Source organism: Scyliorhinus torazame, chromosome 5, assembly GCF_047496885.1.
Source record: "Scyliorhinus torazame isolate Kashiwa2021f chromosome 5, sScyTor2.1, whole genome shotgun sequence".
Lineage (NCBI taxonomy): Eukaryota > Metazoa > Chordata > Chondrichthyes > Carcharhiniformes > Scyliorhinidae > Scyliorhinus > Scyliorhinus torazame.
In genome coordinates this window covers 69253724-69324886 of record NC_092711.1, presented here as the reverse complement: position 1 = coordinate 69324886, position 71163 = coordinate 69253724, and the positions used below count along the sequence as shown (strand labels likewise).

Below are 71163 nucleotides of genomic sequence, written 5' to 3'. Positions count from 1 at the left end.
TCTTAATGTGATATTTGGTTTGTTTCCTGTCTGAAACTCCTCTCCTGATGCCCTGGAAAAGGAGTTTACAAAGGTCACACTATCAGCACAGGATAGAAATTCAGAACAGACAATTCCAGTTTCTGGGGAACATTTTTTTCTCTCTTTTGTCCCCAAAGCTGTAAATTCCCGTCCCACACACTCTCCTCCCTGGGCTGAAATCCAAATAAAGTATTTGATCATTATTTCTGTATCCTTTTAGAAAAGTTCTATAATTAGAGGTAAGAATATGTTTTATAAGTCACTTCATTCATGACTTGTGACAGACATTAATCTGAATCATCCTGACTGAGCAGACAGAATAACAGAGGTGAACCTTGTGTCCAGAACTGACTGTGTGGAGATTTGATGAACAATCGCGAAGGTCGTTTCTCCAAATCTTCCAGGGTTTCCTTCGTTCTTCCTCTCTCTCTCAAACTAAGTTATACCGGATATCAGACTCAGAGTCCATTCTGGTTCTCTTCCTGCTGACTAAATAACTTCAATCAGAGAGGCAGCACGATAGCATTGTGGATAGCACAATTGCTTCACAGCTCCAGGGTCCCAGGTTCAATTCCGGCTTGGGTCACTGTCTGTGCGGAGTCTGCACATCCTCCCCGTGTGCGCGTGGGTTTCCTCCGAGAGCTCCGGTTTCCTCCCACAGTCCAAAGATGTGCAGGTTAGGTGGACTGGCCATGCTAAATTGCCCTTAGTGTCCAAAATTGTCCTTAGTGTTGGGTGGGGTTACTGGGTTATGGGGATAGGGTGGAGGTGTTGATCGCGGTTTTGCGATGGCCAGCGGCTCAATCGCGAGAGTGCAAACAGCAGGGGGGGGACATAGGACATCCCTGCCGAGTCCCATGGTGCAGAGAAAAGTACTCAAGCTGATGTTTTTTGTGCGGACACTGGCCCCGGCTATTTATACAGTAGCTTTACCCAGTCCACAAATCGTGGACCAATCCCAAACCGCTCCAGAACTGCTATCAAGTGTCCCCATTCTACTCGGTCAAACGCTTTCTCGGCGTCCAGTTCCACAACCACCTCTGTTTCCTTCACCTCCGCTGGTGCCATAACCACGTTCAATACCCTCTTAACGTTTGAAAAGAGCTGCCTCCCTCACACAAACCCGTCTGATCTTCACCTATCACCTTCAGGAGGCACTCCTCCTGCCTACCTGCCAGTACCTTCGCTAATACCTTTGCATTCACATTTAAAAGTGAAATGGGCCGAAACAACCCACACTCCGTCGGATCCTTATCTTTTTAAGCAACAGGGAAACCGATGCCAGCCCCAAAGTTTGTGGTAACACCCCCTTCCCTATCGCCTCCTCAAATATCTCCATCATCAGGGGTGCCAGCTTATCCTGCAGACACACCAGCGAGTTCACACTGGGGAGAAGCCATTCACCTGCTCTCAGTGTGGGAAGGGATTACATAGAAACATAGAAAATAGGAGCAGGATGAGACCATTTGGCCCTTTGCGCCTGCTCCGCCATTCATTATGATCATGGCTTATCATCCAACTCACTAGCTTAATCCCGATTTCTCCTCTACATCCTTTGATTCCCTTCGCTCTAAGTGCTATATCTAACTGTTTCCTGAAAACATACAATGTATTGGCCTCAACTATTTCCTGTGGTAACAAATTCCACAAGCTCACCACTCTCTGATGAAGAAATTACTCATCTCTGTCTAAATGGTCTACCCCGTATCCTCAGACTGCGACCTCTGGTTCTGTACACTCCCACCCTCGGAAAAATCTTTCCTGCATCTACCCTGTCAAGTCCTGTTAGAATATTATAGGTTTCTATGAGATTCCCCCATTCTTCTGAACTCCAGCGAATACAATCCTAACTGATTCAATCTCATACGTCAGTCCCATCATCCCAGGAATCAGTCTGGTAAACCTTCACTGCACTCCCTCTGGAGCAAGAACATCCTTCTTCAGATAAGGAGACCAAAACTACACAAAATATTCCAGGCATGGCCTCGCCAAGGCCCTGTATAATAACAGCAAGATATTCCTGCTCCTGTACTGAATCCGCTCGCAATGAGGGCTGGCATATCATTTGCCACCTTTACCGCCTGCTGTAGCTGCATGCTTTCCTTCAGTGACGTGTACGAGGATACCCAGGTCTCGTTGCACATTTCCCTCTCCTAATTTATGACAATTCAGATAATAGTCTGCCTTCTCGTTTTGCTACCAAACTGGATAACCTCGCATTTCTCCAAATTATACTGTATCTGCCATTTATTTGCCCACTCATTCAACTTGTCCAAATCACACTGAAGGATTTCTGCAACCTCCTCAGAGCTCAGCCTCCCACGCAACTTGTGTCACCTGCAAATTTGGAAATATTGCATTTTGTTCCCTCATCTAAATAGTTAGGCGACGCAGTGGTTAGCACTGCGGTCTCACGGAGCTGAGGACCAGTGTTCAATCCTGGCCCCAGGTCACTGTCCGTGTGGAGACACGTTCTCCAAGTGACTGCGTGGGTGTCACCCTCATAACTCAAAGATGTTTACCTCTATTTGCGTGATTCACTCGGTTATGTCGTCTGCAATCATACCAGGGAGTTCATACTGGGGAGAGGCCGTTCACCTGCTCTCAATGTGCGAAGGGATTTTGTAATTCATCGTACTTTCTGAGACACCAACAAGTTCACAACTGATTACAAGGATTGGATTTTGCTGTTATTGTTTCTGTTGTCAATTACATCCAGGACTGCATGTTGTTCATTCTGTTGGTCAATGGGGATGGTCAGAGAGTTTCTTTCTGCTGGACTGGTCGGTCTCATGTCTTCGTCTCCAATGGTCTGATTCTCTCTGAGCCTTCTTGCGAATATCTGGTTTCACATTTCACAAGGATCAAAGAGTGAAAGGGTGTTTGGAGGTTAGAAGATGTTTCATTACCATTTCTGTTTGGTAACCCCCAAAATCATGCCACATTGCCATGAAGATGGGCTGTGGTGGTTACGTGGTTCATTTGTTTAATTTATCTTGGTGCTTCTCACAGAAGAAAATTATTAGGGTATGAGGGGCAAGTTATCTGAGGTGCCCTGGGAAACTACATTAAATAGTATGGTGGGAGACAGGCAATCACTAATATTTAAGGAATTATTACAGATTTACACGGGGATTGGTTAGATCAGTTGGCTGGATGGCTGGTTCGTGCTGCGGGACAACAACAGCACAGGTTAAATTCCCATACCGGCTGAGGTTAGCCCTGCTCTGTGTCAGTATATATGCTCCACATGATCCTCCACCCGCTGGAATGTGGCGACTAGGGTTTTTCACAGTAACTTCATTGAAGACAAGCAATTTTCATTCATTTCATATATCTCCCATCAGCATCTCCTTCTATTCCTTTCTCCCTCATGTATGTATCTAGCTTTACGTTCAATGGATTCATGCTGTTCACCTCAACCACTTGCTGTGGTAACGAGTTCCACATTCCCGCCACTCGCTGGGTAAAGAGGTTTCTATTGAAATTCCTATTGGATTATTGAATCCCTTCATAATCTGAAAGACTTCCATCAGGTCACCCATCAGTCTTCTCTTTTCCAGAAAAAAGCAGCCCCGGCCTTTCCTGAGTGTTAAATGCTCTCAGTTCTGTACATTATGAATCTTTGTTGCACCTTCTCCAGTGCCTCTATTTCCTTTTTCTAACTGGAGATCATCAATGTTGACAGAGCTCCCAGTGTAGTCGAACCATCGTTTTAAACAAGTTGAACATTTCTTCTGTACTTTTCAATCCTATCCCTCTAGAATGGAACCCTATATATGGGTCCCACACTTTAGGAAAGATGTGAAGTTCTTAGAGAGGGTGTAGAGGACATTTACAAGAATGGGATCAGAGATGAGGGACTCCAGTTAGTTGGAGTGACTGGAGCAGCTGAATTTCTCTCCTGAGATCACAGCATCTGGAGGGTGGGAAATGAGGTCATTCAGCCCTTTGGGACCGTGTCGGCTCCCTGTGGAGGAAGCCAGTTTGTCCATTGCCCCGTTCTTTCCCCGAATCCCTGTGTGTTTATTTCTCTCAGTGCCTGTCCAATTTCCTATTGAAATCCCTCCGTTATCTCTGCATCTCCTACCTCATAGGCAGTAGGTTCCAGGTTGTTACCACTCCCTTTACATGTACACAAGGCTGCTAGAGCACAGAGGAGTCTATTTGGCCCATTTTTCCCGTGCCAGCTCTTTGTACAGCGACCAATTTAATCCCATAGTTCGACTATTTTGTTTTCTTTTTCAGAATGTACCAAATTCCCTTTTGGAAGTTACAGTCCAATGAGATTCTGGCACCATTTATGGACAGTGCATTCCAAATCACAACAGCTCGCTGTGTTTTAAAACAAATAATTGTACATGAAAACCGCTTATTGTCATAAGTAGGCTTCAAATGAAGTTACTGTGAAAAGCCCCTAGTCGCCACATTCCGGCGCCTGTTCGGGGAGACTGGTACGGGAATTGAACCGTGCTGTTGGCCTGCCTTGGTCTGCTTATAAAGCCAGCGATTTAGCCCAGTGTGTTAAACCAGCCCCTATGGTGTGTCTGGAATTTCACAGAGTATTCAAAATGGTGTCAATGATGTGGTTGTTACACAAAATTAAGACTCAACCTTTATCAATAAATTGGCAAGGACACCAAGTGTAATATATCCTCATTTGAGGACAATTAGAACAAATGTACATTTCTATAAAACCTCTCACTACCACTGGACCTCCTAAGGTGTTTTAAAGCCAATGGGAGTACCTTTGAAACATATTCACTGTTGTAATGTAGGAAGCTGTAAGTATGTATGTGTAATCACATTTAGTTTATAAATTGTCATTTTCATTGTTAAAAAAATAAAAAATTTAGAGTACCCAATTCAGTTTTTCCAATTAAGGAACAATTTAGCGTGGCCAATCCACCTACTCTGCACATCTTTGGGTTGTGGGGGTGAGACCAACAAAACCACGGGAAGAATGTGCAAACTCCACAAGGCAGTGACCCAGGATGGGGATCGAACCTCGGACCTTGGCGCCATGAGGCAGCAGTGCTCACCATTGCGCCACCTTGCTACCCGTAAACTGTTATTTTCATAGTGTATTCACTGGCCTTAGTAATAAGGTCAAGGAAGCCCTTTTATATCTCTAACATGTGCCTCTCTGCAGCAATTTCGCCTTCTGTACCTTTTCTATATTAACTATGTATTGATTTCATCGCAAAAAACAATAATTAAATTCAAGTTTATTCAGCAGTGAACATTGATTATGATTCGTGAATTGGTGTATTAGGTAATTATATTGCAAAGACTAGATCTTTATTTTAAAAAATAACACGATCAACCAAAATGTTTCCAGAAACTGCAGAGCTATCAGAATTTGTTTGAAAAAATTAATTACTCGATAATTTTGGGAAGTTACAAGATGTGGTGATAAGCCTGTATATGATATTACATGTACTCAGCAGTGTGACCAGTAGTTGGCGTCAGGCGTCAGTCAGGTGACATCCGGCTACCAGCAGAAGGTTGTCAGGCATACACGAGGCAAGTCGCACATGAGGGTAGTTCCAAGAGTTCTAATGTAACCCTGTGATAACTTAGTCTGTTTAGCATTCTGATCGTTACCTTACCACGTGTACATTAATAAATCATCGTTCTGGCTAATTCCCCAGCAGTTCTGTAGAATCATTGCAAGACAAGATCACAGAACACAACACGAGACACCATATTCTGCCAAGAATATGTGGGCTAGGCATTGGAGTAAAGATATTGTTACTGGGCGAGTAATCCAGAGACCCAGGTTAATGCTCTGTGGATCTGGGATTGAATCTACCGATGACAGATGATGAAACTGAATAAATGTCTTGAATTAAAAGTCTATGATAACACTCTTGATTGTTGTGAAAACTCATCTGGTTCACTAATGTCCTTCAAGAAATCTGCTCTCCTTAAGTGGCCTGGCCTACACGTGACTCCAGATGCACAGAAATGTTTTGGTTGATTTGTAAGTGCCCTCTGAAATAGCCTCACAAGACACGCAGTTCAAGGGCAATTGGAATGAGCAATAAATGCTGGCCCAGCCAGTGACGTCCACCTCCCATAAATGAATAATTTTTAAGAAGACTCTTTTCAATTTGAAGACGAGTAAGAAACTGTCTCTTTAATTGGATTGGTTTATTGTCACGTGTACCGAGGTACAGCGAAAAGTATTGTTCTGTGTACAGTCCAGACAGATCGTTCCATACATGAAAAAACAAAGTGCGGATCTTGGCTCAGTTCACAAAAGAATTTAATGGCTTTGTAGACGCAGAATAAGATTTTAGTCACCATCCGTAACATATCTAGGCAGCTCATATAGACAGACACAAATGATACGGTAACTGAATTAGAGGAAATGACAGAGATTTAACTGAACCACATTTTTGAAAGATTCGGCCTTAATGACAGAGAAACAGGAAAAGCCACTCAGGGGGATGTGGAAATCCAGGCTCAGTGTGGATTTGCTGTCACCCCTCCTTTCTTATACATGAACGGGATTTAGGCTGCAGAATGTTTCACACCAAAACACAGAGGGGTCAAATATAAGCAACTCATAATTCTCAATTCTCTTCCATTTAACTATATTTAACTTTGTTCAAAGGCTGACTGTGGTCAAACTGAACAAAGATTGATGGGATTTCTGTTACCCAGTGAAACGCTTTCTTTTCTTGGTCAGTCATGTTTGCAATTCAATGGTGTATATTTCAGAGTTACTCAGGGTGAAGACCCGAGATCTATTCAATTCAAAATGAAGTCATATAAATATATTGATGTTCAACATTGAATAATAAAACAAATATTGAGTAAAATTGGTGGAAATTTTCTGTAGGAAGATAAGAATGATGTATTAATGATTGAACAGAGAGCATTATTCCGTTAGATATTTACTGAACAAATGCTAGAGTTCAATATAAGTTCTGTATCTTATGGTCTTACAAGTTGAGACATTTGTTTTAAAGGAACAGCTGTCTTCATGTAATCAGTGACACGGCCTCCCAGCCGAACCATTGAAATCTGCAGCAAGACTGTGCAGTTGAACGTTGCACAGGTCCATTGGTACTGGTCTTCCAGCTGTTTCTGTGGCATGGTGGTTATCACATTCACCTAACGCGCAAAAGGTGCCTGGTTCGTGTGGTAGGCTATATTCGGGGTATCGCGGTACCTAGGTGGGATGTACCTTATACTGTAGTATAAATGGTAGAACCTGCCTGCTGGTTCCGCCCAGCAGGTGGACCATAAGAGTCTGTGTTTCACCCACAGCAGTCATTCTGTACTGGAGCTGCTGGGGTAACTACTTGTTCATTAAAGCCTTCAATTGTACTACAATCTCGCTTCAGTAGTGATTGATCGTGCATCAATTCGAAACTGGCAGAAGCATTTAATGCTTCTCATTTATGATGTGGAGATGCCGGCATTGGACTGGGGTGGGCACCAGGTTAAAATCCAACAGGTTTGTTTCGAATCACTAGCTTTCAGAGTGCAGCTCCTTCCTCAGGTGAATGAAGATGTGGGTTCTGCAAACATATATGTCGACAAATTCAATGATGCAAAAATGGTACTTTGAATGCGAGTCTTTGCAGGTAATTAAGTCTTTACAGGTCCATACGGTGCGATTGGAGAGAGGGATAATCTAGGTTAAAGAGGTGTGAATTGTCTCAAGCCAGGATAGTTGGTAGGATTTCACAAGCACATGTAATGTAACATGAGTGCAGGGTCCCAGTTGAAAATAAAATGAAAATCGCTTATTGTCACAAGTAGGCTTCAAATGAAATTACTGTGAAAAGCCCCTAGTCGCTACATTCCAGCGCCTGTTCGGGGAGGCTGGTACGGGAATTGAACCGTGCTGCTGGCCTGCCTTGGTCTGCTTTAAAAGCCAGTGATTTAGCCCAGTGTGCTAAACCCTAAACCAGTTGAGGCCGTACTCATGTGTGCGGAACTTGGCTATCAGTTTCTGCTCGGCCATTCTGCGTTGTCACGCGTCCTGAAGGTTGAACGCTTACCCGAAAATCCGAGGCTGAATGCCCTTGACTGCTGAAGTGCTCCCCAAGTGGAAGAGAACATTCCTGCCTCGCAATTGTTGCGCGATGTCCGTTGATCCATTGTCGCAGCATCAGCATAGCCTCGCCAATGTACCACGCCTCGGGACATCCTTTGCTGCAGCGTATGCAGTAGATAACGTTGGCTGAGTCGCACCATTACACATGTTCTCACGTCTTGCAGAGGTTGCCATGGCAGGGTTGTGTGGTGTCATGATCACTGTTCTCCTGAATGCTGGGTAGTTTGCTGCAATCAATGGTCTGAGGTTGCGCAGTTGTTTGGAGGCAAGCAGTGTTGATTACCTTGGCAAGATGTTCGTCTTCATCGATGACGTGTTGAAGGCTGTGAAGAAGATATCATAGTTTCTCCGCTACAGGGAATTCATCAGGTGAATGAGTCTCCGGGAGCTTTTCCACAGACCCCAAGAAGCCTACAGCAAACCCAATGAGACAACCAATGAACTGGAACAGCAGACCGAGAGATCTGTGGGACTGGAAGATCCAGCCAACAGGAAGGTCTGGAAAACCTCACCCATTGAAACAATCCAATCAGCTGATTCTACAGCTCCTCTTCCACTAAACCACTCAGTAAAACTGCCTCAAAGACCTTTCTTGTCCAAATTCTGGACTCACATCTTTCTCCTCTCTTCCTGCTGTCTCCCATCATGCTCTCTGAGCGCTCATCTTGTCTGTGAGACTTACCCTTTGCTCCTTTGACCCAATTCGCACCAAACTGTTTTCCACAAACATATAATTTACAGTGCAGAACAGGCCATTCGGCACATCGAGTCTGCACTGGCGCTTGGAAAGAGCACCCTTCTCAAGCTGACACCTCCACCCTATCCCCATAACCCAGTAACCGCACTTAACCCTTTTGGACACTAAGAACACTTTAAAATGGCCACTCCACCAAACCTGCACATCTTTGAACTGGGGGAAAACCTGAGCACCCGGAGTAAACCCACGCAGACACGAGGAGAATGTGCAGACTCCGCACAGACAGTGACCCAAGCCAGGAGTCGAACTTGGGACCCTGGAGCTGTGAAGCAACTGTGCTAACCACCGTGCTGCCCCTGATTTATTGGATCCAAGTTCAAATACAAGCCACAACGAAGCATCTGCCGTAGTGGGGTTTGATCCTGCATTCTCAGAGAATTGTGCTGGGTCTCGGGATTACTCATCCAGTGACAATGCCACTAGACCATCACCTCCCCAGTCAAGCGCTTTGCAGAGCTCGTCCGGGATATGAATCTCTCGCATTTTGGAAACCCCCTAAGCGAAAATCATCCCCCACTGTTTCCATGGTGTCTCCATGGAGTCAGTTTCTTTGTCCGTTTCCCCTTAGACAATCAAGTGAAGCTTGGTCCTCACACAGAACACGTGTATGGTTTCTCCCCTCAGTGAATGGTGTGGTGTTTTTTCAGGCTGTAACTGGTTAAAGCTCTTTCCACAGTCAGTTCACTGGAACACACTCACTCGGGTGCGTGTGTGTCTCGGTGCTTTTCCAGTCACACTGATGTTTTAAATATTTTCCCATGAACAGAACAAACATTTTTCATTCCACATTTATAGTCTGAGGATATTCAGGTCCTGATCAATTGAGTGACACTGTCAGATCTTAATGTGATATTTGGTTTGTGTTTCCTGTCTGAAAATCCTCTCCTAATGCCCTGGAAAAGGAGTTTACAAAGGTCACACTATCAGTACAAGATTGAAATTCAGAACAGTTAATTCCAGTTTCTGTGGAACATTTTTTTTCTCTCTTCTGTCCCCAAAGCTGTAAATCCCCGTCCCATACACGCTCCCTCCTCCCTGGGGCTGAAATCCAAATAAGGTATTCGATCATTATTTCTGTATCCTTTTACCAAAGTTGTATAATTAGAGGTAAGAATATGCTTTATAAATCACTTCATTCATGACTTGTGACAGACATTGATCTGAATGACCCTAACTGAGCAGACAGAATAACAGAGGTGCACCTTGTGTCCTGAACTGACCATGTGGAGATTTGATGAGCCATCGCAAAGGTCATTTCTCCAGATCTTTCAGGGTTTCCTTCGTTCTTCCTCTCCCTCTCGAACTAAGTTATACCGGATATCAGACTTAGGGCTCATTCTGGTTCTCTTCCTGCTGACTAAATAACTTCAATCAAATATGGAGAAGACTGAATCCACTGTTCGGTCCCTGCTCCAATCTCCATTTCTGGCATACCGACTTTTTCCATCTCCCTGGCAACAGTCTGAGACTTAGCTAGTCTCTTTGTAAACTTGGTTTCATACTTGATCCAATATGAGCTTCTGACCTCATAGAATTTACAGTGCAGAAGGAGGCCATTCAGCCCATCGAGTCTGCACCAGCCCTTGGAAAGAGCACCCTAGCTAAGTCCACACCTTCTCCAATCCCCGTAACCCCACCTAACCTTTTTAGATACAAAGGCATTTTACCATTGCCACCTCCCGATTCGACAATTCCATTCCACACCTGGCTGCTCTCCCACATTCTACCTCTTACTTAAACTTAAAGCCATCCAAAAGTCTGCTACCCATGTCTTAATTCACAGCAAGTTCCTTTCCCCTATGATCCCTGTGCTCCGAGACTTGCATTTGCTCCCAGTCAATTCTCACCCTAGTTTTCAAATCCCTCCATGGCCTCATCTCTCTCTGTCTCTCCTCCAGCCACCAAATCCCCCGAGATATCTGCACAGCTCTGATCCTGGACTCTTGTACACTCTCGATTCCAATTACTCCGCCATGGTTTTGAGTTCCTTTGGCCCCAAGCACTGAATTCCCTCCCTAAACCTCTCTGTCTCCACCTCATTTACCTCCTTGAAGACTCTCTTTAAAACTGACCTCTTTGACCAAGTTTTTGGTCACCTGCCCTAATATCTCCTTTTGTGTCTGGGTGTCTCGCTTTGTTTTATAATGTTCCTGTGAAGTTGACTGGGATGATTTATGATGTTAAAGGTGTTACATAAATATAAGTTGTTGTTGACTGTAACCCTGACCTCCTGTTTTACAATATCCCATTGGTTTCACAACAAACTCTATCTCTGATGTTTTGCCCCCTGCGGGTTTGCAGCCTCTATAAAGACGGCGGCGGTTAACTCAGGCCTGTCACCGGGAGCAGGCCGCAGCTGTCCCCCAGCTCGATGCAAACCCGGGCCCGGAAACTTCTTCTTGGGGTTTGGAGCCTCCACCGGGTTTCAGTGAAACCTCCCGGCCGAGTCCAGCATCGACACTGCGCATGCTCCAGCTCACAATGCCCAGGGAGTGATTGACGGCAGCTCTGGACCAATAGGAAGAGAGGGGTGGGCCTGGAAGACCGTGTGGTCGGAGTGAATGAGGGGCGGGGCTGAGCCCCGGTCTCCCACGTGAATTGGAGCATGCGCAGTACCGCTGGCAGCTGAGGATTCAGGCGGTCGGGTGGAGATGCTCCGCCGGTCACATCCCGCTCGGTGAGTTATGATAGAGCCGGTGGATGGGTCGGGAGGCTTGATAAACACTCCGTGTCGGCCCCAAGCCCCGAATACGAAGCTCGGATACGGCAGTTTAACCGCGGAACGCTGCTCGGGCTTTTCCCCGACACAGGCCCGGGTGGACGAAGTGTGCGGCGGGGCGCATGCGGAGTGAGTGAGAGCCCCGGCTTTTGCTCCGGCTCCCGTTCACTCTGATTGGCTGGAGGACCAGTCGCTCTCGGTCATTCTTCCTGCCCCGCCCCCTGAACTGGAGCAACCCCTTCAGCATCACCCCAGAGATAGAAGTCTTACAACACCGGGTGAAAGTCCAACAAGTTTGTTTCAAATCACTAGCTTTCAGAGCACTGCTCCTTCCTCAGGTAAATGAAGACGTATGTTCTAGAGACACATATATATATATAAACAAAGTCAAAGATGCGAGCATTCGCAGGTAATTAAGTCTTTCCAGATCCAGAGAGAGGGGTATATCCTAGTTTGCGGACTATTAGAACAATTGTACATTTCTATAAAACCTTGTACTGCCATTGGACCTTCTGAAGTCTTTCAAAGCCAGTGGAGTACTTTTGAAACATATTCACTATTATGTAAGAAGCTGTATTTCATAGTACATTCACTGTCATTAGTAACAAGGTAAGCGTTCTCCAAGGCGGCCTTCAGGACGCGCAACAATGCAGAATCGCCGAGCAGAAGCTTATAGCCAAGTTCCGCACACATGAGTGAGGCCTCAAGCGGGACCTGGGATTCATGTCGCATTACATTCATCCCCCACCATCTGGCCTGCGAAATCCTACCAACTGTCCTGGCTTGACACAATTCACACCTCTTTAACCTGGGGTTACCCCATCTCTGGATCTGTAAAGATTTAATCACCTGCTAATGCTCGCATTCCAAGCATTGCCTGGCATCTTTGAATCTGTCTATATATATATATATGTTTCTGGAACATACCTCTTCATTCACCTGAGGAAGGAGCAGCTCTCCGAAAGCTAGTGACATCGAAACAAACCTGTTGGACCTGGTGTGGCAAAACTTCTTACTATTAGTAACAAGGTCAAGGAAGCCCTTGATTTTAAACAAGGTCAAAGAAGCTCTCAAACATGTGCCTCCTGCAGCCATTTCACCTTCTGTACCTTTTTAATATTAACTATGTATTGATTTCATGGCAAAAAACACTTTTATACCTCCAACACGTTATACCTCCAACACGTGGCTTCCTGCAGCCATTTCATCTTCGGTACCTTTTCTATATTAACTATGTTTTGATTTAATAGCAAAAAACCATAATTACATTTATAATTATTCTGTAGTGAACATTGATTATCATTAGTGAATTGGTGTATTCGGTAATTATATTGTAAAGACTAGATCTTTATTTTTAAAAATAACACTTTCAATCAGAATGTTTCCAGAAACTGCAGAGCTATCAGAATTTGTTTGACTTAGTAGGGAGAGGGGGCATCCCTGTCTCGTCCGCTGATGCAGCCTGAAATAGTTTGATGTTGACCTGTTCGTCCGTACGCTCACAACAGGAGCCTGATACAACAGCCTGACCCAGTCAATAAAGCCCCGTCCAAATCCAAACCGCCCCTGTACCTCCCACAGATATTCCCATTCCACCCGATCAAAAGCCTTCTCTGCGTCCATTGCGACCACGACCTCCACATCCCTACCTTCTGGTTGGTGAAGGTGGGACCTGCAAGGGAGGAAGACGGTTTTTGCACTATGTTTATATTTTTGTGCACATTGTTTATTTTGTTGTAAAACCATAAGTAGCTCAATAAAATGTTTATTTTTAAAAAAAGACTGACTGGCATGGCCTGGTGGCACGTGGCCATCAATTAATTTCCTTTCCCCCGAGAGAAATCAAGGACTTGACACAGTGTGTTTGAGACAAAGCTGATTTATTTCACAAACAACAAGATATTAAACTCTAGCCCAGCTCAGTTACAGAGATTCGAAATAAACCCCAATTGTCAGAATGAAGATGGTTCAGTTCTGGGTGTGATTAACAGTGACAGTATCAGCAGAATCAACACTTTTAAGATGAACAGAGCGTACATATAAATTCCTTCCATTTGTTTGACAGTTCAGGGATCGTCAGTGGCATCTTGTATGGAGAAATTAGCTCAACAATCCTTTTTTAAAAAAAATATATTTATTCAAATTTTTCAACAGATTTTCAACAAACCGCCCCCCCCCCCCAACAAAAAGAAAGAAACAAGAACACAACAATCAAAAATTATACATTGGATTTCCCCCGTATACAATAACCCCCCATATGACATTTAAAAGCATCAATAGGGAAGCCCCCCCCCCACCCACCCAAACGCCCCCCCAAACGAAACCCCTCCCCCGCCCCTGGGCTGCTGCTGACCTCCTCCTAACGCTCCGCGAGACAGTCTAGGAACGGTTGCCACCGTCTGAGGAACCCCTGCACAGACCCTCGCAAGGCAAACTTTATCCTCTCCAGCTTGATGAACCCTGCCATGTCATTGATCCAAGCTTCCACACTAGGGGGCTTCGCATCTTTCCACAATAGCAAATTCCTCCGCCAGGCTACCAGGGACGCAAAGGCCAGGATACCGGCATCTTTCGCCTCCTGCACTCCCGGCTCGTCCGGTACCCCAAATAATGCCAACCCCCAGCTCGGCTTGACCTGGGCTTTCACCACCTTGGACATAGTCCTCGCAAAACCCCTCCAAAACCCATCCAGCGCCGGGCACGACCAGAACATATGGACGTGATTTGCCGGGCTTCCCGAGCACCTCCCACACCTGTCCTCCACCCCAAAGAACCCACTCAACCTCGCCCCTGTCATATGTGCTCTGTGAGTAACTTTGAACTGTATTAGGCTGAGCCTAGCGCAAGAGGAGGAAGAATGAACCCTACTCAGGGCATCAGCCCACAGACCCTCATCTATCTCCTCCCCAAGCTCCTCCTCCCACTTGCCCTTTAACTCCTCCACCGAGGCCTCCTCCTCTTCCTTCAGCTCCTGGTAAATCACCAAAACTTTGCCTTCTCCAACCCATACACCCGAAATCACCCTGTCCTGAATCCCCTGTGCCGGGAGCAGCGGGAATTCCCTCACCTGCCGCCTCACAAACGCCCTCACTTGCATGTACCTGAAAGCGTTTCCCGGGGGTAACCCAAACTTCTCCTCCAGCGCCCCTAGGCTCGCAAACGTCCCATCGATGAACAGGTCCCCATTCTTCTAATCCCTGCTCCGAAACCCCCCATCCATCCTTCCCGGGACGAACCGATGATTCTCCCGAATCGGGGGCCAAACCGAGGCTCCCACCTCGCCCCTGTGTCGCCTCCACTGCCCCCAGATCTTCAACGTCGCCGCCACCACCAGATTCATGGTGTGCCTTGTCGGCGAGAATGGCAGCGGTGCTGTCGCCAGCGCCCTCAGGCTCGTGCCCACACAGGACGCCATCTCTAACCTCTTCCGCGCCGCCCCCTCTCCCTTCATTACCCACTTACGGATCATTGCCACATTGGCTGCCCAATAATAGCCGCACAAATTCGGCAGCGCCAGCCCGCCCCTGTCCCTGCTACGCTTCAGAAACACTCTCTTCACCCTCGGGGCCTTATTCCCCCACACAAAACCCATGATGCTCCTACTTACCCGTTTGAAAAAGGCCTTGGGGATCATAATGGGAAGGCACTGGAACACAAAGAGAAACCTCGGGAGGACCGTCATTTTGACCGACTGCACCCTACCCGCTAGTGAGAGTGGCAGCATATCCCATCTTTTAAAATCCTCCTCCATCTGCTCCACCAACCACGTCAAATTGAGCTTGTGCAGGGCCCCCCTACGCCTAGCTACTTGGATCCCTAGGTACCGAAAGCTCCTTTCCGCCCTCCTCGGCGGTTGCTCGTCTATCCCCCTTCCCTGGTCCCCTGAATGCACCACAAAGAGCTTGCTCTTCCCCACATTGAGTTTATACCCCGCAAAGTCCCCAAACTCCCTTAGGATCCCCATGACCTCCGCCATCCCCTCCACTGGATCTGCCACATACAGCAACAGGTCGTCAGCATAACACGACACCCGGTGTTCCTCTCCCCCGACCCCCGGACCAGTCCCCTCCATTTCCTGGACTCCCTTAGTGCCATGGGCAGAGGCTCAATTGCCAGTGCAAACAACAAGGGGGACAGGGGACACCCCTGCCTCGTCCCCTGGTACAGCCGAAAGTACTCCAACCTCCGCCGATTCGTAGCCACACACGCCACCGGGGCTCTATATAGCAGCCTGACCCAGCTGATGAACCCCTCCCCGAACCCAAACCTCCGCAACACTTCCCAAAGATACTCCCACTCCACCCGGTCAAAGGCCTTCTCCGCGTCCATAGCTGCCACTACCTCCGCTTCTCCCTCTACCGAGGGCATCATAATCACATTGAGGAGCCTCCGCACATTTGTATTCAATTGCCTACCCTTTACAAATCCCCTCATGGATCACCCCCGGGACACAGTCCTCAATACTCGTAGCCAGCACCTTTGCCAGCAACTTAGCATCAACATTGAGGAGCGAGATCGGTCTATACGACCCACATTGCAATGGATCCTTGTCCCGCTTCAGGATCAAAGAAATCAGCGCCCTAGACATTGTCGGGGGCAAGGTCCCCTCCTCCCTCGTCTTATTGAAAGTCCTCACTAGCAACGGGCCCAGCAGGTCCACGTATTTCCTGTAGAATTCAACCGGGAACCCATCCGGCCCCGGGGCCTTCCCCGCCTGCATGCTCCCCAATCCTTTAACCAGCTCTTCCAGCCCAATCGGCGCCCCCAAACCAGCCACCTCCTCCTCCACCTCAGGAACCTCAGCTGATCTAAGAATCGTCGCATCCCCTCCTCCCCCGCTAAGGGCTCAGACCTGTACAGATCCCCATAGAAGTCCCTAAATACCTTGTTTATTCTCACCGCACTCCGCACCGTATTCCCCCCTCTATCCTTAACTCCACCAATCTCCCTCGCTGCCTCCCTCTTACGAAGCTGGTGTGCCAGCATCCGACTCGCCTTCTCCCCATACTCATACACCGCCCCTTGCACTTTCCTCCACTGTGCCTCTGCTTTCCCTGTGGTCAACAGGTCGAACTCCATCTGGAGGTTCCGTCGCTCCCTGAGTAGCCCCTCCTCGGGGGCCTCTGCATATCTCCTGTCCACCCTTACCATTTCCCCCACCAACCTCTCCCTCTCCCTCCCCTCTCTCTTCTCCCTGTGAGCCCTAATGGAGATTAGCTCTCCCCTGACCAGCGCCTCCCAGACTACCCCCACCTGCACCTCCACATTGTGGTTGGCCTCCAAATATCTTTCAATGCCCCCCCGCAGCCGCCCGCACACCACCTCATCCGCCAACTGTCCCACATCAAGGCGCCACAGCGGGCACTGGTCCCTCTCCTCCCCCAACTCCTGCTCCACCCAATGCGGGGCGTGGTCCGAGATGGCTATGGCCGAATATTCCGTTCCCTCCATTTTCGGGATTAGCGCCCTACTCAAAATGAAAAAATCTATCCGGGAGTAGGCTCTATGGACGTGGGAAAAGAAGGAAAATTCCCTGGCCAGCGGCCTGACAAATCTCCATGGGTCCACTCCCCCTATCTGGTCCATAAACCCCCTGAGCACCTTGGCCGCAGCCAGCCTCTTACCCGTCCTGGACCTAGAGCGGTCCAGCACTGTGTTGAAGTCCCCCCCATTATCAAGCTTCCTACCTCCAGATCCTGAATCCGACCCAGCATGCATTTCATAAATCCGGCATCATCCCAATTCGGGGCATATACGTTCACCAGTACCACCTGCACCCCCTGCAACCTACCACTCACCATCACATATCGACCTCCATTATCCACTACAATATTTAGTGCCTCAAACGACACCCGCTTCCCCACCAGTATTGCAATTGCAACCCCTCTGTTCTTCGCATCCAGCCCTAAATGGAAGACCTGCCCTACCCATCCCTTTCTCAGCCTAACCTGATCTGCCACCTTCAAATGTGTCTCCTGGAGCATAACCGCGTCTGCCTTCAGTCCCTTAAAGTGCGCGAACACCTGGGCCCTCTTGACCGGCCCGTTCAGGCCCCTCACATTCCAAGTTATCAGCTGGATTGGGGGGCTACTCCCCCCCCCCTCTCTCTCTCTCTCTTCCCCCCCCCCCGCCCGCCGCCGACGACTAACCACCTCCTTTTCTAGGCCAGCCACGTGCCGCGCCTCCCGCACCCTCCAGTCCCCCAGGCGGCGGACCCCCGCCCCGACCACCTCTCCTACTTCCAGCTCCCCTTTGGCCAATGCAGCAGCAACCCTGTTCCCCCCTCCCCCCGCTAGATCCACATCTGGCCATTTTGCTCCCCCCATAACACCCCCGTAAGTCAGCTGACTCCTGCTGACCCCGGCCTCTCCCGCCATTCCATCGACCTCCCAGTGTGAGAATCCCCCCTCCCTTGGCAGTCAGTGTGCGCTCCTCTCCAGCACCCCTCCCGTCCTTCCCTAACGCGGGAAAAAGCCTGCGCTTTCCTGAGCCGTCCCCGTCCCCTCTGGCGCAGCTCCTTTTTGCGGCCTTACCCCAACTCCCCATCCCCGGGCCTCCGCTCCCCCTCTTCCTCCGTGGGGGCCTGCCCCTGCAACACCAACGCCCACACTCTCCCACAGCACCCACATCAAATCCATTCACCCATCCCCACCCAGCTCTCAAACCAAAAGAACATTCCCCAAACGTAATAAACACAGTGAACACAGTAAACATCCCCCCCATGACAAACCCTCAATTTGAGTCCAACATTTCAGTCTGTATAAAGTTCCATGCCTCATCGGGCATTTCAAAATAGTGGTGCCGATCTTGGAATGTGACCCACAATCGCGCTGGCTGCAGCATACCGAACTTCACCCCCTTCCGATGGTCACAGCCTTACCCCGATTGAAACCAGCTCTCCTCTTAGCCACCTCCGCACTCCAATCTTGGTAAATTCAGATCTCCGTGTTCTCCCACCTGCTGCTCCGTTCTTTTTTGGCCCATCTCAGGACACACTCTGTCCGTAAAGCCCTAAAGCACCACTACAGCCCTTGGTGGCTCGTTGGCTTTGGGTCTCTTTGCCAGGACCCGATGAGCCCCATCTAGCTCCAGGGGCCTCGGGAAAGCTCCCGCGCCCATCAGCGAATTGAGCATCGTGCTCATATATGCCCCAGCATCGGGCCCCTCCACTCCTTCAGGGAGACCCAGAATCTGAAGATTCTTCCTCCTCGACCTATTCTCCAGGTCCCCGAATTTTTCCGCCCACCTCTTGTGCAGCGCCTCGTGCGCCTCCACCTTCACCGCCAGGCCCAAGATCTCATCCTCGTTCTCGAGGCTTTTTGCCGCACCTCCCGGATCGCCGCCCCTTGGGCCTTCTGGGTCTCCATAAGCTTCTCAATCGCTGCCTTCATTGGCGCCAGCATTTCTGTCTTCAGCTCCTCAAAGCAGCGTTTAAGAAACTCCTGCTGCTCCTGCGACCACTGCGCCCATGCTGCTTGGTCTCCACCCGTCGCCATCTTGTTTTTCCTCCCTCGCACCTTTCGCTGCCCCAAGATCACTTTTTTCACCACTCCACTCCTGGTCCAATCCATATAATGTCGGGGGGGACCCTGCTGTCACCATCCCACACTGGGAGCCGTCGAACAAGTGCCGTTGGGGCCCCTCTGGAGAGCCCAGAAAGTCCGTTCCCGGCGGGAGCTGCCGAACGTGCGACCTACCTAGGCATAGCCGCAACCGGAAGTCTTAGCTCAACAATCCTGTGAACTAAAATTTAGTCTGGCCTGGTGTCACCAAGCTGAAATCCAGTCTTTCTCTGACATATTATTCTTAATGACGTAGCTGTCAGGTTAAGAGTGAAAAGTCAACTGTTTAGCATTATGGGGAGGAGGCAAGTTTGTAGATGTTCCACAGTGTTACAGACAGGCTCGTTGGATCTTATTCTGTCCCATCTTACATTCAGCTGAAGTAAAATGACTAAAATACTGCAACATACAGGCGTTTGGGGACAACGGTGAGTTTGCTGCTCAGATTAGTTAAAGTCTCCATATTGTAAAATGGATCTAGAAAGACTGGAGAAGATGCAGGAAAAGATATTTGAATTATGTCTGAACTTGCAGGTTATACCCGACAAGAAAGATTGGACAGGGTGTAAACCTTTTCTCTGGAAAAGGGAATGAAGGATGACCTGATCCTGTAAGATTATGAACAGGTTTGATATGATAGACAAGTGGAAGATGTTTCCACTGGATAAGAATAAATATGAGTTAGTCATTAATTAATCTAATGTGCAGTTCAGGAGCAGTTCAGAGGGAGATCACTCACACACGTCATGTGTGCAAAGGGATTTCCTCAGTTTTCCCACTGGTTAACACTACAACTTTAAATGCCCAGGCCACTTGATCCAATTTCAGCACATTGTTATTGGCGAGGGGTAGTTTAACTGTTCTGTCCAGGAAGACAAAAATCACTGTTCACCTGAACCTGCTCAGACCCCAACACATTAACATCTCACTGTCCGTGTTTGGTCTGTTGTCAATCACACCCAGTAACAGCGTTGCAGATGAGAATGTGCTCTATCCACATCATAGGACTTCCGCGCACATGCGCAGAGTCCGGCTGTGACTGGAGCATGCGCGTTCGGGCCGTGACTGGCGCATGCGCGGTTCAGGTTGTCGCTGACGGTGCGAGGGGCGGGAAAGAAACAATCGAGCGACTTTCAGGAATGGATCCGGTGGATGGCCGGGGAGGCTTCATAAATACCCCATGGAGGCTTCAACTCCCGAATAAAATGTTAACCATCCCGTCTTAAACAGCACCGAACAGAGTGAGAGCTGAGCGGTGACAGGCCCGGGTTACCGGCCGCCATCTTTACAGAGAACAAGGTGCCGCAGGGCGCATGTGCTGCCAGCCTGGACCGGATGCCAACTCTCCCGGATTGACTGACTGGAGTCTCCAGGATTTTATTTTATTCGGAGTCACTGGCTGGTCCAACATTTATTGCCCATCCCTAATTTCCCTTGAACTGAGTGGCTTGCTCGGCCATCTCGGAGGGCATTTAAAGAGTCAACCACATTGCTGTGGTTTGGAATCATGTCGGCCAGACCAGGTGAAATGGAAATTTTGTTTTCCATTTATTCACGGGATGTGGGTGTCGCTGGCTGGGCCAGCATTCACTGCCCATCCCTAATTGCCCTTGAACTGAGGGCATCTCAGGGCATTTTAAGAGTCAACAAGCTGACTGTGGATCTGGAGTCACATGTCGGCCAGACCAGGTAAGGATAGAAGATTTCCTTCACTGAAGGACATGAGTGAACCAGATGGGTCTTTGCAACAATTGAAGGTTTCAGGGTCTTCAGTAGACTTAAATGAATTCAAATTTAACCTTCTGTCTTGGTGAGATTCGTGTCTGGGAAATCATTGGGACAGTCAGAATGATTTTGGGGTCTTTGGGAAATCATTGGGACAGTAAAGAAGATTTTTTTGTAATTTTCTTTGAACATTTCTGTTCAGTGGATATAAAAATATTGAAAATGGGATAAAGGTTGTTTGGCTGACAGTCAATCACTGTCCTGTAAGGTAATGAGTCCTTTTGCTTCCCAATTGGCCGAGGAAGGCAGTGTGTCACAAGGATGGATGTGTTGGCCGAGTAATGGCTGGAGGATGGGGGCAGGTCATGTGATCAAACCTCCAGGAATACATTTAATCAAAGTTGGTGAGGAGAGAATGTTGTGAATTTCTATCCTAAACTGACAGTGAGGTTTCTGTAAATTTACAGGATACTGGAAGTGGAGTTTGAACAGACAGAAAAAGCAAACCAAACGTCACATCGCGATCTGACAGAGTCACTCGATTCATCAGAACCTGAATATCAGCAGCATCTGGGTGTGGAAGGTAAAAGGTTTGACTGTTCTGTCTGTGGGGGAAGATTTCAGGTCTCAGTGTGACTGGAAAAGCCCCGAGATTCACAAACCCTGGTTAGACCAAACCTGGAGAACTGTGTTCAGTTCTGGGCAATAAACCTGAGGAAGGATAGAATGGCCTCGGAGGGAGTGTAGCACAGATTTACCTGAGTGATATCTGAACCCCCCGGGGTTAAATTACAAAACTAGATTACACAAAGGAGGCAGAGACATGATGGCACAAAGGGCATTTGGCCCATTGAGACCATGCTAGCTCACTGGGGCAATCCAGTCAGTGCCATTCTCCTGCTCTATCCCTGTATCCTCGCAGCTTTATTTCCCTCAGATGTCTATCCAATTTCCTTTTGAAATCAAATCATTCATTGTGTCTATTTTCGAACTCCCTCATAGGCAGCAAGTTTCAGGTCATTGCCGCTCGCTGTGTAAAAACATACATCTCAGACACCTCATATCTCCTGTACCTTTTACATACAAACTCGGAACAGGCCACTCGGCCCCTCGAGCCTGCTCAGCATTCAATAAGATTGCGGCTGATCTCATTCTAACCTCAACTCCACATTCCTGCCTACCCCTGATGACCTTTCACCCCTTACCCATCAAGAATCTATCCCGCTCTGCCTTAAAAATATTCAAGGACTCTGCTTCCACTGCCTTTTAAGGAAGTGAGTTCCAAAGTCTTACAACCCTTAAGAGAATAAAAAATCCTCATCTCCATCTGAAATGGGCGACCCCTTATTTTGCAACAGTGATGCCCTCGTTCTAGATTCTCCCATAAGAGGAAACATCCTCTCCACATCCACCCTGTCAAGACCCCTCAGGATCTTGTATAGTTCAATCCAGGTTTTACCCAAAACTTTAAATCTGTATCCCGACTGCTTGTACGATCAGTGAATGGAAACAGAGTTTCTTCGTCCACCCGATGGAAACCTGGCGTAATACAACAAAGAACAAAGAAATGTACAGCACAGGAACAGGCCCTTCGGCCCTCCAAGCCCGTGCAGACCATGCTGCCCGACTAAACTACAATCTTCTACACTTCCTGGGTCCGTATCCCTCTATTCCCATCCTATTCATGTATTTGTCAAGATGCCCCTTAAATGTCGCTATCGTCCCTGCTTCCACCACCACCTCCGGTAGCGGGTTCCAGGCACCCACTACCCTCTGCGTAAAAAAACTTGCCTCGTACATCTACTCTAAACCTTGCCCCTCTCACCTTAAACCTATGCCCCCTAGTAATTGACCCCTCTACCCCGGGGAAAAGCCTCTGACTATCCACTCTGTCTATGCCCCTCATAATTTTGTAGACCTCTATCAGGTCGCCCCTCAACCTCCTTCGTTCCAGTGAGAACAAACCGAGTTTATTCAACCGCTCCTCATAGCTAATGCCCACCATACCAGGCAACATTCTGGTAAATCTCTTCTGCACCCTCTCTAAAGCCTCCACATCCTTCTGGTAGTGTGGAGACCAGAATTGAACACTATACTCCAAGTGTGGCCTAACTACGGATACGGATTAAACTCCCATCTGCCATCTCTCCGCCCAAGTCTCCAAACAATCTAAATCCTGCTGTATCCTCTGACAGTCCTCATCGCTATCCGCAATTCCACCAACCTTTTTATCGTCTGCAAACTTACTAATCAGACCAGTTACATTTTCCTCCAAATCATTTATATATACTACAAACAGCAAAGGTCCCAGCACTGATCCCTGTGGAACACCACTGGTCACAGCCCTCCAATTAAAAAAGCATCCTTCCATTGCTACTCTCTGCCTTCTATGACCTAGCCAGTTCTGTATCCACCTTGCCAGCTCACCCCTGATCCAGTGTGACTTCACCTTTTGTACTAGTCTACCATGAGGGACCTTGTCAAAGGCCTTACTGAAGTCCATATCGACAACATCCACTGCCCTATCTGCATCAATCATCTTAGTAACCTCCTCGAAAAACTCTATCAAGTTAGTGAGACACAACCTCCCCTTCACAAAATCATGCTGCCTCTCACTAATACGTCCATTTGCTTCCAAATGGGAGTAGATCCTGTCTCGAAGAATTCTCTCCAGTAATTTCTCTACCAATGAAGTAAGGCTCACCGGCCTGTAGTTCCCTGGATTATCCTTGCTACCCTTCTTAAACAGAGGAACAACATTGGCTATTCTCCAGTCCTCCGGGACATCCCCTGAAGACAGTGAGGATCCAAAGATTTCTGTCAAGGCCTCAGCAATTTCCTCTCCAGCCTCCTTCAGTATTCTGGGGTAGATCCCATCAGGCCCTGGGGACTTATCTACCTTAATATTTTTTAAGACACCCAACACCTCGTCTTTTTGGATCTCAATGTGACCCAGGCTATCTACACACCCATCTCCAGACTCAGCATCTACCTATTCCTTCTCTTTGGTGAATACTGATGCAAAGTATTCATTGAGTACCTCGCCCATTTCCTCTGGCTCCATACATAGATTCCCTTGCCTATCCTTCAGTGGGCCAACCCTTTCCCTGGCTACCCTCTTGCTTTTTATGTACGTGTAAAAAGCCTTGGGATTTTCCTTAACCCTATTTGCCAATGACTTCGTGACCCCTTCTAGCCCTCCTGACTCCTTGCTTAAGTTCCTTCATACTTTCCTTATATTCCACGCAGGCTTTGTCTTTTCCCAGCCTTTTAACCCTGACAAATGCTTCCTTTTTCTTTTTGACGAGGCCTACAATATCTCTCGTTATCCAAGGTTCCCGAAAATTGCCATATTTATCCTTCATCCTCACAGGAACATGCCGGTCCTGAATTCCTTTCAACTGACACTTGAAAGCCTCCCACATGTCAGATGTTGATTTGCCCTCAAACATCCACCCCCAATCTAGGTTCTTCAGTTCCCGCCTAATATTGTTATAATTAGCCTTCCCCCAATTTAGCACATTCATCCTAGGACCACTCTTATCCTTGTCCACCAGTACTTTAAAAATTACTGAATTGTGGTCACTGTTACCGAAATGCTCCCCTACTGAAACATCTACCACCTGGCCGGGCTCATTCCCCAATACCAGGTCCAGTACCGCCCCTTCCCAAGTTGGACTGTCTACATATTGTTTTAAGAAGCCCTCCTGGATGCTCCTTACAAACTCTGCCCCGTCTAAGCCCCTGGCACGAAGCGAGTCCCAGTCAATATTGGGGAACTTGAAGTCTCCCATCACCACAACCCTGTTGTTTTTACTCTTTTCCACAATCTGTCTACCTATCTGCTCCTCTATCTCCCGCTGGCTGTTGGGAGGCCTGTAGTAAACCCCCAACATTGTGACTGCACCCTTCTTATTCCTGATCTCTACCAATATAGCCTCACTGCCCTCTGAGGTGTCCTCCCGCAGTACAGCTGTGATATTCTCCCTAACCAATAGCGCAACTCCGCCTCTCCTTTTACATCCCCCTCTATCCCACCTGAAACATCTAAATCCTGGAACGTTTAGCTGCCAATCCTGCCCTTCCCTTAACCAGGTCTCTGTAATGGCAACAACATCATAGTTCCAAGTACTAATCCAAGCTCTAAGTTCATCTGCCTTACCCGTAATACTTCTTGCATTAAAACATATGCACTTCAGGCCATCAGACCCGCTGTGTTCAGCAACATCTCCCTGTCTGCTCTGCCTCAGAGCCCCAATGTCCCTATTCTCTAGTTCTCCCTCAATGCTCTCACGTTCTGACCTATTGCTCCCGTGCCCACCCGATAATCTTGTGTACCTGAATCAAATCTCCCCTCAACCTCCTTTGCTGGAACCATTCTGGTAAATCTCCTCTGCACCTTCTCAAGAACCTTCACAACCTTCCTGAGCGTGGTGACCAGAGCTTTATAAAGATTCATAGAATAGAATTAGAACCATAGAATTCCTACAGTGCAGAAGGAGGCCATTCGGCCCATCAAGTCTGCACCGATTCTCTGAAAGGGCACCCTGCCCAGGCCCACATCCCTACCCTGTCCCTGTAACCCCATAGCCCCACCTAACCTGGACACTAACGGGCAATTTATCAAGGCCAATACACCTCACTTTCTCTTCTTTGGACTGTTAGAGGAAACCTGAGCACCGGGTGGAAACACACGCAGACACGGGGAGAAAGTTCAAACTCCACACAGTCACCAAGGCCGGAATTGAACCCGGGTCCCTGGCGCTGTGAGGTAGCAGTGCTAATCACTGTGCCACCAGAAGCATAGTTTCAGTATCAATATTACTGTTTATGAAGCTCAAGGTAGAATTTGCTTTGCTAACTAATATGTGGCAAAGCAAATGTTAATATGTCGTGGAGATATACAAGATCCCTCTTCACCTCTTTCTCTCTCCTCCCAAAGAGGTCAGTTGGGTTTTTATGACAATCCAGCTGTTTTCATGGTCACTTTTTCTCAGTGCCGTCCCCACAAGCAGCCAGATTCATTCAGCTCAATTTCACAACGTGCCTTTGTGTTTTTGTGGGTTCTCTCTCATTCCCTATTTTCTGTTTTTAAATCAGTTTCACAGGGTGTTCAAAGGGGAGGATTGAAAGTCCGGAAACTCAAACCAAACATCACATCAGGATCTGACAGAGTCCTCAATTTATCATATCCTGAATATCAGCGGATTTTGAACATGGAAGGAAAAAACATTGTTCACAGTGGGGAGAAACCGTACCTGATTTGTTTGTGTGGACGAGGATTCGCTCTATCATCAGGCCTCACAAACCACAAATGCAGTCACACTGAGGAGAAACCATGGAAATGTGAGGACTGTGGGAAAGGATTCACTTACCCATCCCAACTGGAAACTCATCGACGCAGTCACACTGATGAGAGGCCGTTTCAATGCCCAGACTGCGGGAATTGCTATAAAAGTTCTGGAGAACTGATGCACCATCAACGTGTTCACACTGATGAGAGACCGTTTAGGTGCTCTCACTGCGGGAATGGTTTCAGACGATCATCTCACCTCGCTGTCCATCAGCGGATTCACACAGGGGAGAGGCCATTCACCTGCTCCAAGTGTGGGAAGGGATTCACTCAGTCATTCAACCTACAGAAGCACCAGCGAAGTCACACTGGCGAGAGGCCATTCACCTGCTCCAAGTGTGGGAAGGGATTCACTGAGTCATCCGCACTGCGGAAGCACCAGCGAGTTCACACTGGAGAGAGACCGTGCACCTGCTCCAAGTGTGGGAAGGGATTCGGCACTTCATCCCACCTCCTGAGACACCAACAAGGCCACAAGTAACTGCAGTGATTGGATTTTGCTGTTACTCACATTCAGGACTGAACCATGTTCATTTGGGTCTATGCTCATTTACAGGGGCTAATATTCTGGCTAAAAGTCAAATAAATTAGATTAGTGTTAAATGTGCAGTGTTGAAACTTTTTAATATCTCTGACACAAGTTAGTTCCTTTTGAAGTACTCTCGCTCTCCCCTGTCACTTCCATCCTCACCTCCAACAAGAAGTGTGAGGAGCTTGTGGAACTTCTTTGTGACTGAGATTGAGTAAATCCGATCAGCTGCCTCTGCTGCTTCCCTCCCTTCCACGAGCCCACCGGACCAAACTGTCTCTAAATTTCATCCTTTCCCGAGCCCTAAACCCACATCTTTCTCTAGTTTCTCTCCCATCTGCCCTCATGCCCTCTCAGTGCTCATCTTGTCCATGAGACCCAGCTCCTGCTCCATCGACCCTATTCCCACTAAGCTACTGATCAGCCAACTACCCTGTGTCCATGGATGTTGTCAACATTTCTCTCTCTTCGGGTACTGTCCCTCTGTCCTTCAAATCTGCCATCATCACCCCCTCCTCAATAAAACAAACCCTTGACCCTGCCATCCTTACTGTCCATCTTCAACCTCCCTCTCCTCTCCAAACTCTTTGAACATGTTGTCACCTCCCAAATCCTTGCTCATCTTTCCCAGAACTCCCATGTTTGAATCCTTCAATCAGGTCTCTGCCCTGTCACAGTGAAATACAGGAGACAAACAGAATCTTACCCGGAGAGAAAGACAGACAATCCGGGAGCTTGGATCCAACACAGATATGTTCATAAGACCAGAAGACAAGGATAGCAGCACAGTCATTATCGAGAGACAACAATACCTGCTGGAGACAGACAGACAACTAAACAACACGAATCACAACACCAAACTACCTAGACCCATACACCCGAGACAGGAAGGAGAATTGGAGACGAACTGGAAGAACTCAAAGACTCGAGACATATTAACCAAAAACAACAGGTCGAACCAAGGTAGTTCTGCCTGCTCCCTAAAATAACCAACACATGGACAGGACCAGGGAAATACCACTAGACAGACCCATCGGATCAGACTGTGACAGAGAAATCCTGCAGAATTATAGAATTTACAGTGCAGAAGGAGGCCATTCGGCCCATCGAGCGTTCGAGCCCTTGGAAAGAGCACCTTACTTAAGCTCATGCCTCTACGCTACCCCCGTAACCCAGTAACTGCTCCTAACCTTTTTTGGACACTAAGGGCTAATTTAGCATGGCCAATCCACCAAACCTGCATGCACATCTTTGTAAGGTGGAAAAAAACTGGTGCACCTGGAGGAAACCCATGCAGACACTGGGAGAGTGTGCAAACTCCAGTCACCAAGGCCAGAATTGAACCCAGGTCGCTGGCGTTAAGATGCAGCAATGCTAAGCACTGTGCCACCATGCCACATCTGTGGAGAGCAAAACAGAGTTAATGTTTGTTGTTCCTTGTTGTAACAGTTCGGTGGAAGGGCCAATGGACTCGAAAAAGTCCATTGAAGTGAAAATAAACTGTTTTAATCAGAGGTTTGACACAGGAAGAACTTTCGTGTGAAGCTCAATCTTCATTCACACAAAGCCTGCTGTGTGATTGGCTGGAGGCCCAGAGTCCATCCGGTCCTCCAAGACTTCCCATTCGTCAACACCTCAGGCAGGAAATGAGGTTGTGGAACCCATGGCCACTGGGAAGAACTCAAAATGATGCAGAGTCTCAGGCAATGAGGGAGACCCAAGATCAGCCCTGTCCCTCATTCACTCCGATAGGTTGGAAGACCAGCCGCTCCCGCTCGGTCTTCCCCTCCTCCCATTGGTCCAGAGCAGCTGTCAATCACCCCCGGGCATTGTGATCCAGAGAATGCGCAGTGCGGCTGCGGGACATGGATTTCAGCGCTTGTTAGTCCCGGAGAAGCGGAGTCAGCGTCAGGCGGTGGGTGGGAGGATTTGGAAACACTTTGTGGATCCGCAAACCCTTCACAATCATTGTCAACTCCCTGGTTTGCAGCTGTGGAGCTTTTCCCTCCCTCCCGGGAACAGTCCCAGGTTAATGGGCACCATCCTGCTTCAGCCACTGGAGGATGGTTCACATCAGAGGATGGGGGAGGGGGTATGATAAATAAAAGCTTACACTTTGCACTCAAATCAATGAGGACTCTGATCGCTGGCAAGGAGGGAAACCTTGGCAGGTGGGAGGGGAGGATTCACAAACACCCGCTGGAGGCCCCAAACCCCCAATAAGACCCGTGGATTTTATTGTCAGTGCATGTGGTGCACTGGGACTACGTCGCTGAGGACCCGGACTCGAATCCCAGCCCTGGGTCACTGTCCATGTGGAGTTTGCACGACTGCGTGGGTTTCACCCCCACAACCCAAAGATATGCAGGTTAGGTAGATTGGCCACGCTAAATTGCCCCTTAATTGGAAAATAAATAATTTGGACTCTTAAATTTTTTGATTTTTTAAAATTCTATTTGGAATAATTGATTCTTGAAGCATGCCTAACAATTGGTGTTAAACTAGCTGGTCTGCAATTTCTGGAGCTATCCTTCCAACCCTTTTTGAATAAAGGTGCAAGATTTATAATTCTCCAGTCTGGCATCTCCAGGAAAGACTGGGAGATAACTTCCAGCACCCCTTAAATTTACATTTTCAGTTCAACTCTTCCTCCTTATCAATTCTGAACCTACAAAGGGACAAGGTTTCCTCATCTGTCTACATGGCCTGTGTAGCATCTATCTGCTTGGTAAAGACAACCGGTAAGTTTAGTTCATTTTGAACAAGGTGACACTTATTGGACGGGATTGTCCATCAGCTAATGCCCGAATTGCAATGCGCGATTGGGCGGAGAATTGGGTTCAACTCTGAAATTGCGGCGGGCACCGATTTCACGCCAAATCACAATTCTCCATCGCCTCGACAGCAGCGTCAATGTGTTCCGGAATGCACACACAGTAAACAGCGTTTACATCTCATTAGTGGGACCGACCCGGTATTCTCCGGGGCCTCTGCGATTCTCCGCCTCCAATGGGCCGAATTCCCGATGGCGTGGTTCGCTTGTGCTTTTAAAAATCTTGAAACAGGCATTGTGGCTGATGAGTGAGGGGGGTACGGAAAGTGTCCAACATCGCCATAGTTTGTTGACAGTTCTGCTGCTGGCCAGGGGGACTTCTGCCAGGGTCGGGGGAGTAGGGGGGATGGTCAGGAGGGAGGCTGTGGGGTCAGGGTGGATGGACACAAAGCACTATTGGCACAGCCTGCAAGGTAGCCATGCAGCTGCGCACGCTGGTGACTGCCCACAGATCGTATGGGTGTCCCCCAGGACACTCCCCTAGGTGCCCTCTGGCCTTAGCTGACCCATCAGTGGGATGGAAGCGTTCCAGCACAACTAGTGCTATCCTGTTGACTGGGATGAGTGTGTGTGGGGAGTGTAATGTGTATATACGGCTGCAGCTTGCCAACCTCCCCTGAGTCAATCACGGACCCGGTGAATCCCGCACCATTTTTCATTGGAATCGATTGTGTTCCATGTGGCGCCGGTGCTAGCCCCTCCAAATTCGCTGAATCAGTCCAGGTTCAGTGCCTGTTTTCATGTCGTGGGAGTCCACAAATCCTGCCCTGACGTCAGCACTTAGTCTCAGGAACAGAGAATCCCTCCCACTGTGTCGCATTCTTTAAAAGCTACACCTTTAAACAAGTAATGGTACGTGAGAACAAACTGATGCCCAGTGACCCAACAACAAGACACTGTAGATACTCCCTTTCTGCCCTGCTCTTTTTTGAAGTCAGCCCTTGAATTGTGTGAACATAGTTTCAGATTTCCACATTTCAGTAACAAATGTTGAAATGCTTGCTCCACACCCACAGGGTTTCATCTGTTTAAAGCCACAAACAGAAAGGTCCAGTTTTCTCCTGGAGTTTGAGACAAATCAGCTTCCAAAATGATGCAGATTTCCAGCCAATGAGGGAGATCCGAGCTCAGCCCTGCCTCTCATTCACTCCGATTGGTTGGTTCCCGCCCCTTCTTCTTACTGATCCTCAGCTGCCGTCAATCACCACTATGTATTGTGATCTGGGGCATGCGCAGTAGCGATACAGTCCTACAGGCCCGCCCCCTATTCCTATTGGTCGGGATCTTCCGTCAATCAGCCGGGCATTGTGATGCAGAGCATGCGCAGTGCGGCGACTGCAGTTAGACACCACTGCGCAGGCGTACGAGCGGAGTTTGGAGCATGCGCAGATCCTGTGTTGACTTGTGGCGAGAGGCCGTTGTCCCAGAGAAGCGGAGTCAGCGTCAGGCGGTGGGTGGGAGGATTTGGAAACACTTTGTGGATCCGCAAACCCTTCACCATCATTGTCAGTTCCCTGGTTTGTAGCTGCGGAGCTTCTCCCTCCTGGGAACAGGCCCAGGTTAATGGGCACCATCCTGCTTCAGACTGGAGGATGGTTCACATCAGAGGATGGCTGAGGGGGGACAATAAATAAGAGCTTACACTTTACACTCAAATAAATGAGGACTCTGATCTCTGGCAAGGAAGGAAACCCTGGCAGGTGGACGAGGAGGATTCACAAACACCCACTGGAGGACCCAAACCCCCAATAAAGAACCTGCCGGTCCTGGGTTTTGAGCTCCTGGGGTGGGGCTTCAGGGTCCCAGTGACCAGGAGGCACAATTATTCATTAATTGATTTTTATTCTCACTTTGCACAGAGGGTCTTGAGAACTGAACCCAGCCAGAGGGGAGGGAGGGGGCAAACTTTAAGGAAAAGAATTGTGAAGGTGGTGTGCAGGGTTTGCCGAGCTGACCAACTCTCATGATGAAAATTAAGGCACAGCCTGCACTGAAAGGCTGGCGTTCTGCCAGAGCTGGGACCAGGCCGCCTGGGGTAAGTGTCTGCCAGAGCTGTTGGAACACAGAAACAATAAGAAACATGGTTCTGTGCATTGAGAAGGATCCAGGAGGCAACAGAGTGCATGGGATTAGGATCTACTGCTTTGCAGGTACAAATGGGGAATATATGTGTCATGGATAATAGAATTGTACATTCAAAACTTCTCTCCTCTATTTAAAGTTTTGTAAACTTTTCCAGGGCATTAGAGTGGTGGATTTACAAACAGGAAGCTCAAACTGCACATCAGAGCATTATCTGACAGAGTCACTGAGTCACCATGGCCTGAATATCATCAGTAATTGAATTTGGAAGAAGAAATGTTTGTGTGATCTGTCTGTACGACACCATTTAAAACATCTGTGACTGGAAAACCATCAAGACACACACTGGAGTGAAAGGTTCCAGTACACTCAATGCACAAAGAGCTTTAACCAGTTAAGCAGCCTGTAAAAAACATTACACGATTCACAGAGTGAAAAAAGCGTAATTGTGTTCTGTTTGTACAAAGCTTCAACTGATTGTCCAAATTGGAGAGATACGAGGAAACTGGCACCATGGAGAAACCGTGGAAATGTCAGGACTGTGGTAAAGGATTCAATCCCTCATCCCGACTGGAAATCCATCGACGCGTTCACACTGGGGAAAGGCCGTTCATCCGTTCTGTGTGTGAGAGGAGATTCACTCAGTTATCTGGCCTTCGATTGCCCCAGTGAGTTCACACTGAGAAGGCACCATTCAGCTGCACAACCTGTGAAGAGAAATTCAAGTCCTTATCCATGCTCACTGAACACCAGCGAATTCACACAGGTCAGAAACCATTCATTTGCTTTGTGGGGAGGGATTCACTCAGATATTCACCCTCCAGACACACCACCAAATGCACACAAATGGGGATCCATTCAGGTGCACCACCTGTGGAGAGGGTTTCAGTCAGTCAGCTGATCTCTGAGCACCAACGCACTCACACTGGGGAGAAGCCGTTCACCTGCTCCGTGTATGAGAAGGGATTCCCTTGGTCATCCCAACTGCTGACACATCAGTGGGATCACATCGGGGGGAGACGGTTCACCTGCTCCTTGTGTGGAGCAGGATTCACTCAGTCACAACACCTGCTGAGACACCAGCGAGGTCACAAGTGAGTGCAGGGACTGGAATCTGCTGTTTTGCTGCTGCTAATCACATCCAGGATTGATAGTCTGACAATATTTGGTTTGATTCTGTGGTGATACACCACTGTACTTCCCTGGCATTGTACATAGTTATATAATAGTTGTGTGTAATGTGGCCCTGTAATCCTGTGTATTGTACTGTAGCTCTGTAGAGGTTCGGTCACCTGTATGTAACCTGACCTGGCCACGGAGAGCTCCCCTTGGCCACTCCCCTGGGAGTTAGGTATAAGACCCAGATTCTGAGACCGGACCTTTTTGTCTGGGGTCGTCTGTGTCGGGTAAGCTTCCTATGTAGTGTATTAAAGCCTTGGTTAAAGTCTCACATGTCTTTGTGGTGCTTGACGCTTAGTGCATCAATTTAATACACTACTGTTATAATGGAGGCTGCTCTGAAACCTGACATGCTCTCGCTCAACCCCCACGCTCCACGCTGGCTCCGGTGTTTCGAGGCCTACCTGGAAGCATCCTCCGCCTTCGCCAAAACGGACGCAAACCGACTCAACCTCCTGTACTCACGGCTCGACTACGGGCTTTTCGACCTCATCACGGGAACAACGACCTACACCGATGCCATCGTGAAGCTCAAAAGCCAGTCTGCACGAACTGTTAATTCTATTTACGCCCGCCACCGCCTCGCCTCCCGGCACCAGCAGCCGGGCGAACCCCTATCCGTGTTCGTTCGGGACCTCCGTGCCCTCGCGCTCACCTGCAACGCGCCAGCAGTCTCCGCTGAGCAGAACACTGAGGCCCTGGTGCTCGATGCCTTTGTAGCCGGCCTCGCTTCCGTCCCAATTCGCCAACTCCTACTGGCACAAACTACCCTGACTCTGGACACAGCAGTCACTATGGCAGAGGCCCAACAGGCAGCCTACGACAATAATGCATCCTACATGCCTGCCCAAACTTCCTATGAACCTGCCCACGTTCCCTACGTGGCCGCTACCTCCCTGCCGCCCGCCCAGCAACAACCCCTGCAAATCACGGCCCACCCAGCCACACCAGCAGTAAAAAGAACGCCTGGGCCCCAGTGTTACTTTTGTGGCCAGGCAAAACACCCCAGGAAACGCTGCCCTGCTAGAGATGCTACCTGTTCAGCCTGTGGCACGAAAGGCCATTTTGCAAACGTCTGCCGCTCCACCGCTGCCTCTAGGTCCAACACCGCGGCCTGCTACTCCTGGGTGCCGCCATCCTCCGTTCCCGGCTCGCTATTCCACACGTGCGACGCATGGGCGCCGCCATCTTTGACTATCCCCGGCCCGGCTCCCTTCACTTCCGGTCCGCCGTACGTCACTTCCGGTCCACCGCCGATCGTCACTTCCGGTTCACCGCCGACCATCACTTCCGGTCCTGCGCACCCGACCAAAATGCTGCAAACAACTGAGATGCAGCCAACGACAGCAACCTGGCCTCCAACAGCAGCCTCCGACGCCTGGGCGCCGCCACCTTCTTCCGCAGGCCGCTCCCCGGATCCGGCACCCTTCTCCAACAGCTCCACCATCGCATCCATCGTCCTCGACCAGGACCGACCGCATCAGCTCGCCAGATCCACCATGGAGGTTCAGCTAAATTGTTTCACTGTTACCTGCCTCTTCGACAGCGGCAGCACGGAGAGCTTCCTCCACACGGACACCATGCGCCGCTGCTCCCTCAAGGTACTACCCACGCGCAGGCATATTTCCATGGCCTCCAGCTCCCAGTCGGCCGAGGTTTCGGGCTACTGCGTCGTCACCCTCTCAGTGAACGGCGCAGTGTTCAAGGATTTCAAATTCATGGTCCTCCCTCACCTCTGCGCCGCCGCGATCCTCGGCCTGGACTTCCAATGCCACCTGCGCAGCCTCACCTTGCATTTTAACGGCCCCCTCCCCCCCCCTCACGGTCTCCAACCCCCAGTTCTTCCCTGATCCCCCCACGGGTCTCACCTGTAGTCTCTCCACGCTCAGGATCCCGCCCCCCCCCTTCACTGTTTGCTAATCTCACCCTCGACTGCAAGCCCGTGGCTACTAAAAGTCGGCGTTACAGTTTTGGGGACCGCCAATTCATTCGAGTGGAGATTAAGCGCCTTCTCTCAGAAAAGATCATTGCTCCCAGCACCAGCCCCTGGCGAGCCCAAGTGGTGGTAGTCAAGTCTAGCGAGAAACACCGCATGGTCATTGACTACAGTCAGACCATCAACCGGTACACGCTGCTTGATGCGTATCCCCTCCCCCGCATATCTGACATGGTCAACTGGATTGCACAGTACCGGGTGTTTTCCACCATAGACTTGAAATCTGCCTACCACCAGCTCCCTATCCGCCCGGAGGACCGTAACTTCACGGTTTCGAGGCGGACGACCACCTCTACAACTTTCTTAGGGTACCCTTTGGCGTCACCAATGGAGTCTCGGTCTTCCAACGGGAGATGGACCGAATGGTGGACCAGAACAGACTGCGGGCTACCTTCCTGTATCTGGACAACGTCACCATCTGCGGCCACAACCAGCAGGACCATGACATCAACCTCACTAAATTCATCCAAACTGCCAAACACCTCAATCTCACGTACAACGAGGCAAAATGTGTTTTCGCCACCACCCGCCTCGCCATACTCGGCTACGTGGTGGAGAACGGTGTCCTCGGCCCCGATCCCGACCGTCTGCGCCCCCCTTCTCGAATTCCCCATTCCCACCTGCCCCAAGGAACTGAGGCGATGCCTCGGGTTCTTTGCCTACTATGCCCAGTGGGTGCCCGAGTACGCTAACAAGGCCCGACCCCTCCTCTGTTCCCCCTTATTCCCCCTTCTGCCCGAGGCCTGCCAGGCCTTCCACCTCCTAAAAACCGCTATCACCAAAGCCGCCATGCATGCGGTAGACGAGTCTGCACCATTCCAAGTCGAGAGCAATGCCTCCGACTTTGCCCTGGGTGCCACCCTCAACCAGGCGGGCAGGCCCATCGCCTTCTTTTCCCGCACACTCCAAGACCCCGAGATCCGCCACTCCTCTGTTGAGAAGGAGGCACAGGCCATAGTGGAAGCCGTCCGGCACTGGAGGCACTACCTGGTCGGAAAACCATTTACCCTCGTTACTGACCAACGATCAGTTGCGTTCATGTTCGACAACAAACAACGAGGTAAAATCAAAAATGATAAGATATTACGGTGGAGGATCGAACTCTCCACCTACAATTATAATATCTTATACCGGCCAGGTAAGCTCAATGATCCTCCTGATGCCCTGTCCCGTAGTACTTGTGCCAACGCACAGGATGACCGACTGCGGGCACTACATAATGACCTCTGTCACCCGGGCGTCAGGCGGTTCTACCACTACATCAAGGGCCACAACCTGCCCTTCTCAGTCGAGGAGGTCAAGGCCGTGACTAGGAACTGCCAAGTCTGTGCGGAGTGCAAGCCGCAATTCTACAAGCCAGACATGGCGCACCTAATCAAGGCTACCCGCCCCTTTGAACGTCTCAGCATTGACTTCAAAGGGCCCCTCCCCACCCACAACCGCAACACATACTTCCTCATTGTCATCGACGAGTACTCGCGGTTCCCCTTCGCCATTCCCTGCCCCGACACGACCTCCGCCACCGTCATCAAAGCGTTGCACGACCTCTTAATGCTCTTCGGTTGTCCCAATTACATTCACAGTGACCGGGGCTCCTCCTTCATGAGTGAGGAGCTGCGTCAGTACCTGCTCGCCAGGGGCGTTGCCTCGAGCAGGACGACCAGTTACAACCCCCGGGGGAACGGACAGGTGGAGAGGGAGAACGCAACAGTTTGGAAGGCCGTGCTGCTAGCCCTCAAGTCCAAAGGCCTACCAGTCTCCCGTTGGCAGGAGGCCCTCCCTGCCGCACTCCACTCCAACCAGTCCCTGTTGTGTACTGCAACGAATGCTACCCCTCATGAGCGGATGTTTCTCTTCTCCAGGAGATCGGCATCCGTGACATCGCTTCCATCCTGGCTCCTGTCCCCGGGAGACGTCCTGCTCCGCAAGCACGTGCGGACCTCTAAGGCGGAGCCCCTGGTGGAGAGAGTCCGTCTCCTCCATGCCAACCCACAATACGCGTACATAGCGTACCCCGACGGGCGTGAGGAAACCCTCTCCATCAAGGACCTGGCCCCCTCAGGGGCCCCTGCCGCCCCCGCCCCGCAACCTCCACCCCGCTCCCTCTCTGCTCCCGTCGATCCCTCAGCCTGTTACTACTCCGTGCCAGCCGCTGTCATCCCGCAGTTTCGCCTTGAGCCAGCCGAAGCGGTTGGGGACGTCATGCCGCCTCGCGACCCAGCACCACTGACCGCACGGATACCACCGGACACTACCTCAGGGCCGCAGCTCCGACGTTCAAAGAGATCGACCAAACCCATCGCTCGTCTCGACCTCTGACGACATGGAACCTCCTAATGGACTCTGTTCGTTACTCCCTGTTTGTTCACTGTGTTGCTACTCCATATTTTCACCCCGGACTTCCTTCTAAACAAGGGGTGAATGTGGTGATACACCACTGTACTTCCCTAGCATTGTACATAGTTATATAATAGTTGTGTGTAACGTGGCCCTGTAATCCTGTGTTTTGTGCTGTGTATTGTACTGTAGCTCTGTAGAGGTTCGGTCACCTGTATGTAACCTGACCTGGCCACGGAGAGCTCCGCCTTGGCCACTCCCCCGGGAGTTAGGTATAAGACCCAGATTCTGAGACCGGACCATTTTGTCTGGGGTCGTCTGTGTCGGGTAAGCTTCCTATGTAGTGTATTAAAGCCTTGGTTAAAGTCTCACATGTCTTTGTGGTTCTTGACGCTTAGTGCATCAGATTCTGCTGATGTTAACAAACACTTTAACTGGCTGCAGTTTAATATTCTGGAGATGTTACTGATTTTAAAAATGTCCCTTTTTAAAAGTAGCGCCTGTGATCTTTCTCCTTAATTCAAGAACTGTCAACAGGAACACCTTTACAATAAAATTATGAACTTGTACTTCAATCCTAAATTGATCTTCTGATGCAAATCAGTGTCTGCAAATGTTCCACTGGTTGTCAACTTCAATTAGAAAGTGCAGATTAATCCTTCTTGACAGTTCTTGCTGACTTCTGTCCATTAGGGAATTAAATTGCATCACGTGAAAGTAGCCAAGACAGTTGTGTAAAAATCAGGGACATACTCTGTGAAGAAACATCAGCCTCTGTCAATGATTCCAGACTGCCTGTGACAATGGAAATCTCTGTGTGATTGGATGAAGAGGGCGCTTCATCCGACCATCACCAAAGCTGCCCGGCTGAAATCGCAAGATAGTGAAGTTCTCACCGACAGAAGTAAACAGATGTCCCGCTGGGTTGAACATGACTGTGAGCTGCACTCCTGTAAAAACAGACATCTCCCAGTCTCCGTATGACTCTCTCGCTGCTTCCTGATATGGTTGAGTTGGACGAGGAACACTCATCACTTGAGCTGGAAAAGGCCATTGATTGCTGAGCCAGCAGAAAGGCACCTGGCTTTCTGAAATGCTCAAACACGGATAGTCCCATCGACTTCCACACCTTCATGACCTCCTCCATCTCTGATGGATGACAGGACCCATTCCATATGCGTGATGCAAACATCATCACAATTTTTTAAAAACAGCAGTGACAGAGGAGATTGCAACAACTACAGGGACATCTCACTTCTTAACATCACTGGGAAGATCTTCACTGTGGTCATGTTTACAAGATTCCATCTTCTTGCTGACTGAGTGTCAGCCATTGACCCTAATGGGTCATTAAGACCCATTTGTATTATTTTCTCCTCTTGTTGGTGTGTGCTCGAACCCTGATCCCAGCGGGGGGCGGGTGTCAGAGCATCGCGTTTGGATCGACGCCTGGCGCCAATACCAATTTTACGATTCTCCGCTGCATCAGGGACCCCGCTGCGGATGGTGGAGAATCCAGTTCAATGTGTATAAACATCTCAAGTGTCTGGCAATTGCCTTTCTGTTCCAGGCTGATATCCTCCCTGACATTATAGGTAGAAAGAGGTGCTATCTGTTCAGGGTTTGGTGTTTGGGAAGACACTCACAGACTCCGTTAGCAAGAGTTTGTCAAATGGCCTTCCGGTAGCTCCCTCTGCAGTTGGACAGTGCAGTTCACGGATGGTCTGATAGAAGCTCTTCAGATTACCTGAATCGGAGACGTGAATCCTTTTGTTCTGCTGACTCATAGGCAGAGGGTCAGCCGTTTTATTGGTCGTTTTTCACCCAAAAAGTCCAGTTTAAACATGGTTTCTGTCCTATCGCATTAAATGGAGTCGGCCAATGTTACTGAGGTGAAAATAGTCTTGTGGATATATAGTTGAAAACTCAGCTTGGGGTGAAATATTTTTTGTTGGGTGTGAACCAGGGTTCAGCCTCAGACAATTCCCAGGGATCGGGATGGAGTCAGTGTGTAGGGAATAGAGTTTGTAGACGGGATTGAAGAGGGATTATCATAGAATTTACAGTGCAGAAGGAGGCCATTCAGCCCATCGAGTCTGCACCGGCTCTTGGAAAGCGCATCCAACCAAAGGTCAACACCTCCACCCTACCCCATAACCCAGTAACCCCACCCAACACTAAGGGCAATTTTGGACACTAAGGCCAATTATTCTGGCCAATCCACCTAACCTGTACATCTTTGGACTGTGGGAGAAACCGGAGCACTCGGAGGAAACCCACGCACACACGGGGATGTGCAGACTCCGCACAGACAGTGACCCAAGCCGGAATCGAACATGGGACCCTGGAGTTGTGAAGCAATTGTGCTATCCACAATGCTACCGTGGGATGGAGTCAGTGGGTAGGAAATGGAGTTTGTAGAGGGGAGTTTGTAGAGGGGATTGAAGAGGGATGGAGTCAGTGGGTAGGGAATGGAGTTTGTAGTGGGGATTGAAGAGGGATGGAATCAGTGGGTAGGGAATGGAGTTTATAAAGGGGATTGAAAACAATGGCTTCATTCTACATATTTAAATGGAGGTTCTGTTCATCCAGTCTGAATGTCAGACAAGTCAGAATGGTGTGTGACCTGGAGAGGAATTTGGAGGTGAAGATGTTCACATAAACCTGCTATCCCAGTCCATCGAGGTAGTGGAGGATGAGAGTTTGGGAGGTGTTGCCAAGTTCTGGTCAATTGTAGATATGTAAAATCTGTATCCCTGCCCACTGCCTCGAACCCACGAAATGACCAGGTTCAGCTCAATTTCACAAGCTGCCTTTGTGTTTTTGTGAGTTCTCACTCCCTTATTTCTGTTTTAACTCAATTTCACAGGGTATTGGAAGGGGAGGACTTTCTGTCAGGAAACTGAAACCAAACATCACATCAGGATCTGACAGAGTCGCCTAATTTATCACAACCGGAATATGATCGGATTTTGAACATGGAAGGAAAAAGCACCAATCACAGTGAGGAGAAACCGTCCACGTGTTCTGTGTGTGGACGAGACTTCAGCCAATCCGGCCGGTCGAACCACAAGCATCGTCACACTGAGGAGAAACTGGAAATGTGGAGACTGTGGGAAGGGTTTTGATTATCCAGTTAGGCTGGAAATTCATCGGCGAATTCACACTGAGGAGCAACCGTTCACCTGTCTCAAGTGTGGGAAGGGATTCACTACCTCATCCCACCTGCTGACACACCAGCGAGTTCACACCGGGGAGAGGCCGCTCACCTGCTCTGAGTGTGGGAAGGGATTCACTCAGTCATCCAACCTGCTGACACACCAGCGAATGCACGCTGGGGAGAGACCATTCATCTGCTCCGAGTGTGGGAAGGGATTCACCATTTCAGCCCACCTGCTGAGACACCAGTGAGTTCACTCTGACGAGAGACCTTTCAGATGCCCAGACTGTGGGAAAGGCTATAAAAGTTCTGGGGAACTGATATGCCATCAACGTGTTCACACTGACGAGAGACCGTTCAGGTGCTCTCTCTGCGGGACTGAGTTCAAGCAATCATCTGACCTCACTGTACACCAGCGCACGCACACTGGGGAGCAGCCGTTCTCGTGCTCCGTGTGTGGGAAGCGATTCAATCAGACATGTACCCTTCAGAGACACCAGCAAGTTCACACTGGGGAGAGGCCATTCACCTGTTCCGTGTGTGGGAAGAGGTTTGGTCGGTCGTCCACTCTGCTGAGACACCAGCGAGTTCACAAGTAACTGCAGTGAGTGGACTTTCCTGTAAATCACATCCAGGCCTAGACTGGAGGAGCAGCCAGATTGGGAGAGACTGAATCTGATTGGAGGAGCTGTTTCTCACACATTCTGTCTCCCCCACATTCAGGAGAAAGTTAACTTTCAATGGTCACCCCAGTGGTGAATTTTAATTAGCATGTTGGGGGTTTTGATGGGCAGAATTTGCCCACCTCCCCCATTGAAATTACTCCTTGTTCCAATTCTCCACATCGCCAATTAGAAAGTGCTGATTAATCCTTGCTGACAATTCTTGCTGACGTCCATTAACATTGTTATTGATGGTTTGGAAGTCGCTGAGTTGAATCATTTCTGACACAGCAGCAGCAACATTTGGTAAAGGTGGAACCCACAACAAAGACTGGTTTGAGAGCCACTCAGCAGAGATGACATCTGTCATTGAAGCAAAAAGCAAAGCCGACCTGATGTACAACATAAACCCAACACCGAGAACACTGCATCATGTGAAAGTTGCAAAAGACAGTTGTGTAAAAGCCAGGGAGAATGTGTGAAATAATCACTGGATCAGCCGACATCACAAAATGTGAATTGCCTCTGAAACCTACTGTGTTTGATGGGATTAAGAGGACACTTGGTTCTTCCTTCACCAACATTGCCCAACTGAAATCGGCAGATGCTGAAGTTCTCACTGACGGATCTAAACAGATTACCTGCTGCGTTGAACATGACTGTGAGCTGTACCCCTGTGAGACGGACATCTCCCTGTCTCTGTTTGACTCTCCTGCAGCTTCTGTCATGGTTGAGTTGGACAAAATTTCATCACTTGAGATGGAAAAAGCCATTGATTGCTGAGCAAGCAGAAAGGCACCGAGAAAGGCTTGAATTCCAGCTGAACTGCTCAAACACGGAAATTCCCATCGCCTGCCACACCTTCATAATCTCCTCCTCTGTTGGGAGGTAGGATCCATTTCACAGGAAACGTGTGACACAAATATCATCAAAATCTACAAAAACAGCAGTGACAGAGGAGATTGCAGTAACTTCAGGGACATCTCCTCAGCATCACTGGGAAGACCTTCACTCAGGTCATGTTTAAAGATTCATCTACTTGCAGACTGAGTGTATCCAGAAGCACAGTGCGATTTCTGTGCTGACATGTCTACAGTGAACATGATCTTCTCCACACACCAGCTACAAGGGAAGAGAACAATTGGGATTTGATCTAAAGTGTCAGTGCTGAGAAAGTGAAATGTTCTAATTACTGAGTGAAAGTAAACCTTTCAGTGTGAATCACAATTTACTGGTACAATTGGAAAAGGCACCAAAACGTTTCAATCTCTGAAGATAAACTTCAGCCTTGAAGTTATATTTCGGAGCTCACAAGCTGTGGGAAGCTCCACCCTCTTTAACTATTTTTGGTCCAAGAAGGTTGAAGCATTTGTTTAGCCATGAAAGCTAACTTTTTTAGTTTGATTTTTCCTGAGTTATAATACAGCGATGGGGAAAGACTCCTGAAGAAAGAAAACAACATCTTGGCAAGACTGAGAAAAAATATCAAAATAATTGGAAAAACAAAGATCAAAATGGTGTCTTGTTCATCTTTAATCTGGAAATAAAGTTACGTAAAGTTGACAATTGTGCCCATTTGTGAATGTTTGCTTCACCCTTTTACAATCAAGCAACGCGGTGAGAATTTAAACTAAAGTTTAAAGGTTTTTTAAAGATTTGGCTTCATCCCATTTGATATCGTTCAAGACAAAGTGCCTGAAAATGGGAGATATGAGAGTTTCCCTCAAACCGATCTGTATCTCTGTCTCGGATCTAAAAATACTGAATCATAGTATTTACACTGCAGAAGGAGGCCATTCGGCCCATCGAGTCTGCATCAGCTCTTGGACAGAGCACCCTACCCAAGGTCCACACCACCACCCTATCCCCATAACCCAGTAACCCCACCCAACACTAAGGGCAATTTTGGACACTCTAAGAGCAATTTAGCATGGCCAATCCACCTAACCTGCACATCTTTGGACTGTGGGAGGAAACCCGAGCACCCGGAGGAAACCCACGCACACACGGGGAGGATGGAGGAAACCCACGCACACACGGGGAGGATGTGCAGACTCCGGACAGACAGTAAGTTTTCCGCACTCTCCTGAAACAGACAGAATGGGAAGCCCATTTTCTTTTTTCTTAATAAATTTAGAGTACCCAATTGTGTTTTTCCAATTAAGGGGCAATTTAGCGTGGCCAATCCACCTACCCTGCACATCTTTGGGTTGTGGGGGCAAGATCCATGCAGACACGGGGAGAATGTGCAAACTCCACACGGACAGTGGACCGGGGCTGCGATCGAACCCGGGTCCTCGGCGGCATGAGGCAGCAGTGCTAAGCACTGCACCACCGTGCCGCCCTGGAAGCCCCATTTTTAATCAAAGAAAATAAAATCACACCAGCGATTGGGAATTGGAATAATTCTGTGGGTCTAATTCAACGGAATAGACAAACTGGATTTCCACGTACATTCTAGTGGAAGTCAGGAAAGTGTAGATGAGACAAGTGATTGATAGTTTTCACTTGGAGATGATTGTAGCCTTGCTTCAGAACTTAACAATAATGGAATCTGACAAGTCTGGTCACTACCTGAAAGCATTGGGACCATACGGAGTGGTTCCTTCATCTTTTAAGAGACCTTCATCTTTTAATAAGATCACTTGAAAATCCATGAGTGCGCTGTTTCAGATGGTACATGGAACATCCTTTTGGGATACAGATGTGTGTGCAGATGTGATGTTACATGTGGAAACACATGGTGACCCTTCACAGGAGAACACGTCCCAGATTTTTTGAGCTATTCGACTACAGAACAACATGGAGTAATTAACATAGAATGAGAGAGCATTTTAAATTATCAAGACATAGACGTACCATGCGCAGAGAATCTGACTTTAAAACAATCGGGACAGAATTAAACTCACTGGAATCATTCAGAGGGAGTAAAATAGTAAAATTAAAGTGAAGAGAGATCTAGGATCTGGATTCAGAAAATATCCACAAGGTGGATGCAGGTGAACAGGGAGCTGGAGAATCTTTGAAGTTTGTGCCTGAACCTTTGTTTGAACCAGATGTGTTTACGATGCCAATAATTTAGAATTGTGAGAGATGGTGTGCAGGTGGGGAAAATAAATCTCAGTCAATAATGATCACATTTTACTGGAAAAGATTTTATATGTATTCACGGTGGCAGCTCAAGGGTTTGTGTTGCTGATTCTGATCATTCCAGCAACTTTAGAATATTATCTATGGAATGTAACAAGAAATTCGGAAAAGAAGCTTGTAGTTTAGAAATAGCTGGGTTAATCAGAAATCAGATTGTGAGACGTCAATAAGGATATTCCCTCTTGAAGGTGGGAAGATCTGTAAGAAATCACTATCTTGGAACCCAATAAAATCTTCAGAAATGTATTGATTATCGGAATAGCTGTGTGTGTGTCTCTCTTGCTTCGAAATAAAGATTCCTGGCTTGACAAACACAGGAAAATGTATTCCAATATTACCTCATGCGGATGGACACGGTAGTTAGAATTCATAGAATTTACAGTGCAGAAGGCCCATCGAGTCTGCACCGGCTCTTGGAAAGAGCACCCTACCCAAGGTCAACACCTCCACCCTAGCCTCATAACTCAGTAACCCCACCCAACACTAAGGTCAATTTTGGACACTAAGGGCAATTTATCATGGCCAATCCACCTAACCTGCACATCTTTGGACTGTGGGAGGAAACCGGAGAACCCGGAGGAAACCCACGCACACACGGGGAGGATGTGCAGACTCCGCACAGACCGTGACCCAAGCCGGAATCGAACCTGGACCCTGGAGCTGTGAAGCAATTGTGCTAGCCACAATGCTACCGTACTGCCCAGTTAGGGAACTGAATTTATAGTGGTAGCTGAAGACAATGACTTTGGCCTTCACAATTTTTAATCAAAATTTCTGCTCATCCAGTACTGGATGTGGGATAAGCAATTTGATCATTTAGTAACAGTGGAGGAATGGAGAGGGAAGGTGGTGAGGTAGAGCTGGGTGTTGTCAGTGTACATGTGAAAACTAACACGGTGTTTTTGGATTATGTCACCGAGTGGCAGCTTGTAGATGAGAAATAGGAGGGGCCGAGGATAGACCCTTTTTTAAGATGGGTGATGACGGTGGATTTAAAGGTGAGAGGGACAGTACCAGAAGAGAGAGACCTGTTGACATAATCAGCTAACAAGGGGAAGTTGGGTGATCAGTCGTTCAGTGAGAATAGGGTCAATACAGCAGAAGGTGGGTCTCATGGACAACAGGAGCACTGAGAGGGCACGAGAGAAGACGGCAGAGAGACTAAGAGAAAGGCGTGAGTTCAGAGCTCAGAAACAAAAATCTGGCCCCAGTGGGCTCGTGGAAGGGAGGAAAGCAGCAGAGGCAGCTGATCGGATTGTCTCTGTAGCTCCATGAGCTCCTCACACTTGTTGTTGGAAGTGAGAATGGGAAACAGGGAAGAATGAGAGCCCTTCAAAAGGGATTAATGTGAGTTAGAGATATTAAAAAGATGCGATGCAGTGTGCTTAACATAAAGTGGATTTATTTAACATTTATCTAGAATAGTAACTTGGCTGTTAACTGGGCTGGAGTTTAACAACATCAGCAGAAACAGACCCCAATGAACATTGTTGAATCCTGGATGTAACAACAAAATTCAATCACTGTCGTTACTTGTGAACTCGGTGGTGTCTCAGTAGGTTGGATGACTGAGTGAATCTCTTTCCACAATCGGAGCAGGTGAATGGCCTCTCCCCAGTGTGAATTCGCTGGTGTGCTGTGAGCTCAAACGATTGCCTGAATCTAGTCGCACAGTGAGAGCAGCTGAACGGTCTCTCGTCAGTGTGAACGCGCTGATGGTACATTAGATCCTCAGAACTTTTAGAACACTTCCTGCAGACTGGGCATTTAAATGGTTTCTCCCCAGTGTGAACCCGCTGGTGTCTCAGCAGATCCGACGACTGAGTGAATCCCTTCCCACACTCGGAGCAGGTGAACGGCCTCTCCCCAGTGTGAATTCGCCGGTGTACAGTCAGTTGTGATGATCGCCTGAACCCAGTCCCACAGTGAGAGCACCTGAATGGTCTCTCGTCAGTGTGAACACGTTGATGCAGCATCAGATTCCTGGAACTTTTGAAGCACTTCCCGCAGTCTGGACATTTAAATGATGTCTTGTCAGTGTGAATTTGCTGGTGTGTCAGCAGGGTAGATGAATCAGTGAATCCTTTTTCACACTCGGAGCAGATGAACGGCCTCTCTCCAGTGTGAGAGTGTCGATGGGTTTCCAGTGCAGATGAGTAAATGAATCCCTTCCCACAGTCTCCACAATTTCTCCACAATGTGAACGGTGTTTTTTCCTTCCATCTTCAAATTCCAATCAAATTCACGTTCTGATCAATTGGGCGTCTGTCAGATCCTGATGTGATGAATGGTTTCAGTTTCCCCACTGAAAATCCTCCTGTTCTCATATCCTGTGAAATTGTTTCAAAACAGAAAATAGGGAGTGAGAGAGAACCCACAAAAACAGCTTGTGAAATTGAGCTGAATAAATCTGGTCATTTGAGGGGCCGACACTAGGAAAACGTGACCATAAAAACTACTGGACTGTCATAAAAGCCCAATTGGTTCATTAATGTCCTTCAGGAGAGGGAACCTGTCAACTGGTCTGAGCATTGATAAAACACTGACCTCTTTCGGAGGAGAGAGAGAGCTGGGAGCAGAATGGGTGAAGGTAATGGACTGTATGTATCTAAAACTCAGCCAAAGCTTTGACAGAATCTCCCAGACCCTCAAGCCCAGTAGGGGCTGGTTTAGCACAGTTGGCTAAACAGCTGGCTTGTAATGCAGAACAAGGCCAGCAGCACGGTTCAATTCCTGTACCAGCCTCTCAACAGGCGCCAGAATGTGGCGACTAGGGGCTTTTCACAGGAACTTAATTTGAATCCTACTTGAGACAATAAGCGATTTTCATTGCACCTTCAACGGAGAAGAATCAGGAAAGCAGGTGTATGTGAACCACACCACCTCCAAGTTCCAATCCAAGTCGTACACTGTCCTGATCTGACTGACATCCTGTACCGGATGAACAGAAATTTCCTCCAATGAAATGTTTAGAAGTTTGAAATCATGGTCTTCAGTCCCTGCTACAAGTTCCACACCCGGAGCATTGACTCCATCCCCATCCCTGACAACAGTGCGAGGCTGAACCAGACTATTCACAACCATGGAAAAATATTTCACTGAAATAAAAGTAAATACTGTGGAAATCTGAAATACAAACAGAAAATGCTGGATAAACTCACGAGGTCTGGCAGCATCTGTGGAGGAAGATGACTCTTCAGAAACCACAGCTCGGTTTCCGACCACATATCACTGCCACGGCCTAGAATGAGTTTCTATCTCGTTCACATCACCCAACTTGGTCCTGTCTCATATTTCTGATGCTCACACACATTCCTTTATTCCCTCTAGACTTGACTATCCAAGAAAGACACACTTACATTTAGGTTCTGATGAACGGAGTGACTGTCAGATTTTGGTCTGATATTTGGTTTGACTTTTCCACCTTCAAATTCTGCCCTTCCAATGTCCTGTAAAGCAAAAGTCATCACTGTCAGTCCAGGAATAAAAATTGAGAAGAGACGTTATGGTTCAAGTTTGCTGTGTGTAAATCCTCCCATTATGGGGATAAGGTGGGGGAATGGGCCGAGGTAGGGCGCTCTTTCAGAGGGTTGGTGTATATTCGGTGTGCCGAATGGTCTCTTTGCACTGCAGGTGGTCTATGATTATTTTCTACTCTGTGAACCCCCTGTAAAAGGAGTTTCCACAATCAATCACTGTCAGTCCAAATATAAACATAGAGAAGAGGCAAACATTTCTCTTGGTTTGAGTTTGCTGTGTGTAAATCCAGCCATCCCAACCCCCTGTAAAAGGAGTTTGCAGAATCCATCCCTGTCAGTCCAGGAGAGAAATTCACATTCTATCCTCCTGCTGACAGGACAGGGAGAACCGCGCATGCGCCCTGCTGCACATGATTAAATTTGGTGGACATGGTTTCGGGCCTTTCGGCAGCAGCTGCCGCGGCCCCGTTTGGTGCGAACGCGGGACCGATCAGTTCTTATTATGGTTTTGAGTCCTGCACTGGGTGTTTATGAAGCCTCAGAACCCACGCGGCCACCTCCATTACCCGGCCACAAGCGGCTGTTTCTCTCGAATCGCGGAATCCAAATGATCTCCTCCCAGCGGCGGCAGCACCCACACTGCGCATGCGGCTGCCGGAGCCCACACTGCGCATGTACCATATCCTTCTGCAATTGCGTCTGCGCAGACCTCTTGTCAAGGGGGGATAGGGCACATTCTGATTCGCTCTGAAAGCTGGGTAATTCTTCCGGCATTGGAGGGCGATGTGTCGCTATGGAATATAAGGTTATGTGATCCGATTACGCTTGGAACCCGAGAGATACTATACACAATTATAAATCAATTAATACTGCAAATAAAGGTGCACGAACCCTCCAGTCTGGGTCGTGTGTAATTAACAGCAAAATAAAATCCCACAATTAGATGTGAACTGTCTCGGGTCTTATTTGTTCATGGGATATGGGTGTTGCCGGCTGTGCCAGCATTTATTGCCAATTCCTAATTGCCCTTGGGGGGCAGTTAAGAGTCAACCACATTGCTGTGCATCTGGAGTCACATGTATAAAGATTATTATTATTAAGCCAGACCAGGTAAAGGTGGCAGATTTCCTTCGCTAGCAGGTAAAAAGAACAGGTGTTTTGTTTTTCTGCATCAAATATTTAGATCGTATATTTTTGGTATGACTGCAAAAAAAATTTATGTTACAAGTTTCAATTTCCCACCAGCCTTCGGTTGCTGAAATGCAAAATCCTGCAGGTGCTGGATATCTGAAGTAGAAGCAGAACATGGCAAAACTACACAGTAGATCTGGCAGTGTTTGTGGAAAGATACATATGGTTTACATTTCAAGTCTGTGAACTTTCATCAGAGCTGCTCTGTATCAGTGCACATTTGGGTTGTGGGGGCTAAACCCACGCAAACCCGGGGAGAATGTGCAACTCCAAACGGACAGTGACCCAGGGACGGGATCGAACCTGGGACCTCGATTCTGTGAGACAGCAGCGCTAAACACTGTGCCACCGTGCTGCCCTTCAAAGACATTTCTGAGGTGGGGTCACGATACAGTGAGATCCACACTTGAGCTGGAGTGTTCACAATTGTGAGGTGCTTAAGAGGCGGTGGAAGATTGATTCGCTGGAGCATAGTGGGAAATTCTCAAGAAAGCTCATACGTCAGAGCATAGCAGGAACACTGTGAATTCCTGAGAGCTGTGGCACTTTGGTTTGGTCTCAGGAAGTAAAAGAAAATTACACAGCCCAATAATTAGCCAAAACCTTTCTGGGGAAGTAATCAGAGAAAGTAGCAGGTTCCATTGAGAATTTTCATTTCAGGTTTTTGTGATTATGCTTTTCGATATAAAGTATAAAATGTCATCTGAGACAATGTTCAATTAGTAGTATTTGCTTTTGTTGTTCCTTTCATCGTGAAGTGTATTTGTTTTGAACCGTGGAATCCTGTGGTATTATTTCTTTCAGTAAATTGTTGAGTGTTTAAATTTCTCTTTAAACATTGACAGTCCTTACTGGGATCATAATGATATATACTGCCCAGAAAGAGGCTATTTGGTCCATCATGCCCATTTTGGCAGAAAACAATTTCTTTGAGAAGGTGACTGAACAGGTAGACGAGGGTAGAGCAGTTGATGTGGTGTATATGGATTTCAGCAAAGCGTTTGATAAGGTTCCCCACGGTAGGCTATTGCAAAAAATACGGAGGCTGGGGATTAAGGGTGATTTAGAGATGTGGATCAGAAATTGGCTAGCTGAAAGAAGACAGAGGGTGGTGGTTGATGGGAAATGTTCAGAATGGAGTACAGTCACAAGTGGAGTACCACAAGGATCTGTTCTGGGGCCGTTGCTGTTTGTCATTTTTATCAATGACCTAGAGGAAGGCACAGAAGGGTGGGTGAGTAAATTTGCAGATGATACTAAAGTCGGTGGTGTTGTCGATAGTGTGGAAGGATGTAGCAGGTTACAGAGGGATATAGATAAGCTGCAGAGCTGGGCTGAGAGGTGGCAAATGGAGTTTAATGTAGAGAAGTGTGAGGTGATTCACTTTGGAAGGAATAACAGGAATGCGGAATATTTGGCTAATGGTAAAGTTCTTGAAAGTGTGGCTGAGCAGAGGGATCTGGGTGTCCATGTACATAGATCCCTGAAAGTTGCCACCCAGGTTGATAGGGTTGTGAAGAAGGCCTATGGAGTGTTGGCCTTTATTGGTAGAGGGATTGAGTTCCGGAGTCGGGAGGACATCTTGCAGCTGTACAGAACTCTGGTCCGGCCGCATTTGGAGTATTGCGTACAGTTCTGGTCACCGCATTATAGGAAGGACGTGGAGGCTTTGGAGCGGGTGCAGAGGAGATTTACCAGGATGTTGCCTGGTATGGAGGGAAAATCTTATGAGGAAAGGCTGACGGACTTGAGGTTGTTTTCGTTGGAGAGAAGAAGGTTAAGAGGAGACTTAATAGAGGCATACAAAATGATCAGGGGGTTGGATAGGGTGGACAGTGAGAGCCTTCTCCCGCGGATGGATATGGCTGGCACGAGGGGACATAACTTTAAACTGAGGGGTAATAGATATAGGACAGAGGTCAGAGGTAGGTTCTTTACGCAAAGAGTAGTGAGGCCGTGGAATGCCCTACCTGCTACAGTAGTGAACTCGCCAACATTGAGGGCATTTAAAAGTTTATTGGATAAACATATGGATGATAATGGCATAGTGTAGGTTAGATGGCTTTTGTTTCGGTGCAACATCGTGGGCCGAAGGGCCTGTACTGCGCTGTATTGTTCTATGTTCTATGTTCTAAGCAATCCATTCTCATCCCACAGTCTAGCTCTTGCACAGTTGTTCCGTAAATTATAACACTTCAGATGCTTTTCTTTACTTCAGTGGGTTTTCTGCTTCAACCGTCAACTTGGGCCGTGGGTTTCAGATCCCTCCACCCTTTGGGTGAAATAGATATCTCCACAATTCTCTAATCCTTCCATCAATTCCACTAACTTAATGTTTCAGTTGATAACACTCTCACCTCTAAGTGAGAACATTATGAATTTCACTCCAAATGCAGGAATCAGCACCACAATCTAGGCTGAGAGTCCAGCAGAATACTGCACTGTCAGAGCTGTTGGCTTTTGGATAAGATATTAAACCGAGGCAATGTCTGCCTCATTATCTGTAAAAGTCCCATGTCACTATTTCAGCAAACAACAAGATCCCCTATCTTGTTCAATATGTATCCCCCCCCATCAACATCACAACAGATTATCAGATGGTTATGTTGTTTGTGGGAGTTGCTGCTTTTCGTATATTAAAACAGTGAATCAACTTCAAAAGCACTTTGGGATTCTGGTGATGGTGAAAAGAGCGATATAAATGTGAGGATTTGGGCAGCACGATGGTGCAGTGGGTTAGCACTGCTGCCTCACGGCGCCGAGGTTCAATCCCGGCTCTGGGTCACTGTCCATGTGGAGTTTGCACATTCTCCCCGTGTTTGCATAGGTTTTTACCCCACGACCCAAAAGATGTGCAGGATAGGTGGATTGGCCGCACTAAATTGCCCCTTGATTGGAAAAAATGAATTGGATACTCTAAATTTTTAAAAAAAGTGAGGATTTATTTCACTCTGAATCTATGTCCCTGGTTATAGATCTTTCTGTTCCTTTCCATTCACTCTAACTCGAGCCCTCATGAGTTATCGATGTCAATTAAATCTCCCCTTAGCCTCCTCTGTTTTTAACAAACATCAAATCTATCCTTTCCAGTGTTTCCTCACAGTTAATTTTGGTGTGAATGAGGTTCAGGGAATGTTCCCTAATTTCTCTTCCCTGATCGTATGATTGAGATAATTCTTGTTGGGAGCCTGTTCGATGTCAGCCACCAGCAATCCCATAGGAAGTGACCATTTTATTTCTGTAATTCTGTGCCGTTGTGTCCCTCGCACTTCCAGTGAAGTGGAGGGCAGTTTTTATTGACAGCTTCAGTGGATTGAAAAACATTTGACAGAGTTGTGCAGAGACACGATGCAGTTTGAATGAAAGTTCACAGTCTTGAAATGTTAATGATGTTTCACGCTTCAAGATAAAACCAGACTGCCTGAAAATTCCAGCAGTTTCTCTTTTTTTTGGTTGCAGATATCAATCATCTGCAATAATTTGTTTAGTTTAACTGATGAGTGTTAAGAATGTGGAACTCGTGACAAAAAGTCATGTTTGAGCAGGAAACCGATTAGTAAAGTAACAGCATTAAATTATCGTCACCATTGAGAGTGGAAAGGGATTCACATTGTCATACCATTTACTGATACAGTAGCAGAGCTACACCTGGAGAGACCATTCAGATACTTCACGTGTGTGTAGTTAGGTGTGTCCCAGGAATGGGGATTTCCTCAGTTCTCCCACCTGCCCCCAGTTTCAACATTTCCAAGGATTTAAAATACAATCTGTTCATTCTTACTGGCAAGACGTGGTTCAAATGTGTATGGGGAAGGAACTCCTTGTTCACGCCACTGCTGACTCTCCAGTGAGTTCATATGTAACTTTCTTTTGTTAATCACACCCGGGATAGAACTAGAACAAAGAACAAAACAGGCCCTTTGGCCCTCCAAGTCTGCACCGACCATGGTACTTGCCTAAACTAAAACTTTTTGCACTGACGATGTCTGTATCCTTCCATTCCCACCCTATTCATATATTTGTCTGGATGCCCCTTAAATGCCGCTATCATACCTGCTCCTACCACCTACCCAGGCAGCACGTTCCATATAGTACCGGAGTAACTATAACTATAGGTACCCTACTCGTATTCCAACTATCCAACTCATCAGACTCATTTGATTCTTCCCAACTTCCTTCTCTTCGTGAACCTCTGAAGGTAAAACATGATTTATATGTACCAACCTAATCTTTCCACTATGAAACATCTTAACAAAATATGTGCCAGACCCACATATTTTCATGACGCTTCCTGGTAGCCACTTCAAACACTTGTCATGTTCTTTCAACCTTAACTTTCTGGTTCAACTTAAGACTTGTTTCTCTCACTGTTGCTACACAGCTCCAGGGTCCAAGGTTCAATTCCCGGCTTGGGCACTGTCTGTGCGGAGTTTGTATGTTCTCCCCGTGTCTGCGTGGGTTTCCTCCGGGTGCTCCGGTTTCCTCCCACAAGTCCTGAAAAATGTGCTGTTCGGTAATTTGGACATTCTGAATTCTGCCTTCATATACTCGAACAGGCGCCAGAATGTGTCGACTCGGACCTTTTCACAGTTACTTCATTAAAATGTTAATGTAAGCCTACTTTAAAGATTATTATTATTGTATTTACCCACTGTGTAAAAAAATATGGCTCAAGGACTGTGGTCTTCGGTTCAAATATCAATTGATCTAAAAATTGGATATCTTGGTGTGGTGTTTCAATCGAAATTCAATCAGAAACAACCCAGCATTCGTCACTGTGCAGAATGTGCTCTATCCTTAATGATCTATTGAGCTGCTCGCAGAAAAATACTTTTCACTGTACCTCGGTACACGTGACAATCAGCAAATCCAATCCAATCCAATCCTCGCCAGAGAACCGACGCGCAGGCGCAGCATGAAATTGTGAAATGAGCATGCACAGAAGCTGTGCTGCAGCTGCGGAGAGATAGTGATGAGGTCTCCGCAAATGATGAGAAACAGCAAGTTTTGGGAAGGTAATGGAGGGGGAAGAGTGGGTGGGAAGGCTTTGTAATTTCACAGTGGAAACGTTCAACCCATAGTAAGACCCTCCCAGTCCTGATTTTGCATCAAGTTAGGAAGTAATTTTGGTGCCGCCTTTCCCCTGCAAGGCCCCAGTTAATGGCCGCCATCTTTATGTGGGCCAGGGGGAAGGTCGGCGCATGCGCGCCCGCCATCTTTCACCAGGGCAATGAGCAGCCGTACGCGTGCGTGGCAAGAATGTTGTGGAATTCTATCCTGGACTGACAATGATGGATTGTGGAAACGCCTTTTACAGGGGACTAGAAGGGGAGGATTTACACGCAGCAAACATAAACCAAGAGAAATGTTTGTCTCTTCTCAATTTTTATTCCTGGATTGACGGATATTCCTTTTTTTATGGGACATCAGAAGAGCGGAATTTGAAGGAAATTCAGGGGTTATTGGGTTACGGGGATAGGGTGGAAGTGAGGGCTTAAGTGGGTCGGTGCAGACTCGATGGGCCAAATGGTCTCCTTCTGCACTGTATGTTTTATGTTCTATGAAATAGGGAACAACAATGTCATGGAGTGATTTGAAAAGAACAATGAGAATTGAAATAAAAATAGAAAACTCTAGATAAACTCAGCAGATCCGACAGCATCTGTGAAACGAAAAACACGCTTAATGTTTCGAGTCCATATGTCCCTTCCCAGAACTGAGAATTTTAAACTGAGTTGATTCAGTCAGTTCCTTTTCACAACCTGCCTTTGTGTTTTTGTCGGTTCTCTCTCACTCTCTTTAGTTTTAAATCAATTTCATAGGGTGTTAGAAGGGGAGGATTTGAAGTTGTCCAACTCAAACCAAACATCACATCAGGATCTGACAGTCACCCAATTTATCGCAACCTGAATATCGGAATTTGAACATAGAAGGAAAAAGTATTGTTCACTCGGACTATCGACAAAGTTTCAGCCAAGCATCTGGCCTGTCGGAACATAAACTCAGTCACACTGGGGCAAAGCCATGGAAATGTGAGGATTGCGGGAAAGGATTTAATTACCCATCAGAGCCTTAAACTCATCGGCGCAATCAAACTGGAGAAAAACCATTTACCTGCTCCCAGTGTGGGAAGGGATTCACTCAGTCATCCACCCTGCTGAAACATGAGCAAGTTCACACTGATGAAAGACCTTTTAAATGCCCAGACTGTGGTAAATGCTTCAAAGGTTCTGGGAACCTGATGACCCATCAAAGTGTTCACACTGACGTGAGGCCGTTCACATGCGTTCATGTGGGGCTGGATTCAGACAAGCATGTCACCTCACTGTACACCAGCAAGTTCACACGATTGAGAGGCTATTCACCTGCTCCCAATGTGGGAAGCGATTCACTCGGTCATCCCACCTGCTCACACACCAGCACACTCACACTGGGGAGAGGCCATTCACCTGTTCTGAGTGTGGGAAGGGGTTTACTCAGTCGTATGATCTGCAGTCACACCAGCTAGGTCACACTGATGAGAGATCTTTTAAATGTCCAGATTGCAGGAAGTGCTTTAATAGTTCAATGGGAACTGGTGCGCCATCAACGTGTTCACACTGACGAGAGACCGTTCAGGTGCTCTCATTGCGGAACTCGGTTCAGGCAAGCCTGTCATCTCACTGCACACCAGCGAATCCACACTGGAGTGAAGGCATTCACCTGCTTCGAGTGTGGGAAGGGATTCATCAATGCATCCAACCTGCTGACACACCAGCGTGTCCACACTGGGGAGAGGCCGTTCACTTGCTACGATTGTGGAAAGGGCTTCATTAAGTCATCCCACCTGCAGACACACCAGCGGGTCCACACTGGGGAGAGGCCGTTCACCTGCTCTGTGTGTGGGAAGAGTTTCACTCAGTCATCCACTCTGCTAAGACACCAGCGAGTCCACAATAAACTACAATGATTGGATTTTGCTGATAATCACATCCCAGATTCCACATGTTCATTTGATTGCATTTCTGCTGATGTTAATAAGCTCCATCCCATTCTCGGGTCTTGCTATTGTGGAAAAAAAGTCAAATAAACCTGGTTTTAGTGAAATATACAGTGTGTCTGGTGTTTCTAATATCTCAAACAAGTTAGCTCCTTTTGAAGAGCTCGCATCTCCCCATCTCCTACATCCTCAAATTCAACAACTGCGAGGAGCTCATAGAGTTTCTTCTCACAAAGACTGAGACAATCCAATCTTCGAAGATGTAACAAGCATCTGTATATTTAGATCTTGTCGATTGTCGTAAATCTGGACTTCTGGAAAGCATTTGATAAGATGCTGCACAGAAGGTTAATTCACAAGGAGAGATCACATGGGATTAGGGGTAATTTATTAGCTTAGATAGAAGACTGGCTAACGGACAGGAGACAGAGAGTCAGGATAAATGGGTCTTTTTCTGGATGGCAAGATGTAACTAGTGGGGTGTCACTGAGTTTGGTTCTTGGGCCCCAACTATTTACAATCTATATTAACAATTAGGAAACAGGGATAGAAGGTTCTCCAGCCAAATTTGCAGATGACACAAACATAGAACATACAGTACAGAAGGAGGCTATTCGGCCCATCAAGTCTGCACCGACCCACATTAAGCCCTCACTTCCACGCTATCCCCGTAACCCAATAACCCCTCCTAACCTTTTTGGACACTAAGGGCAATTTATCATGGCCAATCCACCTAACCTGCACATCTTTGGACTGTGGGAGAAAACCGGAGCACCCGGAGGAAACCCACGCAGACACAGGGCGAACGCGCAGACTCCGCACAGACAGTGACCCAGCGGGGAATCAAACCTGGGACCCTGGCCCTGTGAAGCCACAGTGCTATCCACTTGTGCTACCGTGCTGCCCAAATAGGTGAGACAGTAAGTTTTAATAAGGAAATAAGAACCTTACATATGGACATAGATAGGTTAGGAGAATAGGCCAAAATGTGGCAAATGGAGTTTAACATAGATACGTGTGAGGTCATGCATTTTGGTCGAAAAAATGGAAAGGCAACTTATTATCTAAATGGTTAAAGACTTTGGGGTGCTCCAATGCAGACAGATCTGGGTGTCCTTGTGCATGAGTCACAGAAAATGAACATGTAGGTGCAGCAGATAATAAGGAAAGCAAATGGAATGTTGGCATTTATAGCAAAAGGAATTGAGTACAAAGGTAAGGAAGTGTTGTTGCAACTATGCAAGACATTGGTATGACCACACCTGGAGCATTGTGCATAATTCTGGTCCCCTTATTTGAGGAAAGATGTAGTGGCATTGGAGGCAGTTCAGAGGAGGTTCACAAGATTTATTCCAGAGACGAGGGGGATGTCGTATGAGGAGAAATTGAATAGTTTAGGCCTATACTCTCTAGAGTTTAGAATAATGAGGGGAGATCAAATCGAGGTGTACAAGATGCTAAAAATATGGATAAAGTAGACGTGGAGCAGATGGTTCCTCTTGTGGGGCATTCTAAAACGAGAGGTCATAATCTTAGAATAAGAGGTAGCAAATTTCAAACAGATTTGAGGAGAAACTACTTCTAAAGGGTTGTGAATCTGTGGAATTTGCTACCCCAGAGTGCCGTGGACAGTGGATGCAGGGACAGTGAGTAAATTTAAGAAAGAGTTAGACAGATTTTTAATTGATAATGGGCGAATGGCCTAATTCTGCTCCTGTGTGTTATGAATTTATGAAGAGGCATCTGGATGGATACATGGGGTGGAATTCTCCCATCCCGCAGCAGAGTGTCCACGTCGTCGTAAACGCCGTCGTGTTTTACGGCGGCGTGAACGGGCCGCTGCCAGGAGTAATTCTGGCCCCTACAGGTGGCCAGCCCAGCGCTGGAGTGGTTCACGCTGCTCCAGCTGCCAATCCTGGTGCGAACTGTGCCCCACGGGATCCGCACATGCGCAGTGGCCTCTTTCAACACGGCGGTCCCGACGCAACATGGCACAGGAATACAGGGGCTGGCGTGGAAGAAATGAGCTCCTCTCCTCCCTCCACGCTGAGTTCCACCGGCTGAGAGCAGATGTGGACAGCACTGGTGGGAATCAGTATTTTCACTACGGCTGCTCGGCCCATCCCGGGCTGAGAATCGGCAGGCCGACCGCGTAGAGCCGTCCGCGCTGGCCAACCACGCTGGCGCCAATGGCGCCGATTATCCGCTCTGCGGAGATACGCGTGCTGGCGTTGGTGGGGGGGGGGGGGGGGGGTGCGTGGCCCGGTCGCGGGGATTCTTCGGTCCGGCCCAGGTTCTGGAAGAATCCCGCCCAGGATAAGCGACTAAACCAGGTAAGGGCAGAAGCATTTTTTTAAGTTAGGGCATCATGACTGGCACAGGCTTGGAGTGTCGAAGGACCTGTCCCTGTGCTGTACTTTTCTTTGTTCTGGATTGTGGTGTCTGCCCTGGTATTCATGTGACTGAACAGATCTTTAAACACAAAGGGCAGGGCGTCCCGTGAGGTCGTGGATCCGGAGGGCAAGATTTGTTTATTTTTCTTCCTTTCTCTGCTTCACAAATAAGACATTGGGTCTCAAAGGGTAATGCACTTTGATGGACAGGTTGTCTGTATTCTGAACAATGGGTAACAAGCTCCGCCCAGTCATTCAAAACATTGCCCCCAAGAAAGATGGCGATCGCGCATGCGTCTTGCTGCACGTTGTCCCCAATAAAGATGGTGACCGTTAACGCTGCGGCCACCAGCCCCGTTCGTGGTAAATGGACCCGGTTTGTCCGCTTTTTTGCCTTTCGGTTTACACAACATGTTTGAGAAATCTCCGATCCTTCTCACCTTCCGTACCAATATTCTCTCTTCGCGTGTGCGAATTCGCCAGAGAAGTGCCTGTTAATCGCCATTACTTGCAGTGCGCATGCTTTAGTTGCATCCCTCATTCAGTCTGATTGGTTGGAGGACCGGCCACTCCCGCCCGCTCTCCCTATTGGTCCGGAGCTGCCGTCAATCTCCTCCGGGGCATTGAGAGCGAGAGCATGCGCAGTCCGGCTGCGGGGCTCAATATTAGCGCGCAGGCGCAGCGTCAAAGAGCTTGGAGTATGCGCAGTGCGATTGATGTCTCGGGCCTTGTTTGTGCCTAAGATGTGGAGTCAGCGGGTGGGAGGAATTGGACTTTGTGGATCCGCAAACCCTTCACAATCATTGTCTGTGCTGAGAGTGGAGACATGAAATGGTGGAGATAGTGAGAAGGGTTTGGATTTCAGCCCAGGAAGGAGGGAGAGTGTGTGGGACGGGGATTGACAGATTTGGGGGGAACAAGAGAAGGAAAAATGTTCCAGAGAAACTAGAATTGTCTGTTCAGAATAGTTTTGCTTTTCCAGGGTATTAGAAGAGGAGGATTTACAGACTGAAATTCACATCAAGATCTGACACAGCCACCTGATTCATCAGGACCTAAATACTGTTGTCATTTACAGTGGGAGGAGAAATGTTTGTTCTGTCTTTGAATGAAAATTTCAAACCTCAGTGTGACTGGGAAAGCACCAAGACACACACATTGAGTGAGAGTGTTTCAGTGAACTGACTGTGGAAAGAGCTCTCACAGCCTGAAAAAACATCACCATTCACAGTGGGGACAAACCGTACATGAGCTCTGTGTGTGAATGAAGCTTCAACTGATTGTACAAACTGGAGAGACACAGGGATACCAGCACTATGGAGAAACCGTGGAAATGTGGGGACTGTGGGAAGGGATTCAATTATCCATCTCGGCTGGAAACTCATCGACGCAGTCACATTGGGGCTAACAAAATGGAGAAACCATGGAAATGCGATGATTGTGGTAAAGGATTCAATTATCCATACCTGCTGGAATACCATCGACAGAGTCACACTGGGAAGAAGCCATTCATCTGTTCCGAGTGTGGGAAGGGATTCACAACATCATCCCACCTGCTGTCACACCAGCGTATTCACACAGAGGAGAGACCGTTCAGCTGCTTTACCTGTGGAAAGAGGTTCTCATGTTCATCCAACCTCAATGCACATCAACGAGTTCACACTGGGGGGAAGTCGTTCACCTGTTCCTTGTGTGGGAAGAATTTCGCTGGTCCATCCGGTCTTTGGTCACACCAGCAAATTCACAGAGGGGTGAAGCCGTTCACCTGTTCTGTGTGTGGGAAGGGCTTCACTCTGTCATCCAACCTGCTGTCACACCAGAGAATTCATACTGAGGAGAGGCCGTTCAGTTGCACTTCCTGTGGAAAGAGGTTCAGGTCTTCATCCAACCTCCGTGCACACAAGCGGGTTCACACTGGAGAGAGGCCATTCACCTGCTCCATGTGTGGGAATGAATTCACTAATTCATCCAGCCTCCAGTCACACCAGCGAATTCACACAGAGGAGAAGCCATTCATTTGCACATACTGTGGAAAGAGTTTCAGGCAGTTATCAATCCTCACTGCACATCAGCGCACTCACACTGGAGAGAGACCATTCACTTGCTCCGAGTGTGGGAAGGGATTTACTCAGTCTGGCAGCCTGCATTTACACAAGCGCACTCACACCGGGGAAAGGCCGTTCACCTGCTCTGAGTGTGGGAAGGGATACACTCGGTCATCCCACCTGCTGACACACCAGCGAGTTCACAACTGTCTGCAGGGTTTGGATTCTGCTGTTAAGCACATCCAGGATTGATAATCTGACAATATTTGGTTTGTTTCTGCTGACATTAACAATCCCTATAACTGGCTGGAGTTTAATATTCTGGATCTGTCACTGATTTTCAGGATGTGGAGATGCCGGCGTTGGACTGGGGTGAGCACAGTACGAAGTCTTACAACACCAGGTTAAAGTCCAACAGGTTTGTTTCGATGTCACTAGCTTTCGGAGTGCTGCTCCTTCCTCCGGTGAATGAAGAGGTCTGTTCCAGAAACACATATATAGACAAATTCAAAGATGCCAAACAATGCTAGGAATGCGAGCATTAGCAGGTGATTAAATCTTTACAGATCCAGAGATGGGGTAACCCCAGGTTAAAGAGGTGTGAATTGTCTCAAGCCAGGACAGTTGGTAGGATTTCGCAGGCCAGATGGTGGGGGATGAATGTAATGCGACATGAATCCCAGGTCCCGGTTGAGGCCGCACTCATGTGTGCGGAACTTGGCTATAAGTTCCTGGTACCCTGAGAGCCCCGCCCCTCATTCACTGATTGGTTGGAGGACAAGCTGTTACCGTTAGTCATTTTGCTACCCCCTATTGGTCAGGAGCTGCCGTCAATCATTGCCTGGGCATTGTGAGGTGTCAGGTGAGAGGTCAGTGTTAGCACTGGGACTGCGGCGCCGAGGACCCGGGTTCGATCCGTGTGGAGTTTGCATATTCTCCCCGTGTCTGCGTGGGTCTGACCCTTGGCTATAAGCCCTGATTTTCAGGGCTGCAAAGTTCCATTTAAAGAGCACCATCTGTGATTTTTTTGCTTTAATTCAGGAACTTGTTGATAATAAATTTATGAACTTTTCCTTCAGCACAAAATGGATCTTTAGTGCAAACTCTACAATTCACTGTCTCTGGGTAAAGTTGAGCAAATGACCACAGGCTGACTGGTTGTGATTTAACCTGAGGCACACCTCTGGCGAGGAGCAAGGTTGAGAAGGCAGGCCTTCATGAATAACCTTGACTGATGCCCTTGCTCTGCATTACAGACCAGCTGTCTAGCCAAGTGAGCTAAACTAGCAATACTATGGCTAAGATTCCACTGATTAACATCACCAATTAGAAACTGGTGATTAATCCTTGCTGACAATTCTTACTGACTGACACATTCTTCACAGTGACACCTCCACTATCAAAGTAAATTCTCAAGGAACTTAAAAGAACTTAAAGTCACTTATGAGCACTGAAATTAAAATTGCTGAAAAGAGAAATGTTGCTGAAGCTTTTCATTTTGTACTTATCAGGACAAACAGAAAAATGCCAAATTTCAAATGATCACAATTAATACAACAGGAGTCAAGAGGGCTGATTGGTTTGCAAGTGCACTCTGATTGGCTGAAACATTGATGTTGACAAATCAACAGAAAACTACAGGTTCCTTGAGCTTCCGAGTAATTCAAAAAAAGTTGCAAGTCTTGATCATATTCCAGAGAACTGGTGCCTGCATATGAAAGTATGTCGCTTTTAGCAAAATAAAATGAGTCCTGTTACGAGCTGGACTGATTATCTTAAATTGATTGTCAGTGTAGCTATTAGCGCACTTAGGATTGTTCAGATCAATGGCAATTTTTATTGCGCTTTAAAAAAATAACTTTGGAGAACCCAAAGTTTTCCAATTAAGGGGCAATTTAACATGGCCAATTCACCTACCTTGCACATCTTTTTGGGTTGTGGGGGTCAGACCCACGCAGACACGGGGAGAATATGCAAACTCCACACGGATCGAACCCGGGTCCTCGGCGCCGCAGTCCCAGTGCTAACACTGACCTCTCACCTGACATCTCACAATGCCCAGGCAATGATTGACGGCAGCTCCTGACCAATAGGGGGTAGCAAAATGACTAACGGAAACAGCTTGTCCTCCAACCAATCAGTGAATGAGGGGCGGGGCTCTCAGGGTACCAGATCTGCAGAGAAGCGACCACACAGGCGCACGTGCCAACTCAAAAAAAGGTTTCTCTCCTCAATTTCTAACCTGGATGCATCGTAATGATTTTTGTAAACAGAGATTACAGCTATCGGGTAAAAATTAAACAGATTGGGCCTTATTTTCTTGAAAAAACAAATAATTGAGTAGTGACCTGATACAAAGCTTTAAAACGATCTGTGAGTTGGACAGGGGAGAGGTGGAGCGGATGCTGCCAATTGTAAAGGAGTCGCAAACTGGGAGCCAGGAATAAACATGGGTGGCACAGTGGTTAGCACTGAGAAATGGTGCGGGATTCGTCGGTTTCGTGCTTAACACCGAGGAGGCTGACAAGCACTGTTGCTTCACAGCGCCAGGGTCCCAGGTTAAATTCCTGCTTGGGTCACTGTGCGGAGTCTGCATGTTCTCCCCGTGTCGGTGTGGGTTTCCTCCGAATGCTCGGGTTTCCTCTCACAAGTCCTGAAAGATGTGTTTGTTGGATGAATTGGACATTGTGAATTTTCCCTCTGTGAACCTGAACAGGTGCCGGAGTGTGGTGACTCGGGGTTTTTCACAGTCACTTCATTGCATAAGCCTACTTGTGATAATAAAGATTATTATTATTGTAAACTAGGTCATAAATACAAGAGAGTTACTAATAAGTCCAAGAGGGAGATATAGACACATTTCTTCATTCACTGGATTAGAATGTGCAACTTGTTACCAGGGAAGGAGTTGTGGAAAGTGCTGGGATATTTCCAAAAGGAAATGGAACAAGCACATGAGAAAAGGGAATGGAAAGATCAGCTGACAGGCTGAGATGAGGTGGATAGAATGGAAGGAGATGTGTCGAGTATAATCAGCAGCAGAACAGTTGGACCAACTGGCCTGTTCATTGTAGAATCTAAGTAATTCAATGTAAACTTCTTTTACACAATATGAGGATTGCAGATGGGAAATTCAAACCAAACATCATGTAAGTCCTGACAGTCTTATCAATTCATCAGGAGTTGAAAATCATCGGCCTTTCAATGTGGAAGGAGAAATGTTTGTCCTGACTAAAAGAAACGATTGCAAACATCAGTGCGACTGGAAAAGCACTGAGGCACATACACACTGAGTGATTATTCCAGCGAACTGACTGTGCAAAGAACTTTAACCAGCCACAGAGTCTGAAAACATATTGCACCATTTACATCAGGAAGAGACCGTACTCAGGCTGTGTGTGGACCAGGCTTTACATCAGGAAGTGACCGTACCCAGGCTGTGTGTGTGGACCAGGCTTCACATCAGGAAGAGACCGTACTCAGGCTGTGTGTGTGTACCAGGTTTCACATCAGGAAGAGACCGTACTCAGGCTGTGTGTGTGGCCCAGGCTCCACATCAGGAAGTGACCGTACTCAGGCTGTGTGTGTGGACCAGGTTTCACATCAGGAAGAGACCGTACTCAGGCTGTGTGTGTGGACCAGGTTTCACATCAGGAAGAGACCGTACTCAGGCTGTGTGTGTGGACCAGGCTCCACATCAGGAAGTGACCGTACTCAGGCTGTGTGTGTGGACCAGGCTTCACATCAGGAAGAGACCGTACTCAGGCTGTGTGTGTGGACCAGGTTTCACATCAGGAAGTGACCGTACTCAGGCTGTGTGTGTGGACCAGGTTTCACATCAGGAAGAGACCGTACTCAGGCTGTGTGTGTGGCCCAGGCTCCACATCAGGAAGAGACCGTACTCAGGCTGTGTGTGTGGACCAGGTTTCACATCAGGAAGTGACTGTACTCAGGCTGTGTGTGTGGACCAGGCTTCACATCAGGACGTGACCATACTCAGGCTGTGTGTGTGGACCAGGTTTCACATCAGGAAGAGACCGTACTCAGGCTGTGTGTGTGGCCCAGGCTCCACATCAGGAAGAGACCGTACTCAGGCTGTGTGTGTGGACCAGGTTTCACATCAGGAAGTGACTGTACTCAGGCTGTGTGTGTGGACCAGGCTCCACATCAGGAAGAGACCGTACTCAGGCTGTGTGTGTGGGGACCAGGCTCCACATCAGGAAGAGACCGTACTCAGGCTGTGTGTGTGGACCAGGTTTCACATCAGGAAGAGACCGTACTCAGGCTGTGTGTGTGGACCAGGCTCCACATCAGGAAGAGACCGTACTCAGGCTGTGTGTGTGGACCAGGCTTCACATCAGGAAGAGACCGTACTCAGGCTGTGTGTGTGGACCAGGTTTCACATCAGGAAGTGACCGTACTCAGGCTGTGTGTGTGGCCCAGGCTCCACATCAGGAAGTGACCCTACTCAGGCTGTGTGTGTGGACCAGGTTTCACATCAGGAAGAGACCGTACTCAGGCTGTGTGTGTGTGGACCAGGTTTCACATCAGGAAGTGACCGTACTCAGGCTGTGTGTGTGGACCAGGCTTCACATCAGGAAGAGACCGTACTCGGGCTGTGTGTGTGGACCAGGTTTCACATCAGGAAGAGACCGTGCTCAGGCTGTGTGTGTGGACCAGGTTTCACATCAGGAAGTGACCGTACTCAGGCTGTGTGTGTGGACCAGGTTTCACATCAGGAAGAGACCGTGCTCAGGCTGTGTGTGTGGACCAGGTTTCACATCAGGAAGAGACCGTACTCAGGCTGTGTGTGGACCAGGTTTCACATCAGGAAGTGACCGTACTCAGGCTGTGTGTGTGGACCAAGTTTCACATCAGGAAGTGACCGTACTCAGGCTGTGTGTGTGGACCAGGTTTCACATCAGGAAGCGACCGTACTCAGGCTGTGTGTGTGGACCAGGCTCCACATCAGGAAGTGACCGTACTCAGGCTGTGTGTGTGGACCAGGCTTCACAACAGGAAGAGACCGTACTCAGGCTGTGTGTGTGGACCAGGTTTCACATCAGGAAGTGACCGTACTCAGGCTGTGTGTGGACCAGGTTTCACATCAGGAAGTGACCGTACTCAGGCTGTGTGTGTGGACCAGGTTTCACATCAGGAAGAGACCGTACTCAGGCTGTGTGTGTGGACCAGGCTTCACAACAGGAAGAGACCGTACTCAGGCTGTGTGTGTGGACCAGGTTTCACATCAGGAAGTGACCGTACTCAGGCTGTGTGTGTGGACCAGGCTTCACATCAGGAAGAGACCGTACTCAGGCTGTGTGTGTGGACCAGGTTTCACATCAGGAAGTGACCGTACTCAGGCTGTGTGTGTGGACCAGGTTTCACATCAGGAAGAGACCGTACTCAGGCTGTGTGTGTGGCCCAGGCTCCACATCAGGAAGAGACCGTACTCAGGCTGTGTGTGTGGACCAGGTTTCACATCAGGAAGTGACTGTACTCAGGCTGTGTGTGTGGACCAGGCTTCACATCAGGACGTGACCGTACTCAGGCTGTGTGTGTGGACCAGGTTTCACATCAGGAAGAGACCGTACTCAGGCTGTGTGTGTGGCCCAGGCTCCACATCAGGAAGAGACCGTACTCAGGCTGTGTGTGTGGACCAGGTTTCACATCAGGAAGTGACTGTACTCAGGCTGTGTGTGTGGACCAGGCTCCACATCAGGAAGAGACCGTACTCAGGCTGTGTGTGTGGGGACCAGGCTCCACATCAGGAAGAGACCGTACTCAGGCTGTGTGTGTGGACCAGGTTTCACATCAGGAAGAGACCGTACTCAGGCTGTGTGTGTGGACCAGGCTCCACATCAGGAAGAGACCGTACTCAGGCTGTGTGTGTGGACCAGGCTTCACATCAGGAAGAGACCGTACTCAGGCTGTGTGTGTGGACCAGGTTTCACATCAGGAAGTGACCGTACTCAGGCTGTGTGTGTGGCCCAGGCTCCACATCAGGAAGTGACCCTACTCAGGCTGTGTGTGTGGACCAGGTTTCACATCAGGAAGAGACCGTACTCAGGCTGTGTGTGTGTGGACCAGGTTTCACATCAGGAAGTGACCGTACTCAGGCTGTGTGTGTGGACCAGGCTTCACATCAGGAAGAGACCGTACTCGGGCTGTGTGTGTGGACCAGGTTTCACATCAGGAAGAGACCGTGCTCAGGCTGTGTGTGTGGACCAGGTTTCACATCAGGAAGTGACCGTACTCAGGCTGTGTGTGTGGACCAGGTTTCACATCAGGAAGAGACCGTGCTCAGGCTGTGTGTGTGGACCAGGTTTCACATCAGGAAGAGACCGTACTCAGGCTGTGTGTGGACCAGGTTTCACATCAGGAAGTGACCGTACTCAGGCTGTGTGTGTGGACCAAGTTTCACATCAGGAAGTGACCGTACTCAGGCTGTGTGTGTGGACCAGGTTTCACATCAGGAAGCGACCGTACTCAGGCTGTGTGTGTGGACCAGGCTCCACATCAGGAAGTGACCGTACTCAGGCTGTGTGTGTGGACCAGGCTTCACAACAGGAAGAGACCGTACTCAGGCTGTGTGTGTGGACCAGGTTTCACATCAGGAAGTGACCGTACTCAGGCTGTGTGTGGACCAGGTTTCACATCAGGAAGTGACCGTACTCAGGCTGTGTGTGTGGACCAGGTTTCACATCAGGAAGAGACCGTACTCAGGCTGTGTGTGTGGACCAGGCTTCACAACAGGAAGAGACCGTACTCAGGCTGTGTGTGTGGACCAGGTTTCACATCAGGAAGTGACCGTACTCAGGCTGTGTGTGTGGACCAGGCTTCACATCAGGAAGAGACCGTACTCAGGCTGTGTGTGTGGACCAGGCTTCAACTCACCATCCAACACAGACAGACAGAAGGACACCGGCACCATGGAGAAACCGTGGAAATGTGGGGACTGTGGGAAAGGATTCAATTCTCTATCTGAAGTGGAACCAGACCAGGACCAGAGTAGCAGGTTTATGAGAATAACATAATCTCCAAGTTCCCCCCCAACTCATACACTGTCCTGACTTCTCTGATATCTAGTGCTGCATGAACAGAAATTTCCTCCAATTAAATATTGGAAAGACTGAAGCATTGTCTTCAGTTCCTGCTTCAACCCTAGCTGCCAACTCCATCCCTTTCCCCAGCAACTTTCTGAAGCTGAATAGAATGGTTGAGAGCCTTGGTGTCATATCTGACCAGAGATGGGTCTTCCGGTTGGGGCTATGCCTGGGTAGGTCGCACATTCGGCAGCTCCCGCCGTGAACGGACTTTTGGGCCCTTCTATGGAGCCCCAGCGGCACTTGGACGACGATTCCCGGTGTGGGAAGGCAGCAGTGAGGTTCCCCCAGCACTGTATGGAGTGGACCAGGAGCGGAGTGGTCAAAAAAGTGGCATTAGAGAAGAGAGGAGAACGGGTGAGAAAAAGCAAGATGGTGGCGGGCGGAGACCAGGCAGCATGGGCTCAGTGGTCTCGGGAGCCGCAAGAGTTTCGGAGAAGCTGCTTTGCGGAATTGAAGGCGGAGATGTTGGCCCCGATGAGGTTGTCGATTGAAAGGCTGGTGGAGACCCAGAGGATGCAGGGGACAGCGATTAAGGAGGTGCAGCAAAAGGCCTCCGAGGACGAGATCCTGGGCCTGGCGGTGAAAGTGGAGGCGCACGAGGCGTTGCATAAAAAAATGGCAGGAGAAATTTGAGGATCTGGAGAACAGGTCGAGGAGGAAGAATCTGCGGATTCTGGGTCTCCCTGAAGGTGTGGAGGGGTTGGATGCTGGGGCGTATGTGGCTACGATGCTGGGTACGCTGATGGGTGCGGGAGCCTTCCCGAGGCCCCTGGAGCTGGATGGGGCGCACAGAGTCCTGGCGAGGAGGCCGAGGGTGAATGAGCCGCCGAGGGCTGTGGTGGTGAGGTTTCACCGTTTCACCGACAGGGAGTGTGTCTTGAGATGGGCGAAGAAGGAGCGGAGCAGCAGGTGGGAGAATGCTGAAATCCGCATTTACCAGGACTGGAGTGCAGAGCTGGCCAAGAAGAGGGCAGGATTCAACCGGGCCAAGGCGGTTCTCCACAGAAAGGGGGTGAAGTTCAGCCTGTTGCAGCCAGCGCAGCTATGGGTCACGTATCAGGACCGACACCACTACTTTGATACACCGGTCGAGGCGTGGACCTTTATCAAAGATGAGAAGCTGGACTCAAATTAGTGGTTTGTAGCATGCTATGGGGGATGTTGGGGAGTGGGAGGTGGCGATATTTGTGTTTTTTCTGTACTGGTTTTTTTGTGTGCTGGTTTGGGAAGGGTTGTTCCCCGCGTTCGATGGGGAGGGGGCGTTCCCCGCGTTCGATGGGGGTGGGGGGGGAGTGTGTGCTGGAGGCCCTGGGCCTTTGGGGAATGGGGCGAGGTTGCAGGAGAAAGGAGCTGCGCCATAGGGGGCGGGGTCGGCCCAGGCAGGGATCGTAGGCTTTTACCCACGGAAAGGGGGGGCGGGGCCTGATGCGGGGGGGGCGTCACTGGACTGGAGTACACATTGGTTTGTAGGGGGAGTGGAGGGGGGGACTTGGGCCGCCCCTTTGGTGGGGGACTTTGAGGGGGAATCCAACAGGAGGATCGGTGGCAGAGGCGTGAGTGGCCGGGGTCAGCAGGAGTCAGCTGACTTATGGGAGTGCAGTGGGGGGAGCAGGGGGGTTAAGCAATTGCTTGGCTGGGGGATGGGGGGGGGTTGGTGGGGGGGGGGACTGGGTTGCTGCTGTACTGACTGAGGGCGAGCTGGAGGTAAGAGGGAGAGTCGGGGCAGGGAGCCTCCGCCTGGGGGGCTGAAGAGTGCCGGAGGCGTGGGCACGTGGCCGGCCTAAAAGAGGAGATGGCTAGTTGGCAGGGGGGCGGGGGGGGGTGGTCATCCGAGGGGGGTAGTCCCCCGATCCGACTGATCACGTGGAACGTGAGAGGCTTGAATGGGCCGGTCAAGAGGGCCCGGGTGTTTGCGCACTTAAAGGGACTAAAGGCAGACGTAGCCATGTTACAGGAGATGCACCTGAAGGTTGCGGATCAGACCAGGCTGAGGAAGGGATGGGTGGGGCAGGTCTTTCATTCTGGGCTGGATGCGAAGAACAGGGGGGTCGCAATCTTGGTGAGCAAATGGGTGACTTTTGAGGTGGCGGGTATTGTGGCGAATAAGGGGGGCCGATATGTGATGGTGAGTGGTAGGCTGCAGGGGGCTCGGGTGGTGCTGGTGAATGTGTATGCTCCGAACTGGGACGATGCAGGGTTCATGAAGCGCATGCTGAGCCGGATTCCAGATCTGGAGGCAGGTAATCTGGTAATGGGGGGGACTTCAACACGGTACTGGACCCGGCACTGGATCGGTCTAGGTAGAGGTCGGGTAAGAGGCCGGCTGCGGCCAAGGTCCTGAAGGGGTTTATGGATCAGTTGGGGGGAGTGGATCCGTGGTGGTTTGCCAGGTCAAACTCCTTGTCTTCCCATGTGCACAAGGCCTACTCGCGAATAGACTTTTTCGTGGTAAGCAGGGCGCCGATCCCGAGAGTGGAGGGGACGGAGTATTCGGCCATTGCGATTTCGGATCACGTCCCGCACTGGGTGGAGCTGTAGTTGGGGTGGGCGAGGGGCCAGAGTGGCGCATGGATGTGGGACTGCTGGCAGACGAGGAGTTTGGGGGCGGGTTCGGGGGTGCATCCAAAGATATGTGGAGGCCAATGATAATGGGGAGGATTCGGTGAGTGTGGTCTGGGAGGCGCTGAAGGCAGTGGTCAGGGGGGAGCTAATTTCAATCAAGGCCCACAGGGAGGAGGGAGCGGATGGAGAGGGAGAGACTGGTAGGGGAGATACTGAGGGTGGATAGGAGGTATGCGGAATCCCCCGAGGAGGGGCTGTTGAAGGAGCGCCGGAGCCTCCAAATGGAGTTTGACTTGCTGACCACGGAGAAAGCTGACGTCCAGTGGAGGAGGGTACAGGGAGCAGTGTATGAGTATGGGGAGAAGTCGGGTCGGATGTTGGCACATCAGCTGCGGAGGAGGGAGGCGGCTAGAGAGATGGGGGAATCAGGGATGGGGGCGGGAACACGGTGTGGAGTCCAGCTAAAATAAACGAGGTCTTTCGGGACTTTTATGGTAACTTGTACAAGTCAGAACCCCCTTGGGGGGGGGGGGGGGCGGAGGATGCGGCAGTTCCTGGACCAACTGAGGTTTCCAAGGGTGGAGGAGGGGCGAGTAGAGGGTTTTGGGGCCCCGATCGAGATGGAGGAGCTAGTTAAGGGGTTGGGGAGTATGCAGGCGGGCAAGGCCCCGGGACCGGATGGGTTCCCAGTTGAGTTCTACAGGAAGTTCTTTGAACTGTTGGCCCCATTGCTGCTGAGAACCTTTAATGAGATGAAGGAAAAGTGAATTTGTCCCCCGACGATGTCGCAGGCTTCGACCTCGCTTATCCTCAAGCGGGACAAGCACCCGCTGCAGTGTGGCTCGTATAGGCCGATTTTGCTCCTCAATGTAGATGCCAAGTTGTTGGTGGAGGTCTTGGCCACCAGGATTGAGGATTGTGTCCCAGGAGTGATACTTGAGGATCAGACGGGGTTTGTGAAGGGCAGGCAGATGAACACGAATGTGCGGAGGCTCCTGAATGTGATTATGATGCCCACAGAGGGGGGTGATGCAGAAGTGGTAGCGGCAATGGACGCGGAGAAAGCCTTTGACCGGGTGGAGTGGGAGTATATGTGGGAGGTGTTAGGTAGGTTTGGGTTCGGGGAGGAGTTCATAGGGTGGGTTGAATTGTTGTACCAGACACCGGTGGCAAGTGTTTTTTAAAAAAAATATTTTATTAAAAATGTTTGGTCAACCAACACAGTACATTGTGCATCCTTTACACAATATTATAACAACACAA

At 48.7% G+C, this 71163-nt stretch overlaps 2 protein-coding genes and 1 long non-coding RNA gene across 3 annotated transcripts; all 3 read left to right on the top strand.

Annotated features, from left to right (window-relative positions):
- Nucleotides 1-11454: 11454 nt before the first annotated feature.
- On the top strand, nt 11455-26817 carry LOC140418303 (uncharacterized). The gene is made up of 3 exons (XM_072501770.1): nt 11455-11532; nt 21329-21444; nt 25962-26817. Exons 1-3 carry the CDS (start codon nt 11507-11509, stop codon nt 26693-26695), a joined length of 876 nt encoding a protein of 291 aa, XP_072357871.1. The 5' UTR covers nt 11455-11506; the 3' UTR covers nt 26696-26817.
- Nucleotides 26818-29985: 3168 nt separating this feature from the next.
- LOC140418309 (uncharacterized) lies at nt 29986-42558 on the top strand. The gene is made up of 2 exons (XR_011944924.1): nt 29986-31611; nt 40040-42558. It is a non-coding gene; the product is annotated as an uncharacterized lncRNA (long non-coding RNA).
- Nucleotides 42559-58906: 16348 nt separating this feature from the next.
- LOC140418299 (uncharacterized) lies at nt 58907-61989 on the top strand. Its single transcript, XM_072501767.1, has one exon. The coding sequence runs from the start codon at nt 59501-59503 to the stop codon at nt 60479-60481; it is 981 nt and encodes a 326-aa protein (XP_072357868.1). The 5' UTR covers nt 58907-59500; the 3' UTR covers nt 60482-61989.
- The last annotated feature ends 9174 nt before the right edge of the window (nt 61990-71163 follow it).

Coding starts and splice junctions, on each gene's coding strand:
- LOC140418303 (XM_072501770.1), top strand. CDS start 11,507: ATGCTCCGCCGGTCACATCCCGCTCG. Junction 11,533..21,328: donor CGCCGGTCACATCCCGCTCG/GTGAGTTATGAT, acceptor GTAAATTTACAG/GATACTGGAAGTGGAGTTTG. Junction 21,445..25,961: donor GCAGCATCTGGGTGTGGAAG/GTAAAAGGTTTG, acceptor TTTTTAAATCAG/TTTCACAGGGTGTTCAAAGG.
- LOC140418299 (XM_072501767.1), top strand. CDS start 59,501: ATGGAGAAACCGTGGAAATGTGGGGACTGTGGGAAGGGATTCAATTAT.